The sequence below is a fragment of the Arachis ipaensis genome, chromosome B2 (genome assembly GCF_059453495.1).
Source record: "Arachis ipaensis isolate K30076 ecotype BB chromosome B2, ASM5945349v1, whole genome shotgun sequence".
In the NCBI taxonomy this organism is placed as follows: Eukaryota; Viridiplantae; Streptophyta; class Magnoliopsida; order Fabales; family Fabaceae; genus Arachis; species Arachis ipaensis.
Window position 1 is genome coordinate 19,888,602 of NC_142437.1, and position 72,089 is coordinate 19,960,690.

Sequence of the window (72,089 nt, forward strand, 5' to 3'; positions counted from 1 at the left end):
CCAATTGTGTGATAAAGCAATGCATAGAATAATTCTCACAATTGTTGGTCTAATCACCGGACTAAACACTTGTTCAAAATCAAAGCCTTCAGATTGGTGAAAGCCTTGGGCAATCAATCTGGCTTTGTACTTCTAAACAATACCATCTGGCTGTTTTTTAACCGCAAAAACCCACTTACACCCAATAATTTTGGCATTGGGTGGTGTTGGAACTAAGGTCCAAGTTTTGGTTCTCATTAAGGCATTAAATTCCTCATTCATGGCACTGTGCCAATGCAAAAATTTGAAAGAATCAAATGCAGATTTTAGGAGTTGATCAAAATAGTTATTAGTTAAAGTAATTGTTGTTAAAGCTTTCAGTCTTGATGAGCCAGTTTTGGACCTTGTTAACATAGGGTGATAATTATGCATATTAGAAGAAGTAATGGAGGTATGAGTATGATTTTGTTGAGATTCAGTTTCCAATGATGGAAGCTGGCTCTCTATACATGTGTTGAATTCCATTGAAGATGATGGGACAGTAATATAGGCAGGGTCATCAGTGGTTTCAAGTTGTGTGGGGAATGAATTGAATTCCTGTCCATGATGTTGAGAAAGGTGACTTATTGTAGTAGGAGGTGGTTTTACAGTAGTGGCAATTGATTTTTGAAACAAGGCAGGACCTTCGGTGTGATGATACTGAGCAGAATTAAGAGCGAAACCTATATTATTAACTAGAAACAATTGTGTATATATATGAAAATTCAGATTCATCAAATGTCACATGCCTAGTAATATAAATTTTTTCACTTTGTGACAAGTATTTATAGCCTTCGAAGTTAGGTGCATAGTCTAGAAAAATACATTTAAGAGATCTATGTTCTAATTTATGTTTGTTATAAGGTCGAATGTATGGATAACAGCTACTACAAAATATTCTAAAGAGAGTGTAATCTGGTTTCTTGCTAAATAATTTTTCATATAGAAATAAATTAGATAGAACTTAAGTTGGGATTTGATTAATTAAATATGTTGAAGTGAGGACAACTTCATCCCAATACACTAGAGGTATTGATGCAGTAGAGAGCATAACAAGACTCATTTTTATGAGATGCCTATGCTTTCTTTTTACAGTCCCATTTTGTTCATGAACATAGGGATAAGAAAATTGATCAAGAATACCTTCAGATGCTAAAAGTTGAGAAAAGACATTAAGGTATATTCTCCTCTATTGTCTATCTGTAACTCTTTAATCTTGTAATCAGTCAATTTTTCTATGTATAGTTTATATTGTTGAAAAGCTTTAAAAACTTGAAACTCGTGAACAAGTAAAAAACAAAGGTATATCTCGAATAGATATCAATGAAAGTCACATGATACTTAAATCCAAGATGAGAAACATATGGTGCAGGTCCCCACACATCAGAAAATACAAGATCAACAGGTGCAGAATATAAAGTATTAGATTCTTGAAAAGGTAACTTGTGCATTTTTGCTTGTGCACAATTATCACAAACATGGATACCTGAATTAACATTCTTATTTAGTGTCTAAATATTACATTGAGATAGTACAAGTTTAATAGATTTTAAAGATGAATGTCCTAGGCGTTTATGCCACAAATCTAAAACTGAACATGATATAGTAAAGACAATAGGAGAATTTGTTGAATGAGAAGGGGGAGGCACAACAACATGTGTAAATTGATATATCCCTCCTCCACGTATACCTTGTAAGAGAACTTTCTATGTAAAATGACATTTAACAAGACAGAAATTAGCATGAAATTCAAAATATACATAATTGTCTTGAGCAAATTTCAAAACACTAATTAAATTCTTAGTGATATGAGGTGTGTGTATCAAATGTTGTAACGTAAAGAATCGTTTAGAGTCTAAAGAATATAAGAAAGAGTTGCCAATGTGAGAAATAGAAATACCTATACCATTACCTACTTGAACCTGTTTAGGTCTGGTGTATTCTGAGTAAGTCATCAAGTTTGATTGATTTGGAGTAACATGGTCTGATGCTCTAGTATCTGGATACCAAGTAGGGTCTGAAATAGAAGTTGGTGTTGCAAGAAAGGCAGTAGGATGATGGAAAGATGATGTTGGAGGTGGAGGGATAGTCGAAGCTGATGATGCACCTTATGAGGAGTTGAATAATGTTAAGGTGTTTGGGTTATAGAATGAAATCCTAGGCTGATGTGCTTGATTCTGAGATGGGAAGGTATGTCTTGATTGAATTGATTGAAACAATGCCATGCTATGTGTCCAAAGCGGCCACAAAGTACTGAGGTTTATTATTCACAGAAAATGATATTCTTCCTCTACCGAATTTACCCCCTCTGCCTCTCCTGAAGTCATTACCTCGAGATGAGTTTTGAAAAGTTGGAAAGAAGCTCTGAGTGATGTTTGCTTGAAGCATTCCAAAATCATTTCTCTTGAATCTTTCGATCGTGTCATCATGAGACATGATTAAGTTCTCTACTTCAACCAGACTGTAAATTTCTGGTTTAGCATTGATAGTAATAAGATATTGATAATCTTCATTCAACCCTTCCAATAAAGCTTCCACATGTTTTTGCGTAAAGAAGGGTTTACCTAGAGCTGCAAGACAATCCACAACATTCTTAATCTTGAAGATGTATTCACTGGCTGACATATCTTATTTCTTTATCAATTTCAACTGTAACTTGAGTTGCTTGATCTTGTACCTAGTTGATTATACAAAATAGTCTTCAATTTTCTGCCACATTTCATACTGAGTTTATGACCCACCATTCTGTTCTTGAAAGTATCATCCAAGAAATCAAATGACAATCATCTTAGCATCCATTGATGTAAGCATCCAAGAAATCAAATGACAATCATCCTTTTTCTTGATCAGCAATGGATAAAAATTGTAGAGAAATGTGTTCTTTGATGAGATGATCTTCGTAACCTTGCCCTTGAATCGCATTGAAGGCCTGTTGCTGCCAAGTTTGAAATTAGTTTCACATGGCTTCTTAGAAATGGGATTAAATGATCTTTGTTGATAGATGACTAGTGTAGCATTGTTATTAGTGACTGGATTGGTGACAGAAGAGTGGGTATTGGACGGTATGGGATGAGAATCGTTTGTAAGAACCATGGATCTTTCGAACCTTTAGGCTCTTGATACCATAAAGGATTTTCTGAGAAGAAAGCTTTTCATAGCAAGTAAAACAGAAAAAAAAACAAAAATGTAAATATGTAAATTGATTATTAGATCAGAATACACCATTTACACAAGTGTTCTCAAACTTATATAAGCTAAGAAGAAAAACCAAAGATTCAATAACCAATACCTAAATACCTGCATTATCACTTAGCAGCTAGGTTACACTTTCTTAACTTTTCTTGAGCTCATCTTGAGCCTGTTTTACAATACTAACCTTAACACTTGCAGCTTTTAAAAGTTATGGATATTTTTGAAAGTACTTAAGAGAGAACTTTTTAAAGTTGACTTGTACTTATCAAAATTAAAAAGTCTAATATAACCTTATATATTAATTAATATCTAAATTTTAAAAGTTATTTTAAAAGCACCTAATATCTATTATGATATTTTTAAATTTTAAAAGTTATTTTATCAAACACATTTATTGTTACTTTTACTTATTAAAAGTCATTTTTAATTTAGTTTACTAAATATATATGCTATAATTTTTAAAAAAATAAAAATTTTACTAAACTAAACTTTATTGAAATTCTAAACAAAAAAAAAAGGTGAAATTACAAAGTTTTTTTTATAATAAATTAGCCAACTCAAATAATAAAACAAATAATCGAATAAATATTTAGTCAACAATTAATTTATACAAATAATTATTATTTTTTTATTAAATTACTAATTTAATATTTAATATTATAAATAATTTCAAACACATGAAAAATTAAAATCTTAATAGTAGTATCTCTTTTGCTTCACTCTCTTTTTCTTCTTCTATCTCTCTTCTCTTTTACTCAAATAAAAATCACAAATTTTATTAGAATTTTTTTCACCTCTCTTTTGTTTATATTATTGTGATGATGATGATGTTATGATTCATTTTAGTAGTAATAATTTTTAAAAATGAGATTGTTGATAGTGTTAATATTAGAGATAGAACTGAAGATAGAGATGCAGACAAAAAGATGAAAGTTAAATTAGTAATTTCATAAATAAGTTAAAAATTTTTGTATAAATTAAATATTTAATAAATTTTTAGTTTATTTTGTCAAAATAGAATATATTTTTAGAGCATTATTTTATCAAAAAATCATCTTTTGAAATCTATTTTATCAAAATCGTAATCTTTTAAGTTTTAAAGATCAAAATAATTATTTATCTCAAATAGTATAATACTACTACCTATTATTAGAATAGAAACTTTACATACTTAATACAAAATAATATTTCTATTAGCCACTCTTATATTGAAGATCATGGTAGACATCTCAATTCAAACGTATTTCTATTTGATCACTTTTATCTCTTTTCATCTGTCATTCAACCATCAAACCTCTTGTATCAACTTCTCAATCCTACTTTTTTATTAATTTTTTTTATATCTTGCAACTTCAAACTTTCAACAAATTCCTCCCATTTCACATTAATAAAAATTCAGTCAATTCAACTACAAGATCTTCTATTAAATTAGAAGAATTTTCTTTCGGTTAAAGCTAATTCCACTAGTTCCAAATACTTCATCCACTTCTAAAATTTGTAGTTATTCTGTGATAATGCTCTGCACTATTTTTTATTTGCTACATTTCTAAAATTTTATTAAAATTCTTTTCAAACATTATAAGTACTCCACTACTCCCTTGCATTTAAAGTTTTTAGAAGACTAAAATCTTCCAAAACTCAAGTTTCTCTTATTTATTTTGTAGCATATAAATTATGCAGATCACACATTTAAATTTAAACTCGTTATAATTCCTTTATCAATAACCTAATGAGTAATTATTTCTGCACAACATCTCTACGTTCTTCATAAATTTCTAGTTTCATATGCTTAAAATACTTCCTACACTACTTTCTGCACTGATACTTTTCTAACACGTATTATTTTCATCATATAGTTTATTAGCCATATTTTTTTTCATTACATTCTTTTTTTGTCTCTAGAATTTTAATAAAATTATTTTATTTTTCAAAAATAACTTTTTAATCATCTTAACTTTTTTTACAGCCTAATTCTCTGATATTCTAAAAAAACTATCTTTATTTATAATACATTTTCACTCCTAATCTAAGATAATGAGTTATTTAATGAATTAGACTCTATTTACTTATAAATTAGATCCTGTGAAATAAATAATTTGATTTGTTTAGTTTATTTAAAGTTTTTCTCAAGTTTTCTATTTTTAATTTTTAAATATTTTTTAATAATTCAATTCAAATATTTTAAATTTTAATATAAATATCTCAATTTCAATATAATAATTTACTAAAAATATAAAAAATTTTGACTAAAAGTTAATTTTGAGTCCAAATATTATTTTTTTATTTATTTAATTAAAATTATCTATTTAAATTATCTATTTAACCTAACAAACTTCTCTTAAATATATCAAGTCTCCATTTTAAAAATAGAAAAGTTCTACATCCATGTAATTTTTTCATCCAAGCTATCCAAGTAACTTCAATCAGACGCGCCTCCCCAACCCCCTTACACATTTGTTATACACGCGCCTCATATAACGCAAACCTTGTTCTTTTCTCGCGTTTTCGTTCTTCTTCTTCTTCTTCTCTGTTCGCGTTCTTCTTCTTCTTCAACCTAATAAAATTCGTCGTTCTTCTCTGTTCGCGTTTTTCTTCTCTGCTCGCATTCTTCATTATTGATCTGCATTGAATTCAACGTAATAAGCTCTGTCATTCTTCTTCTTCTTCGTTTTCTTCTTCGATCTACACTTCTAAATGGAAACAGTGAATGATTCAAATTCAAATTAGTTGAATGAGGTTATTATGTTGAGACAGCTAGGAAATAATTGCTGCATGCTATCACAATAATCTTAAACACTGAATAAAGTAAAAGGAGGCTACCGAACTGAACAACATTCATTTGGTGAATCAAAATCACAAAGGCCACCGAATCGAACAATGTTCATGTGGTGAATAAATGGTGATCAACTTTTAATCAACAAGAATAGTATTTCTCCTCCTCCTTCTTCTTTCAAATTCGCGCACGTAGGTTCTTCTTCTGCTTCTTCTTCTTCGCGCACGCAGATTCTCCTTCTTCTTTCATTATAATCATCACCAACAACACCAACATTTTGCTCAGTTAAGTGGAGTTGCTCATTTTGATTCACTTGATTGTTAATATATTCAATTGAGTCCTTGTGCATGCAGAAATATTTTTCTTACTGATTGAATGTTTATCACATTTTATTCAACACATGATTGGTGTTCGGTTCAGTGGTGTTGGTCATTTCGGTTCACCTGATTGTTATGTGTTCAGTTGACTTCTTTTGCATGGAAAAATGCTATTCTTGATGATTGAATGTTGCTCGGTTCAGTGGAGTTGCTCATTTTGATTTACTTAATTGTTAGTATGTTCAATTGAGTTCTTGTGCATGTAGAAATATTTTTCTTTGATGATTAAATGTTTATGACGTTTTATTCAGTACATGAATAATGTTCGGTTCAGTGGAGTTGGCCATTTCGGTTCATTTCTGTTCTGCACAATTTAAAACTCTTCTTCCTCACTTTCTACTGCTTCTTCACTAGGGAGAGAAAGAGGAAAAGACAAAAAAATACAGCAGCAATAACAACAAAAGAATGAAGATTAGGAGAAAACACGTGAAGAAGAAGGAACACGAAAAAGAAGGAGGAGAATGAAGAGGAGGAGGAAGGCGAATCTCTGTTGCTGTTTTCGTTCGTTTCTGGTTGTTCCTTGCCAAATCTTCTCGCGATTCTTCTCCAGTAGTGGTTTTCGCAAAAAACGTGATTGAAGTTTGAGTGATTTTGAGAGAGATTTGAAGAGAAGGAGCGGTTTTGTGTTGAGGAAGAAGTAACGTTTTTTCATAATAAGTGCGAAATAACGAAGGGTTTTCGAATGCGTATTTTCACTCGTCATTCATGTGCGTGACTCTATTTGGACTTGGACCAACTTGGTTACATGGTTATATAGATGTGTAGCACGCCCGTTTTAAAAGTAATGCATCCTTAAATGCTCCTTACTAAGTAAGGAGTGTTACACTTTTTGTTAATTAAATAAATATTCATAATTTATACTTCTAACTTTAAAAGACATTACACTTTTTATAAAATTTATAATATTAAATATTCATAATTTTAAATATTCATAAAATTTAAAATTTAAAACTAAACTTTAATGTATGAAATTTATACTTCTAAATTCAAAAGACATTACACTTTTTATTTTATTTAAAACATATGAGCATTTGTCCTAAAATTCTCATTTTATTATAAATATATCTATTATGAATGCTCTACACGGTAACTGTATTTTAAATTTTAGAGAAAAGGACAAATTAGTCCCTGACTTTTCATCCTGCAGACATTTTAGTCCCTGACCATTAGAAAATACTTTTAAGTCCCTGACATCCTTAAAAGTTGGACGGATCAGTCCCTCCGTCCATAAGCCACCGTCAGACCCAACGAAAAAGGTTGACGTGGCTTCCCCTCTACTTACCTAGCATCATGGCTTTCCACGTGGCATGTTAGTGGGATGGAGCTTTTGAAAAATGGACACATAAGTCCCTGTGACTCAAAACGACGTCGTTTTGAAAAATAGCTTTAGCGTTCACCATAATGACACTGAACTTTGTTCTTCTGATGGCAATGGTGGCCACCAACATCCTCTCACTCTATCACCTCTCTTCAACTCTCCAATCTCCAAAATCCCCCAAACCACCCATTCTCGTCCCCGACCAGCTCCACACAATACATGCCACCATCAACCACCTCACGCGTCTCCAACACTCCACTGACACAACCACCACCTCCTCCACCATCCAACCAGATCTACTCCTATACTCCCCCACCTCAACCCATAGCCTCTTCCTGCCATAACCACCCTGACCTCCTCCACAAGTACATGTCCTACACTCCCTTCTCCCTTTGCCCCTCCGACTCCGACCTCGCTCGCCGAATCTCTTATCCTCCGTGGCTGGCACCCCCTCCCCCGCCGCCGCTACTTCTCCCGAACCGCGCCGCACAAACCCTCATCCCTTCTCCCTCAAGACCCTTTCCCTTCTTCACTCTCCGATTCCTCTGTAATTTGGGACTATTACCCTTGCAAATCCTTCGATTGCTTCCACCGCCAAAACCCTAATCTAGGCTTCAACCCTACCTCCGACTATGAGTGTGGGTGCACCATACAGCGAGGCGGTGGCGCTGAAGGGGCTTGTGCCACTTCACGTGCCGCTGCAGTAGTGGCTGCCGGTGTTCGACGGAGCGGTGGACCTTGTGCGGTGCGGGTGTGCCGTGAACCGGTGGATTCTGGTGACAATGATGGAGTTCTTGCTGTTTGATGTGGATATGGTTTTGAGAGGTGGAGGGTACTTGTGGATTGACAGATTCTTTAGCAAAGGGGTGGACCTATATGCGCCATTAATTGGGAAATTAGGTTATAAGAAGGTGAAGTGGGCCGCTGGAAAAGAATGCTAAGGTTTTTCTCACTGCATTGTTGCAGAAGCCTACTTCAAGATTATCAACTTAAAGCTTGCTTCTTTACTTCTTCACTAACACAACCTGGTAGGATCTAACTACCTATCTTGCTACTTGGAAAGTTAACATCTTAATTAGTTAAAATTAAATTAGTTGCATGTTTCAAACACACTCAAAGTCAAAATGTTCATGTACTCCAATATACTGTTGCATAAGATAATTTCTCTAATGTGAGAGTTGAAATACTGGTTAACCTGATTCATTAAAAAAAAATATCAACATTTGGTACTTCATAACTAGCACAAACCACACCTGTTTAACGGCATAGCCCCATGTAATTAGAATCCAACGTCGTTTTGAGCAACAGGGACTTATGTGTCCATTTTTCAAAAGCTCCATCCCACTAACGTGCCACGTGGGAAGCTGTGATGCCAGGAAAGTAGAGGGAGAGCCACGTCAGTCTTTTCCGTTGGGTCTAACGGTGGCTTATGAACGGAGGAATTGATCCGTCCAACTTTTAAGGACGTCAGGGACTTAAAAGTATTTTCTAATGGTCATGGATTAAAATGTCCGCGGAGTAAAAAGTCAGGGACTAATTTGTCTTTTTTTCTAAATTTTAAATAAATAGAATCAGTCAATCTAGCTGAATAAGCTAGGAGTTAGACTCTTGAATATAAATAGCCCTCTTTAAAATTTTATGTACATATTAATCATTAATAAAGTCATATCTTATTCTCCCTATTCTCTTTCATCTTTCTTTTCCCCTCTCAACCCTAATATTTATTGAGAAAGTCTAGGAGGCTAGCATTTTTGTTGAAATCTGGTCAGCATTTAACCATCAAAAGAAAAATGATTAATCCTACACTATTAAATGTCATCTCACATCATTAAAAATATTGATGATGGCTAATTAATAGCTAAACATTACAAATTCTGCTGGTCCCTAACATTCCACATATTTATTTTCATAACACGATGCCTTCTAAGGCTAAATAATTTTTTTTTCTCTTCTATCCACTTTATTCTTCTAATTTTTTTTATGCCATGGCTTGTGATCATCTATACAATACAGTAATTTTTTTATATCATGGCCTATGATCGTCTTTTATGACATGTGATCGTCTTTTATGGCTATGTAATTTTTTTTATGCCATGGCCTGTGTTACCTATACACATTGATGACTAATTTTTTTTTTTTATGCAATGCAAGCAACCCATTTTTCTTTTTCTTATTTCTTTTGACTACGTAATTCATTCACCAATAATTGTTTTGTTTGTAATTCTTTAAAAATTTGGCAAAGTATTGCAAACACGTTATTTAATAATTTTTTTATTGCTTATAACTTATATTTATCATCGTTCTTGTTTATTTTATAATTAATTTTTTTGGTTCTTACCTTTTTCTTTTATTCATTTTAGATTGTTTATTTTTTATATAATAATTTTTTTAATATTAATATCATTCTTCGAAATGAATGATAACATTTCTCGAAATGAATGATAATTAATCATATTATAAACATAATTATTTTCTGAAGTGAATGATAATTAATTATATAAATAATTATTTTCTAAAGTGAATGATAAATAATTTTTTTAAGGAAATATACATTAAAATATTATTTTTTAAGTGAAAATATAGCACCTGTAGTGTTAGTATCATAATTTTATTTTCATTCTCAACAATGAATATATAATTTAATAATTTATTTAAATTATTTTTATTATCTTAAAAGAAATAATATCTTTTATCAATTTCCTGAAACAAGTTGGTTTATTTTTTTTTTACTTATCTTTCTTTTTATATGAATTATTAATATTATTATTCTTAATTATTTACTAGCTTTTATTTATTTTGTTAATAGATTTATCATGTCAAATTTGTAAAAGTTTGAATTTTTCGCTCTTGATTTAATGGGCAAAAATTATTTAGAATGGACACTTGATGCTGAAATGTATTTGGTATCCAAAAAGCTTGGTGAGAATACTATATAAAAAAGAACTAGAATCCTCAAGCAAAGATAAGGCTAAGGCACTTATTTTTTTTACGTCATCACCTTCATAAAAGGGTTAAAAGTAGAATACTTGACTGTTAAAGATTCACAAGAATTATGGGTGAATTTGAAAGAAAGATATGAACATTAGAAGACTGTTCTTTTGCCTAAAGCTTGTCATAAGAGGATACATCTAAGACTACAAGATTTTAAAATAGTCTGTGAATATAATTCTACACTTTTCAAAATAAATTCTCAACTGAAATTGTGTGGCAAAAAAGTCACAGATGAGGACTTAATGAAATTTTTTTTTCACAATCCACGCTTCTAACGTACTGTTAGAACAACATTATCGTGAAAAGGGTTATAAAAGGTATTCTGATCTAATAGATTGTCTCCTATTGGCAGAACAAAATAACAAATTGTTAATGAAAAATCATGAAGTTCGTTCTACTAGTTCAACTGCTTTCCCTGAAGTGAATGCGGTATATCGTGAACCTAAAAGAAACCATGGCCAGAATAACAGTCGAAACCGTGGTCGTGGCCGTGGACGTGGACGGGGCAAATGGATCAATAGGGTTCCCACTCATAACAGGGAATAAACATGCATGAGAAGCGTGCTCTGAGCCATAATGTGAAAATTTTGTGCTATCGATGTGGATTAAAAGGTCATTAGTCACGTATAATACTTAGAGATTAAAAATATTTTATCTCTCTTGTTACAAAGGAAACAAATGTAAGTACGATTGTTGGTAGCGCAAAAATAATTGAAGGCTCCGGAAGAGCTACTATAGTATTGCATAAAGGAACCAAGTTGTTTATAAATAATGCATTACTATCAAGTAAGTCTCATAGAAACTTACTATGTTTTAAAGATATCCGCCAAAATGGATATCATGTAGAAATTGCAAGAGAAGAAAATAATGAATATCTCTATATTACAACTATAAAATCAGGAAAAAAAAATGTGTCTTAGAAAAACTACCCGCTCTCTCTTTTGGTTTGTACTATACTACTATTAACAATGTGGAATCACATGCCATAATAAATCAGAAGTTTACAAATATAAATATATTTACAATTTCGCATGACTAGTATGTACTGTTTGTTCTCAAAGAAAATTTATTACAAGACCATCACAAAAAAAAAATTGGGATTGAATCACTATCTTTTCTGGATCGTATTTAGGGTGATATATGTGGACTCATTCACCCCATGTAGGCCGTTTAAATATTTCATGGTTTTAATAGATGCATATTCATGATGGCCCCTTGTTTGTTTACTATCAACTCGCAATATGGCATTTGCGAGATTGCTAGTTCAAATAATTAAATTAAAAACTCATTTTCCAAACTATGTTATAAAGACAATACGTCTTGATAATGCTAGTGAATTTAAATCTCAAGCATTTAATGATTATTATGTGTCAACTGAAATTATAATAGAAGAACCTGTTACTCATGTACACACTCAAAATGGTCTAGCAGAATCATTAATTAAGCACATTCAGTTAATAGCTAGACCATTATTTATGAGAATTAAACTGTCTGTTTCAGTGTGGGAGCATGCTATTTTGCATGCTGTAGCAGTTATACGTATTAGACTAACAAGTTATCTTAAATCCTTCCCATTACAATTGGCTTGCGGTTAGGAGCCAAATATTTCTCATCTTAGAATATTTGAATGTGCGGTCTATGTCCCAATTGCTCCACCACAACACACAAAAATTGGACTCAAAGAAGATTGGGAATATATGTTGGGTATGAATCTTTGTCAATTATAAAATATCTTGAACCCACGACTAGTGATTTATTTAAGGCAATATTTTCTGATTGTCACTTTGATGAAATAATTTTTCTAAAATTAGGGGCGAAAAAATAAGCAGTTGAAAAAGGAGATTACTTGTAATACATTGTCATTATCCCACTTAGATTCTCGCACTAGACAATGTGAACTAGAAGTACAAAAGTTAATTCATATGCAAAATATTGTAAATTAATTGCCAGATGCATTTACTGACCTAAAGAGAGTAACCAAATCTCACATTCTAGTTGCAAATACACCAGCAAAAAAAAAGGGTCTCAGAAGGACAAGTTGTTAGTACAAATGAAAGCAATCCACGCTAGAAGACCAATGGATTCTAAGGATAAAAATTACCAAAAACAGAGAGAGATAGTTAATCATGATGGTTATAATATAAAGGCAAGTACTCAAAAGGAGATCCCGAGACATAAATATTGATGAAACTTCTGAAGAGGTTCAGGTACCAAAAAATGAAGAGATCTCAATAAGTTATGTCACTACCGAAAAAATATGGGATCAAAAGAATACTGTTGTTGACAATGTTTTTGTGTATAATATTGTTGTTGAATTAGTAAAGCAAGATGAGGATCATCAGCCAGAATCTGTCAAAGAATATAGACAGAGAGATGATTGGTTAAAATAGAAAGACGTAATTCAAGCTGAATTAATTTCTCTTAGAAAATATGAAGTTTTTGGTCCTATAGTTAAAACACCTAAAAGTATAGAACCAGTGGCATACAAGTGGGTTTTCGTGCGTAAACGCAATAAAAAAATGAAATAGAAAGATATAAAACACGATTAATAGTACAAGAATTCTTACAAAAACCTGGTATTGACTATATGAAAACATGTTCTTTTGTGGTAGATTCAATTGCATTAAGATATCTTATTAGTCTGGCAATGCATACAAAACTTGACATGCGTCTAATGGATGTTGTTACAGCCTATTTATACGACTCAATTGACAAAGAAATTTATATGAAAGTCTCTGAAGGATTCAAAGTGCCTGAAGCATATAATAATTCTCCAGAAATTTGTTCAGTAAGACTTCAAAAATTCTTGTATGGATTAAAATAATTTGGACTTATGTGGTATAAAGGTCTCAGTGAATACTTATTGAAAGATGGATACAAAAATGACCGTGTATACTCATGTATGTTCATAAAGAGATTTGAATACAAATTTGTTATTATTGCAGTATATGTTGATGATTGAAACATCATTGGATCATTCAAAGAGATTCCAAAAACTGTAAATTATTTAAAAAGAGAAATTTGAAATAAAAGATCTTGACAAGACAGTTTTTCCTTGGTTTACAAATTGAACGCTTGAAAGATAGTATATTCATCTATCAGTCAACTTATATTGAGAAACTTTTGAAAAAATTTTATATAGACAAGGCGCACCCATTGAGTACTTCAATGGTAGTGAGATCATTAGATATAGATAAAGATCTATTTCGACCTTGTGAAAGTAATGAAGAGATCATTGGTTCTGAAATACCTTATCTTAGTGCTATTGGTGTACTAATGTATCTCGCTAACAATACAAGACCAGATATAGCATTTTCAGTAAATTTGTTATCGAGATTTAGTTCTTATCCGACTAGAAGACATTGGAATGGTGTCAAACATATATTAAGATACCTTCAAAGATCTATTGATAAGGGCTTATTTTACTCTAATGAAACAACATTTCAATTAGTTGGGATATGCAGATGCATATTTTCTTTCTGATCCACAAAAATGTAGGTCACAAATAGGTTATCTATTCATAAGTAGAGGAACAGCTATATCTTGACGCTCAACAAAGCAAACTATAGCTGTAACCTCCTCAAATCTTGTAGAAATATTGGCAATTCGTGAAGCAACTCGAGAATGTGTTGGGTTTAGGTCAATCATCCAATATGTTCACGATATGTGTGGTTTACCGATGATATACGAAGATAACCCTGCTTGCATACATCAACTAAAGGAAGGATACATAAAAGGAGATAGAACAAAACATATCTCACCAAAACTCTTCTATTCTCATGATCTTCAACAAAGTGGTGATGTAGATATTTAGCAAATTCATTTCAATAATAATTTAGCATATTTGTTCACTAAAGCACTATTTACCTCAATATTTAAGAAGTTAGGATACAAAGTTGGAATGTGCCAACTAAGAGATATCAAGTGATGTAATTATTAGGAGTAATACAGATTGTACTCTTTTTCTTAACTATGATTTTTATCCCACCGAATTTTTTCTGGTAAAATTTTTAATAAGATAGTTACCTAACGTATTATCACTAGAAACATCCAAAAAAGAGTGTTATAAATATATCTGTTATAGATGCTCTAAACTATAACTGCATTTTAAATTTTAAATTTTAAATAAATAGAATCAGTCAACTTAATTAAATCACTTAGGAGTTAGACCCTTAACTATAAATAACCCTCTTTAAAATTCTATATACATATCAATCATTAATAAAAGTATTTTTTATTTTCTCTATTCTCTTTTATCTTTTTTCTCTCCTCAAATTCTCATCTTTATTTTTATAATATATAGTTAATATATAATTAACCTTTGACCGGTAAACTTAAAATGGTCAAGTCCAAATAAATGGAATAAACTCATTTGACAGTTGACACACACATTTAAAAATTTTAGAAATATTTAATTATTTTTATTTTTTTTGTACAAATTATTTTTATTTATTTACTTTTTTATTAAAACTTTTAATTTTTATTTTTTATTTTTTTTGGTTGATAGATTGGACGTCTTCAATTCTAGACATTATCCATTCACACACACGACACTCACACACACAATTCAGATTCTATCATACCCAACTATAGCTGGGAATCGAAAAACCGCTAATGACTCTCGGGCCAGTCCACTTTCTCTAGATATCTGATTGCACACAACAAAAGTAATAATAGCACACACCAACTGGATTAAAATCTCTCTCTTAGCTTGATATTGTTGAAGTTGATATTGGGCTTGATTCATTATATCATTTCTTTATAACACGTTCGTCCAATGCAAAAAAAAAAATATATAAATTTAACGGTTGAAAAGAGAGAGAGAGAGAAAATGAGAAGGTAGATTAATAATTTCATAAGAAAAAATGAGAATACACTAATAATTTTATGAAAAAATTTAATGGTTAACTAAGTAAATTAACCAATGACTAAATTTTTGAGTCATTTTATCAAACAAAGTATATTTTTGGAAGCTCATTTTGACATTATTATATTTTAGAAGTCATTTTGTCAAAATTTAAAATTTTTTGAGTCGCAAAATGATTATTTTAGAATAAAATAATGATTAGCTGTTCAAATTGTTATTATTTCTTTTTTCATTTTAATCCTTACGGGAAAATGCTGGTTAACATATATGGGTTTAAGTAGTTTAAAATATCACAAAATTATTAGTATGACACTTAATTAGTTAAAATAGAGAATAAAAATTTTGTCAAGACGCATTAATTTTTCAATAATTTAAAAAATAAAAAATACGGTTATTATGAGAAATATTATAAAATGTGAAATGCTTTATGAATAAGTGTTTTTTGTAACTAAGTCTTTAAATGATCATTGGGTGTTTTTTAAAAAAAAATAAGAGAAACACAAATTTAATGGAACCAATTATAGAACTTTTTATAACCGATACAAAAATATTTGGGAAAAGAAAAACAAAATGTTTAAAAGACAACACAAAATTTCTTGCATAGAAACATAGAAATTTTGTATAAAAAGAAGAAGAAACATATTGAGAAATAAAAAAATAGAAAAAACAGCAACAAAAGAAGTGAGGAAGAAGAAAAAAGAACCCAAATTAGAGAGAAAAAAGAAGGAAGAGGAGGAGACAAGAAGAAGAATGTAAAGGAAAAAAATGTTTATTTTTTTAATTTTTTTAGAACACTTAATTAAAAGATTAATTAAATAAAAGAACGTGCTCAATTTCACGTTATGAGAAGTGAAACTACATGCAATTTGAGATCGAAACATGATTGGTACCACTAAGGTATGGACATGTATTTTGATAGCAATGCTTCTCCAAATTGTGTCTTGGCAACAACCCCAAGCAAAGCAACCAAGCAACACTTGAGTTTGAGGTCTTTGTTAGTTGGTGAGTGGACTACACACATTTTGGTCCTTTGCACCCTTTATGGGACCATTTCACACCAAATAAAAATTAAGTTCAATTTCAACTAACTTGAATTGGTCGAGTGGTCAGTTCACTTGTTCGCTTAAACAAGTGTCAAGAGTTCGAATCTTGTCTTGTGTATGCAGCAATCCGTTAGCCAATGACAAACTTTTAAATGAAACTCAGATTCACAATGTGAGCGGCAAAAAAAAAAAAAAGTTCAATTTCAAGTTTTCTCTATCATATATAACATGTTAACACCACAAAAATGACCTAATTGGTTGATACCATGGCATCTAGTGTTGATTCACTTGATTGGTCAGCTTTCAACCTATGATTGCCACAGCTTGAATTCAATTTCAGGCTACTTTATTAGAGAGTGTGTGGTTCATGTTTTGGGATACAAACTATGGAATCAGAAGTATATAATAGAGAGGAATTTCTGATGTTTCTTTTTTAAAATATAAAAGCTAATTAGAAATTATTTTTCTTTTTTATTCTAAATATCTTTTTTCTCTTCTTCTTATTTATAAATAATCTCATGAAAAATTCGTTTATATGTAAATGTTATTGACTTATATTTTTAAATAACTTCTCATTTTCGATCAATTTTATCAATCTAATCAGTAAATTATATCTTATTACGGAAATGTTTGGTAACAAAAGAAAATCAACTAAAAACAGTCATAACTTGCCTTATTTAGCATTTATTAATTGTTGCGATAATTAATTAATACTAAATAAGACAAGTTCTAGCTGTTTTTTTTTGTCTACCTAACATTACCCATCTTATTATAATGTTTCGTTCTCGATAAATTTTATCAAGTCAATCGGTAAATTATGTCTTATTATAATGTTAATCAATTTTTTTTGTATAGGAAAAATTAAGATATAAGTAATTATGTGATCAATTATTTGTGAATATTTACCACTATATATCCTCACCCTTCCAACTCCAAGCATGCATCAAAGTTTAATAGAAATTGGGATAGTGTTAGCTTTAAGGCTAAGATTGTCTTCATATGTGTTAAGATCATGGGACTAGGGTTGTGAGAAGCTACATATGGTTTTCAATGTTGGGTGTGAGAATTTTGTGATGGATTGATTTGGTAGTTAGGATATGGGCATAGGCCATAGCTAGCTAGGTAGTTATGGTGTTATATCCATTATTCCATTTTGCATTGAGGAGACAGCATGGTTTGATGTAGACATAGTAAAATCTTCTTGATTCTTGCTTCTTGTTTTGTTTATGTTTTGTTTGCTTTGGAAGAGAACAAGCATTGGGGTGGGGTTTCCAAATCCAATTATGAGGCTCTCACATAGTATCTAAAGTTGGACATTTTGGGTCCAACAAAACTATGCCCTTGGTCCCAAGGCACTTGGAAATGATTTTTATATAATCAGTAGCAAACCTTTAAATAAAATTCTGATTCATAATAAATTAGTTCTTTACTTATTGTTGGGCTTGGAATTACGGTGAAAAACTAAAAAAAATATGTTCATAAATAAATGAAGATATATAAAAAAAAAAAACTTTTTTTTTAACTAATGTGATCATGTATGATTATACATTTACAATTTTTTTTAAAATAGTGATAATAATAATAAATAGAAATGGAATCCTTAGAAGAATTTGCTATAATTATATTATGACAAATTAATAACGTAATTAAGAAAAAATATTACATGTTGAACTTCTAACTTGAATTTTTTTTTCTTGGAAAAGATTGCTATGAGTTTTGGGATTTGGATGGATATATTAAATTCTATTAGGTTAATTTTTAAAGTTCTCCAAACCTAAGATAATAACTGAATCATTGACATTTAGTTCAAGAAAGATGAACTCATTTTACTAAATCACACATTCTACGTATTTGTCAAAATAGAAGGATGAATTAGATCAAGTACAAAAAAGTAGACATAAACAGTGTCAGGAATAATATTAGATAAATAGATAGTACAATATATTAATCACAATTATTATTTTCATTATTTCATATATACATTAATAATTGTCGCATCTTTGTAGTTATGAGTGACCTTTCTTGTCTCTATTAAGCAAATCAATATTGCAAGTGCAATTATCATTTTCCACGTGTTTAATTAAAATAATATCAAAGTATCAAACTACCTTAATCAATCATTCTTACTGAAAACTGACACACATGTAGGCACTAAAATCCTTTATGTAATTCTCGTATAATAATCATATAATTAATATTATATGAAAGCATAAAATAACCAAATAAATACGTATTCCATCAAACGAAAAAAGAAATAAATGCTTATTATTATTTATTTTATCATAATAATGATATAATCAAAACAATAGTACAAGCAAAGAAAACAATTTAAAAAAAATTAACATATGAATATATTTAGATATCTAAAATTTAAAACATATTAATCAAGATTTTAATAACTTAATTAACACGTTAAAAACTATATTTATTCAAAAGTATTTTCTTCTCATTTAAATGTTTAAAAATATTGCATAATATATTTATTATTAATACGACTCCTGTGGGCTAATTTTTTTACATATTATCAAAATATGAGTATAATACAGGGATATTATGCTAATTTAGTATAATGCAACAATATGAAAATTAAAAATATAATAAAAAAATTGTTAGTAATGATTTTAAAATGGACAAAATGTTAAGAAAATGAGACTAATAATTTTAAAATAGGACAAAAAATATAAAAAAATGGGACTTACGATTTTAAGTAGGACAAAAATGTGTTTGAAATCTATACCATCATGAAATCGTTAGTGCCTATTTCCTTTTTTAAAAATTTTGAAATTATTTAATTCATAAACGTGAGTAACGATTTGTTTGTTAACTTTTTTATACATAGAATGCGTAATGTAATTTCTTGCAATTTTCGATCTATTCTCCTCTTTCTAATGCTCTTCTTCTACTTCTTATTCTTCTTATTATTTCTCTTCTTTTTTGTGTGCAAGCTATTTTTTTATTTCATATTTTCGGGTAAATTTTTTTTAAGTTTAATTACTCTGTTGATTCTTATGGTTTCGCGAAATTCTCAATTAGGTCCCTATACTTTTTTTCCTTTTAATTGGGTCACTGCACCAAATTCTTTTTTCAATTGAGTCCATATACTTTTTTTTCCTTTTATTTGAGTCCCTGCATCAATTTTTTTTTAGTTGGGTCCCTATACAATTAAGCCAATTACTACTAAGAGAGACCTAATTGAAAAAAAAATTGGTGCAGAGACCCAATTAAAAGAAAAAAAAAAGTATAGGAACCTAATTGAAAATTTCGCAAAACTATAAAGACCAATAGACTAATTAAACTTTTCTTTAATGCTAATTTTGTTTTCTCATTTATTGCATATACATTATCCATTTTTGCTAAGATATCATCAAATTTTCATCATGGATAAGGGTAATGTTTTTGGGTCAATTAATATGGTCATTGAAAAAAATAAATAAATAATTGTAGAATTGTCAAAGCGCATACAAAAAGAAAAAGGAAACCGTCTATTTCTTGAGATAGAAATTATATTGTTGCCTCTTAAAAGATGTGAGTTCGAGTCAAATGATTTAAAAGTACTTAAATAAATATAGTCTCAAATAAAAAAAATAAGAAGACTTTGTTAAAAATAATTAATTAAAATAATTATACATTCATACAATAGTAGTATAGTATAATTGGCATACTTTATAATAAAAAAAATTTTAGTTAATGCTAAATTAATTTGATTTGTTATTTTAAGGACAAATAATTATAATTATCCATGGTGATTTCAAAGCAAAACATTAATAAAACTTTTTAGTACAACTAATAATATATTTTCCCCTTTTTATATAGATATTTTATTACGTTGTTAATAAAAAAATTAATACAATTAATAATATTTTAAAGAATTTAGTTTTTGTTTATTAATAAATTAAATAATAAGAATAATGATAATTACGCCAAGTATTATAATTACATAAAATATTGTCAATTATAATTATACACTCATATAATAGTAATAACAATAGGACTGTTCTATTTTAAAATAAAAAATATTTTAATTAATGTAATAAGTATTTATTTTAAGAACAAATAATTAAATTATGCACGATTGATATATAATCTAATTAATATATGACAGATTTCTTTTAAATAATAAATTTCTTTCATATTAATGTTTATTAACATTAATTTACTTAATTGATTAAAATAATTCTTTATTCATACAATATAGGATTATTTTGGTGAACTTATAAGAAAATATCTTTTTTTTAAAGATTTTACAAAAAATAAAAGTAATTTTATGTTTGGATATCTCATGTAAAAAAAAATTTATCTATCAATGATGTTTGAGAATAACAATAAAAAAGTATTTTTTTTTATTTATTTATTACGTGAAAAACATCTTTTTTTTTAAAGAAAAAAGATCTTTTAAAAAAAATATAAATTGTAACTTCTCAAAAAAGATTTTTTTTATTTTTCTAGTATTTTTACTTTTACTACTAAAAATTTACTAAATACACTAAAATATAAAAAAGGATATTTTTTCAATAAAAAAAATTATTTTTTATTAACTTAATAACGCTCAAATAAGCACATAATAGTATAACGAAAATGTTTGGTGACCAAATAAAATTAGGCAAAAACAGCCATAACTTATCTTATTTAGCATTTATTAATTATTGCAACAATTAATGAATGCTAAATAAGGCAAGTTCTGATGGTATTTTTTGTCTCCCTAGCATTACCCTATAATAGGATTGTTATACTTTAAAATAGAAAAAGAAAATTTTAATTAATGCTAAATAGATTTGATTATCTATTTTAAGAATAAATAATTATAATTATGCATGATTGATTTATAATATTAATAATATAAAAAAATTTAAATGATAGTTTTTTTTTCATATTAATTTTTTGTCATCAATTTTATGTAATTGATTAAAATAATTATGCATTTATATAATAATATTATAAGAGGATTGATATACTTTAAAATAAAAAAAATAAAATTTTAATTAATACTAAATTAATTTAATGATATATCTTAAAAGCAATTAATTATAATAATGCATAATTGGTATATAATAAATAATAATAATATAATATACGTTAATTTATTTTTAAATAATAATTTTTTCCCTATCAATATTTCTTAACTTGAACTTACATCATTAAAATAAGGGATAAGTATGGTTTTGGTCCCTAAAGTTTAGCGCCAGAATCGAAACCGTCCTTCATCTAATTTTCGATATAAAATCGTCCTTAACGTTTTTTTTCATATTAAAATCGTCTTTTTTATTTTTTTGGACAAAAATACCCTCACCACTACCAACATAATTATTTCCTCCACCACCACCACCACCAACACCAACACCACCGCCACAACCTCCACCAACACCACCACCAGCACCACCAACACCACCACCCTCCTCCTCCCCCTCCCGTCTTCCCTTCCCAGCACCCCCACCCCCACCCCGCGTCACCCCCCTCCCCGTCTTCCCTTTCCAGCAACCCCACCCCCACACCCACCCCCACCGCGTCACCTCCCCCTCCCGGTTTTCCCTTCCCCCCACCCCTACCCGCGTCACCTCCCCCCTCCCCGTCTTCCCTTCCCCGCACCCCCACCCCCACCCCGCGTCCCCACCCCCTCCCCGTCTCCCCTTCCCCCCACCCCTTACCTCCACTTCCACCTCCACCTCAACCTCCACCTCCACCTCCACCAGAGAAGCAGAAACAGAAAGCAGAAAATCAACAAATCCAACACAAGCAAAAACAGAAAGTAACAAACCAACAAATCCAACACAAAGTCAAATCAACAAATTCAAGCACAAAGAAGCAGATGCAGAAGGTGAACGGCGACAGCAGCTGGGTGGTTCCTTTCCCCCACCTCCAATGCAGTGGCAGGAGAATGCATGAACGGCGACGTCTTCGTCTGGTCGTGGTTCCGGCGGCGGCTCGTGGGCGGACCGGTGATGGTGGCCCCAAAACGTGTTTTTTTTTTGTTTTTTTTGTTTTATTTTTTTATTAAAATAGAGGTAGTTTAGGTATTAAATTAAAAATTTTATTAAAAAGAACGATTTTAATACAAAAAAAAATGTTAATGACAATTTTAATTCGAAAATTACAAGAGGGACGATTTCGATTCTGAACCAAAACTTTAGGGACCAAAACCATACTTACCCCTTAAAATAATTATGCATTCATACCATGATAGTATAGTAGGATTGATATACTTTATAATAGAAAAATAAAATTTTAATTAATGCTAAATTAATTTGATTGCTATTTTAAAAACAATAATTAAAATCATGCTTGGTTGGTTTAAAGCAAAACGGTAATAAATTCCTTTAGTACAATTAATAATATATCTTTTCCTTTTTATACAGATATTTTATTATAATATTAATAAAAAAAATTTAGTACAACTAATAATATTTGCACGGATTTAGTTTGTGTGTATTTAATAATTTAGAAGTGTACAAAAACTAAGTTACTATTTATTATTAGTAGCATTTTTTAACTTAATTACTGAATTTTTTAAGTTATATTAGAAACCAATATAAATAAACTTATAAACTGACAAAAAAAAATTCATATTAAAAAAATAAAAAAATGACATATTCAAATTAAATAGACATAAAAAATTAATTTAAACTACCTTTTAAATTTTTCTAAAACTAATATAATCAAATCCTAATATTAGAACTAAACTATTTAAATAATATGTAAGCTATTTAAATTTATACCTTAGATTCATATATATTAGAGTCATTTTCGTAACGACAACAAAATAAAATAATGTCGTCATCTTGAACATTTTGAATTCATGCAAATTCAAACCATTCTCTTGTTAAGTAAGCATCAGCATTCACTATTCATGTAATGCGGCAAGGTATAGAACAATCATACCGAAAAACCGAATTGACTTTTATTTTCTCAATGGTCTTGCATTGACACACCAGTTAGATGATAGCTTTTAAAAAAAATTACAATATGCTAAAAAAATATTTTTATAGAAAATTTAAACATGGTACCAAATTTTCAAATTGCATATCTAAGTTTAACAAACTTCTTCAAAAACTAAACCTAAGATGAGGGAACTCAATCTCATTTTATGCTCCGTTTCAAAGATTTTCTAAAAAATATAGAAAGCACATAGAAGATAGAATTTAAACTTGGTCTGTCAAATTTCTTGAAATAATTGCTCAATAAAAAATCGAACTCCTCCTAAGAAAACTAACTTTATTCACCTTTTATTAGGTTAGTCATAATATACAAGTAGATCCAACCATCCTTTAATAAAATAGAGTTTATTGCCTCTTCATTGAACTCTTACATCCATGTAATTAGAACCCAAATCAGTAACTACAACTCAAGATAGTATTTAATGAATGTGATGCATTATAAACGATTACGACAAAAGACGACAATCGTGCTACAAAATTAGATAAATATTTTTAAATAAAAACAATTATCAAATGATCAAAAGAATAAGAGTATGGCTATATTAATAAAAAATTAAAAAATATTATAATTTATATTTTAAAAAATTAATTTCAATAAAAAAAGAATACGTTCTCACTCTATAAAATAGTCAAAGAATTAAAACTAATTAAAAAATTAAGTAAAATGTTTTGATTCTAATCTTACAGTCTTACACTCATAAACAATAAAAACTACTATATATAACATTTAATCATACGAGAATCAATACTAGAAATTGGACAAAGAATTAGCCACACGGATACTTTCCTAAAGTATTACTCACGTAAATCATATTAGTTATGTAGGTATGTTTATTAACACTGATAAATCTTGGTTCATGAAAAAATTATTTGTCTATTTCAGTATTTCTACTAAAATTGACTTACAGAAAATTTGAGTAATGTTTATGATTTCCATTAATTATTAAATGTATAAAATATGATTCATCCTATAATTAAATGACTATTATTTTTATTAGATAATAAAAAAAATATGATTTAGATTTATTAAAATGATTGATAATTAGTAGAATTTTAGTTATTAAATACTAATTTTCCTTTAATTCTAAAGAATATTTTTTTTTGAAATATTTTGAAAAAAAATATACATATTAAAATTAAAATACTCTAGCTATATCAGCATTTTTTACGTTAAAATATTACCTGTTGTGAGATAATATAATGATGATAATATACTGATATTTTTAATATTAATTTTACATAATTGATTAAAAGAATTATGCATTCATACAATTGTTTAACTTGCTGAAGATAATAATAAAAATTAGGTTAAATTACTATAATAAACTAAATTTCCTCCAAAATTATCTAGATTTTCCAAAACGAAAAAGGTTACCTGAATGTCCCAAGTTGCATTTCTATATAAATCAAATCTATTAGATTCGAATTGCATGCAAATAAAAATCGTGTATGAATCGAAACTAATGACTTCAAATTCAATATAAGCACTAAATCAAAACAATAAGATTCGATTTGTATTTGCATGTAAATTGAACCCATTCAGTTCGATTTAGACACGTGAAACAACTGCCCATGGTAAATCGAAACCTATAGATTCGATTTACAAGCAACATCTCCCTCAAATAGTTCGAATCTAATGGATTCGATTTATTCTTAATGTTGCTATATATACAAATCGAATTTCATTCATTTGAACTACAAAACATACAAATCTCATACCCAACCCCACCACCGAGATCCAAAATTTTCGGAAAGCCGCCCAGGAAAAATCGAAGCTGGACACATGGAGGACGACCCGAATTGTCTATATCGACTAGATGGAGTCGCGCATATTGCTGGCGCCATCCACCTCGAGGTTAGTGAAGAAAATTTTCTTTTTTAAACAAAGATTAGTCATTCTAGTAATGTTAACATAAATCGTGTGGTAGTTGGTTAGAATCTTTAATTAGGGATTAGGAAAAGTTTTTTTTTAATATAAGTGTATATTAGAAGTAGTAAGCTATTAGGTGGTTAGATTTTGATAAGTTGAATGGTACCTAAGAAGATTGTTTTGGAATGTAGGATATGTTAGATTTTGAAATTCTTAGTCTTATGTGCAACGAGACTTAGTTTATGAGTAGCGATAGCTATAAATTTCTTGAGTTCTTTGAAAAGAGTAATATAATTATTTTTTGTAATTGTGATTTTTTGAGTTGGATAGTTATGATTAGAAATGTTAGGATATGTTAGATTTTTTCAGTTTTTAAATCATTTTTGTATTCTCTCTGTAAACATGTGGGACTAAATGCTTTGTTTTTTTTAATGAAATTTGTTCATGAGTTATTCAGAGTTTTGTGTTTGGTTCGATTACTAAAGTTTGGGCGATATTGTAAACAAGTTTTTAAAGTTAGAGCATGCCATGTTTATCGTATGTGGATTTTCATGCATTGAAAATTTGTATTGTGATGGTTGTGATAACAAATTTTCTATCTTTATGCAGCCCCATCGCTGCATCAGTAGCATGAGACAGCAACACGGTATGCTGTTGGACGATAGGATCGTTCCGTACTTGCAGATAGTAGGTTTATACCATCTTGCAAGACTGAATGAGACATGGTTTCGACTGGACGAGCCATTGGTCAGTGTATTCGTGGAGAGATGGCAGTCTGAGACGCACACTTTTCACATGCCATTCGGGGAGTGCACGATCATGCTCCAGGATGTGACATACCAGTTAGGGCTCCCTATCGACGGTCAGTATGTCAATGGATACCTTACGGACTTTGTGCAACATATTGAGGGGGGCCGGCCAGCGTGGGTATGGTTTGAGGAGCTGTTGAGTGTTTTGCCTCCTGCGAATTGCATCGACAAGTTCACGGTGAAGTGTACATGGTTTCAGGAGACATTTAGTGAGCTGCCGCATGGGGCAGACGATGAAACGGTTAGGAGGTATGCCCGTGCGTATATCATGATGCTCCTATCCACACAGCTGTTCGAGGATAAGTCAGGTACCTGCCTCCACATTCGTTGGCTACTCTATGTTGCCAGACTAGAGGACATGGGTCAGTATAGCTGGGGGTCTGCTGCACTGTCATGGCTATTCAGGTGCATGTGCCGTGTGGCGAACAGAAATGTCGTCAAGTTGGCCGGTCCATTGTAGCTCCTCTAGTTGGGGATCTTCTAGAGATTTCCTGGTTTCTGGCCAGACAGATTTGATGTTTTCTATTGGCTGTTGGCATCCAGGTACTCTCCCTTTAACTATGCATCATCTTTCTAAAAATATGAGTGTTTACTTTATTGTTAATTAAATATTATGTATTTTAGATGGTCAGGTTATCAGGCCACGTTGAGCGACAAGGGGCCTCGTGTAGCGCATTGGAGGCTTATGATAGATTTACTCTAACCCGAGGATGTGACTATCTTTTGGTTTCAATCTGAACATAAGTAAATTTGTATTTGCATCTATTACTATTTATGGTGACTAACGATAACTACTTACATGCACAGTTCTTGTGGATGCCGTATAGCTTGCCGGATGTTGTTCAGGTGGTGCACCTCGAGATATTGGAGTCACGACATATGTCGTTGTGGAGGGCTACGACATCATTGATCGATTTCACTGTCATTGAGTGGCATCCGGTAGATCGGGTGTTGCCGTAGTTTGGTGGGGTTCAGGGTAGACCTCGTGCTGCCTTGAACATAGATTTTCTGATGTCGAAGGGCAGGAGAGGCGGAGATCAGTGGTTTCCTGATACGCTACAGAGTTGGCACATTCATTGGGCCAACAGGGTGCAGCATGTGTTGTAGTTTGACGTGGTTGCGGAGGATCAGATCAGGCGTGCATATGCACAGCAAGCCAAGGCAGGACAACATGGATAGTGAAGTGTTTGGAAATAGCCGCAATCACATGTGTGATCGGTGAGGGATACTCTGTATGTGCCAGTGAAAAACTCTCTGTCGGAGTGGTCTCTGCCACAGTAAATTCTGAGTTGTCTCTGTCATACAAAGTCACTGTGAAACACCTTGAGGCCTTCAGATTTGCCTTAATTGCCTTAATCGGATGCTGACTAAACTGCTGCCCAGTTCCTAACTGTGCCTCGGCCTCTTTGTCTTTCCGGACGAATAGCTCGGCCAATCTCCCGTAAGTGGCCTTCACCAACACACAGACTGGAAGGTTCCTCAAACGCTTTAGTATCGAGTTCACACACTCAAATATATTCGTAGTCATGTGTCCAAATCTCCTACCTTCGTCCCAATGCTGAGTCCAATGTGCATAGTCAATCTGATTAGCGCAGTCGCACATAGCAGGATCTTCGGCACGAAGAATGTCAAACCAGTAGTGAAAATTGACCTCGGTCTTGACATAAGCAGCATTCACTAACCACCTCCGTGCATCCTTACCCTTGAAACTCAGTGCGAAATATGCAGCCACGTGTTGGATGCAAAAAGCCCTATATGCAGTAGGCGGAAGCCAGCCACCGTTTGGAGCTTCCAATGTAGCCTTTATCCCATTGTGCCTATCTGATATGACAAGTATACCTGGCTGAAGGGTTACATGCTGTCGCATGTGAGATAGAAATAATGACCACGACTCTGCATTCTCCTCTTCCACAAGTGCAAATGCAATAGGAATGATGCTGGAGTTGTCGTCCTGTACAATCGCGACCAACAGTGTACTGCCGTATTTCTCATACAGGTGGGTACCATACACACTGACCAATGGCTTGCAATATCTAAACGCCTCAATACACGGTGGGAATGTCCAGAAAAGCTGATGAAAATAAGCTGCAGAGTCATCCACCTACCCACCAACCCGCACAAGACTTATCTTTAACACCGCAACACTACCTAGCATCATGATCTGAACACCCAATACCCATTGTGGCAAGTAATTATATGACTCCTCCCAATCTCCATAAATCTGGGCCATGGATTTCTGTTTAGCCATCCAAATCTTCCTGTAAGTCAGTCTGAACCTAAAGTGTGCCTCCGTGGCATTCTGCAGTACCTTTATCGAGACGACAACATCAACTCTAATCATGGGTAGTATGAAGGCCGATATGACATGATAATCAAGCTTTCTGTGATCACTAAATATCGATGTGTCTAGACAAGTGTGAGGACCATTGTATCATTTTACCTCCCAAATACCTCTGCACTGGCGGAGGCTAACCCGAATGAGCCATGTGCACCCGCTGCCAAACTCCTTGCACTTGCCATAGTACTTGCGATTATCGAATTCCCATACCTTGTACTCAACCCCATGGCGAATGCTATAAGTCTTCACGCTTAACACGACTTCTTCTTTATCCTGAAACTGCTAACCAACTTGAAATTCAGATACAACTCTTGTATTCTGTGTCTCTCTATCCCCGAACCCAACAGGTACTCCTGGATCCCCGTGAGGTGCCATGGCATCCAAGTCCAAAGCTGAGAAGTGTGAGGGGAACTGATTATTACCCAAACTAGATGCTCCCCCACCCACAGCTGGAGTCGGCCGTGGTGTCTCATCGTCACTATCATCCGCTATTGTGGCGAACTCCACATCATCATCATCATCATCATCATCATGCAGTGCATCCTCAACCCCATCAGGTACTCCAACCTCTCCAAAGACCAAGACTGTTGCAGGAGAATCGGGCGTCGCAAATGCTACCTCCCCCAACGGTCCAGTCTCACCAACTCCGGCATCACCACTGCAGTTTAGATTGAATGCAAAAGAAAGAGAAGCAACTAAAACTGCCTCGGATGCAATGACCGGCGCAACCGATGAGGCACCAACAGGCATGGAACTAGAGAAGCCTGGATGTCCTGAGGATTGAGGATTCTGATTCGAACCTGCATAACTAGATACCACATCTACAAGCTTAGCCAACAGTTCCAAAGTTCTCACCTCGGGAAACTAACAGCGACAATGGGGCAGAACTTGCAAGTCTTTGTCACTGCCAATAACAAATGAATCATACTTCACATCATCACGTAACACGGATATAGGGATTCTACAGAACAACTTCTCCAACTGTTTGACGCCAAGCATACCTAGTTTCTGGAGTATAGTATCCTTAAACTCAGCAAAACTCGTCGAAGGTTTGAGAAAATACTCAGCAGGTCCTTATCAGTAAACTTAATATCTGATCACATTTTTTTCTTAATGGACCCTCTATAATGCACAAGAGCTACAAAACTCTCATCACTAGCCATTGTGAATCTCACTATGGTAAAAATTTCACGTTGAACTCGTATTTATAGACGTCAGTAATATATAAATCGAATTAATTGCATTCGCTTTACTCACATAATGTAATACATACCAAATCGAACCTATTAGATTCGATTTACCTAAATGGCCACGTATCATTATAAATCGGGTAAATACCCTTTCCGACCCCTGAGCATTTTAAATTGGGACATGTCACACCTTTATCATCCAGAAACCTCAACTAGGTCCTCAACCATCAACATTAGTGAACGTATCGACCCCTGTGACCGGTTGCCAACAGGTTGCCTGGATGACGTGTCAGGTGGAGGCTGAGTTGTCAAATGCAGGTGCCACGTGTCACTAGAAGTTGTTGCAGGGACTAAAAACCCCTCCCTGCAACTGAAACGGCGTCGTATGTGCTGGGATAAGGTGTTCATATGTGCTGTTGAGGAGGGTTTGGGACGAGAGAACGTTCTAGAAGGTGGATGGTTGCGGCGCAGTCGGATTCGGAGCCGATTGTGAGTTGAAGCTCGGAGAGGTGAAAGAGTTCTTCGAGATTGTTGGGAAGTAGAAGCGGTGGTGGAGTTGGTGGTGGTTGTTGTGGCGGAGGAGTAGTGGTGGTGGTGGTGGAAGGTGTTGTCGGGAGAGAGAACCTCCACTGGGTGAAGTTTTGGGAGGTTGTGGAGGAAGAAGAAGAGGTGGAGGACTCACATGAGTTGCGAAGGTTGTGAGGCGGTGGTAGTGAGTTGAAGCTCGGAGAGGTGAAAGAGTTCTTCGAGATTGTTGGGAAGTAGAAGCGGTGGTGGAGTTGTTGGTGGTTGTTGTGGCGGAGGAGTAGTGGTGGTAGTGGTGGAAGGTGTTGTCGGGAGAGAGAACCTCCATTGGGTGAAGCTTTGGGAGGTTGTGGAGGAAGAAGAAGAGGTGGATGACTCGCATGAGTTGAGAAGGTTGTGAGGCGGTTGTAGTGGTAGCGGCAGTGGCGGTGGTGGAGGAGTGCTGGGGAGGGGTGGTGAGTGGAGGGTGTTGCCGGTGGGGCTGAGAACAGTTTGGGCAGGGAGGGGGGTTTTTAGTCCCTACAACAATTTCTAGTGACACGTGGCACTTGCATTTGACAACTTAGCCTCCACCTGACACGTCATCCAGGCAACTTGTTGGTAACCAGTCACAGGGGTCGATACGTTCACTAATGTTGATGGTTGAGAACCTGGTTGAGGTTTTTGGATAATAAAGGTGCGACATGTCCCAATTTAAAATGCTCAGGGGCCGAAAAGGGTATTTACCCTTATAAATCAAACTGAATGGGTTCGGTTTACATACAAATACAAATCGAATCTTATTGTTTCGATTTAGTGCTCGAAACTATGAGTTTCGATTTATACAAAATTTTCATTTGTATGCAATTCGAATTTAATGGCTTCGATTTAGTATCAGTTTGTATAAATCGAATTTAATCAATTCGATTTATATAAAAATACAACTTAGGTCATTCAAGTAGCCTATTCCATTTTAGAGAATTTGAATAATTTTGGATTGAACTTGGTTTATTAAAGTAATTTACCCTAAAAATTACGCATAAAATTAGGTATTGAGATACTTTCCTAAAACATTATTCATGTAACATGCCTATTATTTTTATTAAATGTCCAAAATCTGATTCACAAAAATATTAATTATCTATTTATGCTAAAACATGATTTACGAAAATTTAATGAATGTTTATTATTTCTATTAATTAGTAAATGTTTTATTGATGATTCACACTATAATTAAATTGTTTAAAACAATTTGTTTATATTTAGTATGTACTCAATTACTTAGTATGTAACTATAAACATATTTTTATAATTATAAATTAATCATAAATGTTTTTATTTTTTTAAAATATAGTTTCCAAAAATGTCTAAAGTTTGATAAAAATTTAACTAAAGTCAATAAATTTTAGCTGTCCCGTATTAATGACAAAAATCAACGTAATTATGATTCATATATTTGATGTATATATTATTATTTGTATATTTTATTTTTTTAATGAATATTTAACTAATTAATTCAAATAATATATATATATATATATATATATATATATATATATATATATTGTAAATCATATTAGTTAACGTTGATAAACAATAAAAAAATATAAACTAGATTTTAGTTATTAAATAATAATTTTTGTATATTAAAAAATTTTTTTTTTCTAAAATATTCTCAAAAAAAATATATACTAATACCAAAACACGTCTAACCAGCATTTTTAGCCCCAAAATATTCTCTCTTATATAATTATAAAATAATATAATAATTAAATATTAATTTTTAACATTTTTTAATAAACTAGGCAACGCCATTTAAACACCATAACAAAATGGTTATGCAATGTAAATAAATATGTATTGTAAGAAAGGAACACAAAGACAACACAACTGACAACAGAAAATCTCACGCGGAGAACACTATACTGTACACACAAGTCCTCTTTTTTTCTTCCCTCTCTTCTCTTTTTTCTTCTTCTTCTTCTTCTCCTTCTTCTCACTTCCCTCACATACCCAAATTTCGCTTCTTCTCTCTCTAGGGTTTCGGAGGATCATAAGTACCTTCGAATTCTCACCTTCTTCCAATAAAACGTGATTCTCTTCGGTTCAAGCTCAATTTTTAGTTCTCTTAATCCCTATAAGTATCTCGATAATTTAATTCCGCGGCTTCGCGCCACTGCTTCCCACGGTTTTTGCCTCCGGACAAGAAAGCTTTCAAGCTGAGGACTCGAAGGTACTGCATGAGAATCTTTCGGTTCATTATTATTATTATTTTTTTATATTCTGTGAGTATCTGAATTCAAGTAATAAAAAATTCAATCATATGAAAAATTGGAAATCGCATGAAAAACGAAAGAGAGGGGGGGGGGGTCTTTTCTTTTTTTAAAAAGGAAATGATTTTCCCTTTGTGTGTGTATGGTGAGTAAAAATCATAGCTCAATAGCTCATGCACATGCACATCTATGTAACAATTTGTTCTAATACTATTTATGTATATGTAGTTACATTGGTAATGTGCACAAAGGATGGTAGTTAGTGTGTGAAGTGCCCAACACTGACGTTGAGGAAATGGATTCGGCGAGGAGTTGGTTTCAGAAGTTTCAGCCTCGTGATAAAACAAAAGGGTTTGGAAAGAAGAAGGAGGATGATAACAACGGAGGAGGAGCAGACGATTCGAGTGTAGTGGTTGATGAAGCTTCTCTTTCCAATGACACAAAGCAGAAGGTTGCAGCAGCAAAGCAGTATATTGAAAACCATTACAAGGAGCAAATGAAGAATCTTCAGGAGAGGAAGGAGCGGTACGATTTCCTACTTTACTGGTTTTAGTCTGTTCAGGTGATAATTGATTTTCATACATGAAAGTGCTCAGGTGAATCTAACTCACTTGCCTATACCCATAGCTGGCATGACAGTGTTGGTTGATGCCAAATCTTAGATTCACTAGTCATCACTAGTCAATTTGGGTGTGGCAATATCCACTACCATTTCTCAAATAAAACTGTCACTAAACCATCATAACTGTTTTTTTCTCACATGTTTATGTAAATATGTGAAGAGTGCTTGCTGACATCGTTATCTTTTGTTTTTTTGAGGGAATGCCATGATTCACATTAATACAATTCAATTTGCAAAAAGAGCTGTTGAATTTCACAATATTGTTTTAGCTTGTATTTCCCATGAACATTAAGTCAGTTCTAACATACTCGTGTGGATATTCAAATGAAGTGCGACTTTGGAGATTGAAAGTGGCTTATGTATCATTTGGAGTTCAGTCTAATAAGTTCATTTGCTATAATTTCACCTGTTTGGGATCCATGTGTTTTGAAGGACTATTTGTAGAAACAATGAGTTGCCCTAAAGTCCTAAACACTAAAATAAGCTGTTAAATATATCTCTCTTCTCTGTTCTTGAGGAAGGAACTCTCATGATCCGAGGTCCTTGGCTCATTTCACAAAGTTCTAGTATTATGGGTGTTATGAGGTTGTAATAAGTTAATGGGTTCAAAATCTATTTCTATGGGAGCTGGATAGATGAACAGTTATGACTGTAGCGGTAGTTATTCTCCCCATATCCTTAGTGAAGCATTTCAAGATTGACTGGACTGGAATAACTATCTTTGCTTGAGTGGTAGTCTGTATTATATTAGTTGCTTGCAAATCTTATGGTAAAATTTTATAATGTGTAACTTGTTTATCACAGTCGTACCTTTTTGGAAAAGAAGTTGGCTGATGCTGATGTCTCTGAGGAAGATCAAAACAACCTACTTAAATTTTTGGAAAAAAAGGAAACTGAATATATGCGCCTTCAAAGGCATAAGATGGGAGTTGATGATTTTGAATTGCTGACTATGATTGGCAAAGGTGCATTTGGTGAGGTATGTATCTACTTACGTGGTATTTTTGTCACCTGATGATTGCTTATGCTTTCTTCTTCCGTGTTATGATTATTTTGTATTGGTGGACTGGCTAGTTGCTTCCATTCATAAAAATTAAAAATGAAGTTAATTTTCTGCAGGCTACCTCGATATATATTTAAAATATTCCTTTTTTATATACTCTTGATTTATTATGTGCATATTAAAACTGAAGTAATTCTTAAGAGAGATACACGAACAATAAGATATTTTAATGGTAATATGGGCTAGAAAAGAGCTTATGAGGCATTCATTCTTCTAATGTCCTCTTGGGGTATCATCATATATATTTATTTGTTTGGAAAAAAGAGAGAGATCCAGGGATATCATGGTTTCATGTGAATAATTGGGACAATATGCATTAGTATATGGCCAAGAATCCAAGACTACAACATCCTGTTGTTAGTCATAATTTTTGCATACAATTAATTAAGTAGGAGTACCAACTCTCAGAATATATAACCTTGCTGCTTTGCTGGATAAATAACAAATCTAAAAGAAAAATTCTGTTTCTGCTATATTTTTTTCCTTCAAAAAGAAACTTGAAAAGACATTTTTCATTATGCTGAAGAGACTTGTGCCTACATATAAAAGAGCTGATTTCTACTGAAAGGGAAAAAAAAGGTGTTTTCTGAAACACACTCTTTTAACTACAAGTTCATTCATGGAACTTGTGCAAAAGCTGGAAATATTACCCTGTTGAGTCTTATCTCCCCCCTCCCCCGCTTCTCTTCTTTTCTCTCCTGTCCCCCTCTTGATTTGTGTGTTTCTGTCTGCCAGTAATTTAACTTCTCCTAAAACTTAAATTGTTGCAGGTCAGAGTCTGTAGGGAAAAGACTACGGGTCAGGTTTATGCAATGAAAAAGCTAAAGAAATCAGAGATGCTTCGCAGAGGCCAGGTTTGTTGTCATTTGTCTTGCTAGATTATTCTCTCCTATTGAATATGATTTTTTACACTTATGTCAGTGTATCATTCATTATTTTGTAAATTGTCAGGTTGAACATGTCAGAGCTGAAAGGAATCTACTTGCTGAGGTTGACAGCAATTGCATAGTCAAACTGTATTGTTCTTTTCAGGATGATGAGCATCTATATCTTATTATGGAGTACCTTCCAGGTGGGGATATGATGACACTGCTTATGAGAAAGGATACCTTGACAGAAGATGAAGCCAGATTTTATGTAGCAGAAACAATTCTGGCTATTGAATCTATACATAAACACAATTATATACATAGGTATGTAGATCTCATTCATTATTTGCTTTCAAAAGGTTCTTGTTTCCTCAATTATACTATGTTTAACTTTCTTATGTATGATTAGCTTCTAATGAAACATTGGAGCTTGATATAACTCCCAAGTTACCTTGATAGATAATGTTAGAATTATAAGGCTTATCATGATTGCTACCCATCCACATCATGTGAAAAGGATTTAATGCTGAAATACTTAGATCAATGAAGTCCCGTTTATGTTTATGCATATTTCATAATTTTTAAAATTAGAGCAACTCTAGTCTGTTGTAAAGTATAAATATGAATATATCTTTTTCAATATTGCTTTGCAGGGATATCAAGCCTGACAACTTAATACTGGATAGATATGGACACTTGAGACTGTCTGATTTTGGACTTTGTAAACCATTAGATTGTAGTACAATTGCAGAAGGGGATTTTTCTGTGGTTCCGAATGTGAATGGATCTAATGAACGTGTTATTTCAAAACGCACACAGCGAGAACAATTACAACACTGGCAACAGAACAGGAGGACACTTGTAAGTTCACTGCTTTATTTTATCGCAATCTATTATTTGTTAGTCTGTGACAGTGTGTAATTGGAAAGGTATGGTTGTTTTACTTATGATCTGGTCAAAGGTTGAAGTTTTGCATTGATCATTTGCACTTATCAAACAGCAGATTATAGTTTTATTCCCGTTTACGTACTTTCTGTGTAATAAGGAATGCATAACATTGCAGGCTTATTCCACTGTTGGTACACCAGATTATATTGCTCCAGAAGTTCTATTGAAGAAAGGTTATGGAATGGAATGTGATTGGTGAGTTTTTTTCATGTTGATATTTTCTAATGTTCATTTCTGCCTGATATGTATGGTGTATCATAGCATCATTATTCATTTGATTCATTACTGGGAAGTCTTTAAGAAAAATTTCACCCTAGTTTGGGATTCAAATTTCTTAACTTCTTTACACATGACACCGTTTGTAACATTGCCCTTTGCTTTTTCCCCCTCTTTCAAGTCTTCTCAAAGCATGTTGGATTTTCTTCATTTATGTTTTTGGAATAAGTGATATAAGGTTAAGGGTTATATGTTTTATTTTGACAATGATGGCTATAATATTCACAGGTGGTCACTTGGAGCTATTATGTATGAGATGCTGGTAGGATATCCACCATTTTATTCTGATGATCCGATGACAACATGTAGGAAGGTATTCTTTGCGATAGAAAACTACTCTTTTTTTTCTTTCACTACTGTTATAAACCATTGTAGTATACTTCTAAGTTAAATTGATAATTCTCTTTCGACTTCTAATCAAATGCAATTTATACTGCTTATACTGCTGTGTTAGGAAATGTTATCACATCAAATAGGCTAGCAGTGACAGTGCTGAAAGCATTTTATCTTTTTCTTATTCCTTTGGCTGTTTGGCAGATTTTTTTTTCTTGCCATGAGGCATGTTTTGCTATGTCATCTGATTCCCTTCTATGTTGCTTGTCGGTTGAGAGTTAAAAATCTGTACTTTTAGATATGAAAAGTGAAAACCATTCATTGACAATATTTATGGCATAGTGCAATTTTTGCCACTATTTGAACTATTTGGTTGGAGCGTAGTGCACATGCTTTCAATGACAGGTTTTCTTATAAGCATGTTTTATGGGATAGGATTAGCTGCCTAGCATCTATTGGTATAAACTTCATGATCTTTAAAGGGGACTTTCCTTCTCAGATATGTTGAGAGATTGGAAAGCTATAATTTATAAATAAATCTTTTGTTTTTATTCTTTTGTACAGCGGAACCCTGATCCCTAATTTATATTATCATTCTTCTCATTATAACCGACCTCACCTAGTGGGATAAGGCTTTGTTGTTGTTGTTTCTTCTCATATTGATGAGATTCTTTTTTCTTATCTACAAAAGAAGATATAAAAACCATTCATGTTTCTTGACCTATCATTTGAGCTTTTGTAATATTGTGTCAAAACCTCTACTTCTCTATCCAAGAGGTCTAGATTCAACTTTTGCCAACCCATTTTTCTAATAAAAAAGTTGAATTTTAGCATATGCATGTTAATTACTCATGCTTCAAATCCGGAGTAGGCTCTTGCACGAGGGTGTATTAGATATAGGAACCATTCATCAGTTTCTGGATTTATGCAGATAGTAAACTGGAGATCTCACTTGAAATTTCCCGAAGAAGCAAGGCTGTCCCGAGAGGCTAAAGATCTAATTTGTAAACTTCTGTGCAATGTAAACCACAGGTTGGGGTCCAAAGGTGCAGATGAAATAAAGGTGTTGTACGGTGTGTCCTTTTCTAGATTCTTAGATTTGTTATATTATGTATCTGGATATATAGGTTATCTTTTGTGTTGTCTCCAGGCTCACCCATTCTTCAATGGTGTTGAATGGGATAAGCTGTATCAAATAGAAGCTGCATTTATTCCAGAAGTAAATAATGAGCTAGATACTCAGAACTTTGAGAAGTTTGAAGAGGTATTTGACTATTTATGTGATTTCACAAACTCCCTTATTTTGTGTTGCCACTTACCTAAGCCCATTCACATTATTTGATTTTTTCTCTTTTTACCTTTTGCATCTGCAGTCAGACATCCAAACTCAATCATCATCAAGACATGGTCCGTGGAGGAAGGTAAACTTAGTTATTACCTTCTCTCTTGGAAATTATCAAGTTATCCGTAGGATCAGCTTAGCATCTGCTCAACATTCTGTTGGTTGATGATGTCTTATGTTGTTTTAATAATGCTTTGGTACCTGGCAGTATACGGAAGAACAAAGTATATTAGTTATTGATTTCTCATTACAGATATTTTCCCACTCCCCGTTTCCTTTTTCTTATTCTTTTGTCTTGCTTGTCTGTTCATTACAGATGCTTTCATCTAAGGACTTGAATTTTGTTGGATACACATACAAGAACTTTGAAATTGTCAACGACTATCAAGTTCCTGGGATGGGTAAACTGCTATTTCTTTTCTTTTCACTTATTCATATTAATTTATTATGTTGATGAAGTCTGCTTTAATTAGAATGCTTATTTGAGATTTTTTTCCCAAAAAAAAGGGATATTAATGTTTGCATTTGAATTATGAATAAGGAACTCTTGGTTAGGATGTTTCTTTAGATACACTCAGTGAATGGTTCAATATATTAAAAATCATTAACATGATTAGCCGTTTCTGTCTAATTATCTTACCATTAGTTTCTAAATGACTACATCAGTGATTCCTCCTTCATTTCCATAAGAGGAAAAAGATCACTTCAAAATAGCATATTCTCTATTAAGCTTAACTGTTGAAGTCATATCAACTAGCTAGTTCAACTGCATACAATTTCCTTTATTTCTATGCTCGTCTGTTGTTTGAAGCATAGAGTTTAAATTTTCTCCTTGATAAATATACAAGTGTGTGGAACTGGAAGATCACTATTCCTTCTAATAGGTAACTAAATAAAAATCTTGTCATCAGAGAAGAAACTATTAAAAGCATTAGTTGTCCAACCAAAATTACTAGTAAATAGGTCTAGGTTAACCTTTTTGGAATAACCAACCAATGTGGAAGATTTGGTCCAGAACTTCATGTTAAGAAGCTTGTATGATATTGTATTATTCTTCCCACCTTGAAACAAAATATAATATTGCAATTCAAATCAATTGGGTGGCATGCTTCAGGCAGAATGCAAAGCCCAAGTTGGTAGGCCTATATGGAAAAGATAAAGATATTTTGGGTTTCGGTGTATATGCTTGCTGATTCATATGTTATCATCCTAAAGGAAAGATCTTTTAGTTTTTATTATTTTAATTTTTATGTCATTATGATATTGCAAAATGAATTTTTATATTTAGGGTTTCATCATGGATTTATTTATATTATAATTTATTATTACCTAAGCTCCAATAACTTAGATAAACTCCTGAATTTGATTTCCTTGGAGACAAGCCTTCGTTCTTGACCTTGCTATCCACTTATTTTGCAGCTGAACTAAAGAGGAAACAGAACAAAACAAATAGGCCATCCATTAAGTCACTCTTTGGTAGGCTCTTTCTTCTGTGACCATTTTAATTATTTCAAAATTCAAACACTGTTTTCATTTATTCCATTTTTTTCTCTTGTTTTTTGTATCATACCCTTCTGTTTCTTGCAATGTAACCATAAATTTTGTCATGCTGATTGTGACAGAGTCTGATTCAGAGATATCAGAATTATCTGAAGTTCCTGAAACATCTTCAACCAGACAATCTTCTCAAGGAAGCTTTATGAAGCTCTTGCCACCCCAATTAGAGGTATCTAACAGTGAGAAGAGGATTTCTCCTAAGTCATAACAAACAAGTCAATAGTAATGTTGGAGCCATACATAACTCATGCCCTAGCATTTTGACCAGTTACATGTTTTAAAATCACTTTTGATGCTATATTACATAACTAATGGTTTAAGAGGAAAATTTGAAGATCAAAGTGCTCTATCTCAAGGTGGCTTGAGATGAGTGCTGTTTTTCAGTGGCTACTACAAATTGAATTGTAAATCTTACAGTATGCATTGTCAAAATATGTTAGAGAGTAAAACTGATACCTGTCGATGTCAGTGTCTCAGTGAATACCGGATACCAATGTATATTCATGTTTTTCTTTTTACATTGATGATAGCAAAAGCCTTTGTCCCACTATAACATTGGAGTGCAATGACTGGCATGTTAATTGTGCTGAACTTGACATTTGTGAATTATTTTTTTTTTAAATTCTAAAATCTGTAACTTGTTAACTATTATTATTATTATTATTATTATTATTATTATTATTATTGTTGGTGCACCATTTTAATTCATCTTTTGCACTAAGTTCTTATAATCATCAGTCAAATTGGTAAGAAATTGTATTTTCAAGAGAAAACCTAAACGTCACCTGCCCTTGTTACATTTGAGGCTTATTGTATGAGAAACTTTATTTATTTATCATTTTAATTCAAATTCAGAAATTGTTATGTTATTTCTCCAATTCAACTTAGTGTGTGTGTGTGTTTGGGTTAGCTATTTTAGAGGATAATGTCTTTTTTCAAGAAGATTTCGTTCAATGTAAATTCTTTTTTGAGATTAATTAACAGGAATATAAAAGTTTCCAGTGCGAAAGGAGTGGATTTTAAGTTCAACTTCCTTAAAACTCCATCATCAAACTTAACCGTCAAGATGGTTCTAAAGATTTTGATGTTTGATGTTCAATAAAAGTTATTTAGAAAAACAATATGCATATAAAAAATCAGTTAATAAATTAATTATTATGTATTTATGTAATTTATTTTAAATGTATATTTTATATTTTAATATATATTTTACATCAATAACTGATTTGATGGTTAATTTTTTTTTGTATATGTAGTATGATTATTAAAAAAATGGTTAACTATCAAATCGGCACTCGAAAAATTTACTTGAAAAATTTACTTGCGGACAAAAAGGTTCCTGAAAGATATTATTGATAAAATAATCCTTGAATTTGATTTGAAAATATAACAAAAAAATTAATAAATATTATAATTTTTGTAAGTAAAAAAAACAAGTTTTATATTTAACAAATGACTATTAATTTTAAATTTTTGTGTCAACATTTGAATAAATATTTAAAAGAATAAATATTTAAAAAAAGTGTAAAAATTTCGGAGCAAAATTTAATCTGTAAATTTTTTTTATTTTTCAAAAAATATTATCATTCACAATAATTATTTTAAAAGAAATTCACTTGACAAAAAAAATTATCAAGTTTTAAAGATAAAAATATCTTATTTTTTAATAGTAATTATAAAAATTTTAATTAAAATTTAATTTTTAAAATTATTTTTTAAAATATATATATATTTAATATTTAATTCTTTTTATTGTATTTTTAAATTTTTTAAAAAGTTATTTATCGTTAATATTTCTTAAAATTTGTTTTATAAACGATATAAATTTTTAGATACTATTTTAATAATTTACTCTTAAAAAAATTACTAACACATCTTCAAAAGTATATAATATGAGCAATGCTAGGGAACCAAAAGGGTATTAGCAAAAAATTAGTCAAATACCTCTCGGTGAATCCAAAATCTCTACGAGTTAATATACATGGATGTTTCTTTTGTTAAGTATCAGAATGTTTCTTTTTCATACTAAATGAATGTTCTTTTATATATTTTTCGAATTTTTTTTGTATTACAAATGTGAATGTCTCTATTTCTTTAAGAATTTCATAATTTTTTTTTAAATTTTATAGATATTTAATTATTTTTGCTAAAATATAACTGACTATTTTTTTTGTTAAGTATTAGGATATTTTTTTCATATTAAATGAATATTTTTTTATATTTTTGTAATTGTTCAAGGACTCCTTTTGACTAAGATCAAGTGTGTAGTTTGCAGTCTCTTTAATCATCAAAACGGCATCTAATATCCCAAAACGCAGATGTCGGTGATAGAAGACATGGGCATGTGTGCGAAAGGTTGTTGAGCCAAACTTTGTTGAACTGGTTGCAGGGTAGGACGGTGGTTAATTGGGCCAGGTTGTTGATTGGGATTATAAACCGGCTGCTGTTGGATAGGAGGAGTACCTTGGCCTTGAACAGGTGAAGCCATATGCAGTTTCTGTAATTACTTCCGGTCGAAGGAGCTAGTGGAGGTGACGAAGATGTGTAGGGAGATGAAGAGGATGGTGCCGGAGATATTGGAGGTGGAGGTTGATCCGAAGGGAGGGCCGGGGATAGTGGAGGCCGCGACGAGGGTTTATGCTGAAAAGGAGAGTGTGGTGGAAGTGTTGCAAGCGATGCAGGGAATAGAGGCGGCGATGAAGAGATCCTTCTTCGATTATAAGCAGGTTGTGGCAGCGGTGATGGGAGTGCTGAGGCTGGCGAGAACTGAGCTGGTTCTGACGACTTGCTGATAGAAGAGGAGTGGGTCGCGGTGGGGAGGCGAAGAAGATCTGACGGTGAGAGAAAAAAGTCTGTGTGTGTAATTGTTAGAGGTGGGTAGGTTAATGTGAGAGAGAAGATGAACGTTTTTATAAGTTTTAATTAGATTTACTTAATCTTTTAAATTTTTTAAATTTTAAATTTAAAAAATTTAAAATTAATTAATTATTAATATAAATTAATGTGATTTTATTTAGTTTTTAGTTGGTAACGTTTTGTTCATATACTTTTTCATAGAATATTTGTTCAAATAGATCGGCCACCAGTAAATTATTATTTATTGAGAAGCGGTTGTGAATATTTATGATTGGATTGGCAAACGTTTCAGGGATTTTCTTGTCTTTTCATCCTTTCAATCCTTTTTTTGTCATGTTATAGATTTTGAGATCTGTTTCGCTAGTTAATTTATTACCGATGCTGTGTGTATAAGCATTTTTAAAATTATATCTAAAAAATGCACGCAAATGTTACTTTTCTTTTTTCGTAATTTTTATAATGCACGAATTTTTATTAGAGAATACAAAAAATGTATTAATATAACACATAAATTTTTAAAATATAACGCAATATTTTATATATAATATAAATTTATTGATATATAAATTATTACATATAGTATATAATTTTTTTTTATATAGCACACAAATTTTTTCACATAACATACAAATTTTTAGTACAAATATATCTTGTTAGTTGGATGAGTCAATGTTTTAGATGTGTAGTCTTTTAAAAATTTCTATATTACACAACAAAATTTTAGGCACCAAGATTTTTGTTCAGTATACTAAAATTTATGTGTTGTATATATTTCATTAGTATAATATACAAATTTTTGTTAAAAAATTATTTAATTATTTAATTTGTTTGTGGACAATATATATATTAATTATAATCACAAATTATACTATTTCAAATTAAATGACTTATATAACGGTGATCTCATTTATTGTTATAAATGTTAAATTGAATAAGTCACAATTACTTTTAATTTGAAATTAGATGAGAATAACATCAGATACTATCTTTTGGGTTGTAGATACTATTTTTATTTGAGTTTTAGGGTTAGTGAGTGCCATGCTCAAATATAAATAATGACTTCAGATTTCGGTCCCCAACATACCAAAGCTACCTCAACAACTCTTTTCCCATTAGAAGAGTTGCAATTCAGCCGCCCTATTTTGGTTAAGGAAGATTGAGACAACTATTTTATTAATTTTTAATTTCTAATTTCTATGAGTAAAAATATGATTCCGTACTGTGATATATAATTTTAGTGGTTCAATACGAATGATTTGGATTAATAAAATAATTTATTCTAACTAGTGGTATCTTTGTCATTCTCAATTTAATCATAAAAAATATTCAATTTAATTTTTTTTTGAATAAATATGCATATATGTGTTATTTACATTATATATAAAATTGTTGCACATAGTATGAAATTATTTGCGTTATGTGTGTGCGTCAATATGTGTATATAACTATATATATTATAGGAAGGTGTTCACGTATGGCACTGTGTTTATGCGGTACGTGATGTTCCGTATTTTTGAATCGTTTAGATATAATATAAAATAGTGAAATGGTGAAGATTGGGTGCACGTAGTATTTGGTAGACGAGAGTCTACAGTACTCATGGTGGGGTCTCAACGGGCTGGAAAGTTATCCATTCAGTAAGCAAGGAGTTGGCGTGTATGCCCAAAGGTGAGTTGACGCTTAGAAGTTGTAGTGGCATGCTATGCTGAAGCTGAGCGGAGTAGAGTTGGCTTGGGGCCATAAAATTTTTTTTTGGGTTCCTTTTCCGCGTTTGGGCCATGTTCCATGGTTTGGGTCAGTTGAATTTTATAAAAGAGAAATATTGTGTTGCACGGTTCTAAATTGGTGCTTTCCAAAAATATAATGTGAACATGTTTTTGTTGTTGGTGCTATTTAGGAAAAGAGTATAGAAAAATGGTTTAGCTAGTAAGTGTTTTTGTGCTGTTATTGTTTACTGTTTTGTAATTAGTGCTTAAATAATTAGGAATATTTAGAGTAGATAGTGATTAGTACACAGTGATAAGTTATTTCATGGGATAAGTACGATTTTAGTCCCTAACGTAGAGGTCGAAAATTTATTTCGTTCTCAACCTTTTTTTCGCTACAAAATGGTCCTAAAGGTTTTAATTTGTTTTAAAATCGTTCTTCGGACGAAAATACTCCTCCCCTTCTTTCCCAAATCAACCAAAAGCGAAGCTGAACCCAGAAGCTGAAGCAGAACAGAAACAAAAGCAAAACAGAAGCAGAAACAACACCAATGAACTCAGAACTCAGAAAAATCATCATCATCAAAACTCAAAAAATCATCATCTGAACTCAAACAAACAACAATAAAAACAGCAAGAAATAGAAGAACAACAATAATATAAGAACAACAACCCAGAACTCAAAATCATCGTCATCGTCAAAATTCAGAACCCAAAATCAGAAAAACGAAAACCCATAACTTAGAACTCAATCGATAATGGAATCAAAAGAACAACAACAACACAGAAACCAGATTGATAATCGTAAGCATGCAGAAACAGCAGAACCAGAAGAAACCACAAGAAACCAGAAATCAGAAACCGGCGAGGAGCAGCGACCCCAGCGGCCGAGCGAGGAGGAGGAACAGAAACGGCGACCGGCGCACGACGTCCACCCTCGCAGATCTGCTGGCGCCGACGTCGATTCAGGAAGAGGAGCAGCGGCGACATCTGGCGGTGAGATCCAACGGAGACGACGAGGAGCAGCGGTGGCAGCGACAGCGAAGAGCGGCGGCGTCCGTGAAGACCGGTGGCGGCGGCGAGGACCCTTCCCCTTCCCTCTCTTCTTCCCGAAACCCCCCTCCCCCCTCTTCTCCCTTCGCGTTCCTTTCCCCCTTTCCCCGTGGAGCAAAGCAGCGGCGGCAGCGAAGAGCGACGGTGGTAATGAAGACTGGTGGCGGCGGCGATGACCCTTCCCCTTCCCCCTCTTCCTCCCAAACCCCCCTCCCCTCTTCTCCCTTCACGTTCCCTTCCCCCTTTCCCCTTTACGCTTTTCTTTCTTTTTTTATTTATATTTTATTTTTTTTAGTTAGGGTTTTTTTTATTTTTTTAGTTAGGGGGTAAAATGGTAATAAAAATTAAAAATTTGATAAAAAGGACAATTTTAAAATAAATTGAAACCTTTAGGACCATTTTATAGCGAAAAAAAGGTCGGGGACGAAATAAATTTTCGGCCTCTACGTTAGGGACCAAAATCGTACTTATCCATTATTTCATTGAGTTATTATCAAATTTTGAAAGAAAAGGGTGGTAAGTATGAGGTATATTGAATAGCGTGAGTCCATGATAAAATTAGTTAGTAAATTTATGTTAAAGCAAACTTTTTGTAATGTAATTATATTATGATAAAATTTGTGAGTGACTTATGTATCTAATATGCTTATATGCATATTAAAAATTTGATTAAAAATATGAAATATTAATTTTTCTGACAAAAATAATTTTTTAAGTATTGTATGGAAAAAAAATTCAAAACCCAAGTTCTGATTGCAAATTATGTTGATATTAAGTTGTATGGTTTTTCATGAATTTACCTCTTTGTATCCCCATAAAAGAAAACACCAATGTTACTACTTACTACATTTAATTTACACATTGGGACATGTTAGACGTGTTGGATCTGCAGACAGATAAGAAAAATTTTAACGTCTGTGGGCTGTAATTTTTAAGCCAAGCCTAGTCTTAAAATATCAATAAACTATATACTGAGTCATTGAAACTACATCAGACTTTGTAGACATTTTACTGTACAAAGAGACATGAGGGAACTAGTGAAGGTGATGATAGGAAAAAAGGCAATCAACAAATAAGAACCACATGTGAGAAACAGTAAGTAGGCAAGGCTGAGTAACAAGAGAGAGGCTTCAAGGTTTGGGATGTTATTTTAAGCGTGGAGCGGAGATGCAGTTGCAGTAGGCAGTGTTAAAAAAGATCAGTCCATTTTGGGTGTGACGGTCGAGGTGGATGCACCCAGGCTACGATAGGTGATTGCGTCGAGACCAAAAACCTATTCTTGTGCCTCGTCGATGGAGTCTGAGACCGTTAAATTCATCTTTTCCTTTAGCAGGATGTTGCGGTAGTCATTGGTGAGGTTGGCATACTTGTTTGTCAAAGTTTGGACAATATCGTAGTTGTAGTCATAGACGACGACATCTAGGGTGACACAGAGTGCGCGTAGGGTCATTCTCGTTGCATCTTCAACGCTTATTTCCTCATCGAAGGCAATTCGGTCGAACCCGACCAAAGCATCTTGAGACGTTGGAAGGACAAGGGAGGCGAGGTGGCGGTAACATGTCCGACCGTCGCGGGAGGTCTTTGTGATGGCTCGGTACAGCGGCTCTGGAATGTCAAGCTTGTCACAAACATCAGTGAGTAATTTTCACATGCTGAAGCTGAGGAGGTGAGCATTGGTGGGTTTTTGGAGGCAAGGTCTTCACCTAGGAAAACAATGTAGCAGTCATTAAGACCTGGAAGGAATAAGATGTGTTTAGAGTATGCATGTAAAGCGAGTTACGTGCAAGAGGAACTTACAACGCAGGTAGCATAGAAGGGGGAGCTGGTCCTCGTGGTGGAATCTTTCATGCAGGGCTTGCAAAGCAAGACACTGTCTGTCACGGTGATGATCATGAAAAACTGGTTCCAGTGCGTAGCCGTTGTTTATGAGGTTGATACCACGATCGTAGTCCCCTTCGCCGAAGAAGAGGACCCAGGCTTTGTCGGCGTTTTTGAGAGTTGCAAACTTGGCCCAAGATGGATCATGGAAGTCACGTATTTGCTCTTGAACCTCCTCGAAGGAGTTATAGATCTCGGGACCCATCTGGCGAAGACACAATAATAGTCTGGCGTTGCCTGTGTAGTCTCCATTGGAATAATATTTTCTTTTTGTTTTGTGTTTAGCCGCTATGGCAATGGGTGCATTTATATACGTAGGAGTTACATGAATGTGAAGGGGGATGGTCAGTATTGGGTGGAGCAGGAAAAAGTTAAGATTTTGAAAACGATTTTGATGTACATGGCATTGACAAAGAATCAGAATCTAATCTTCATTTGTTATAAAAGCAAGCATAGTTTGACTGATAGGGTAAGGTTTCAGAAAAAAGGAGAAAATGTATATATTTTGGAATTTGCAGACGGGACTAGGATAAGGGTTTGGTTAGGGTTAATTGTGTTTTTTTTTTAAATATCATAGGATTGAGGTTTTTCATAGATTAAAGGCAATGTATTTACTATTTTATAATTTATTGTGTATGTTATGAAAGACGGATAATAATTGGATGGTTTAAAGTTTTTTGTTTACCATTTTACTATATATTTTTTTGTGTTAATGAAAGAATGAAAATAATTAGTCACATATATTTAATGCCTTCGAAAATATTATTGTAAAAAGAAATTAGAGTAATCCAATCTAAAAATAAATATAGATAAAGATTATATACGTCCACATCCTATTTTAAAAATAAATTGATAAAATATAAATTAATATGCTTTTTCTTTATCTAATTTGGTCTTTCTAATGGAATTAATAATTAGGATTATATAGAAATAATTGAGAATTATATAAAGCCGAATTAAAAAAATAACCAAAAAATTTCTATAAAATACATGCATAAATATAAAATGATTAAGAAAACTATACGAGGGAGGAACACTAAAAATTGCAAAAAAAAAAACTTAAATTTATGTTATTCAAAAAGACATAAATTTATATTACGCAAAATTTTAATTTTTTTAAGACCATTTAGACTATTTAAAAAAAAATTGTGTATTTAAATTTAGCACTCTTTCGATTATAGTTTGTTAGTACTATTTTTATTTAATTTGGTGTTCCTAATGGAATCAAAAATTGAAATTATAAAAAGGTATATTTGTGTTTTTTAACTTGAAAATTAAATAGATATAATTTAAATTAAAATTTAATTAAGTTTGATAATAATAAGCGTACTCGTAATATAGTACTCATATGATTGATTATGTTTATTCAATTTCAAAAAAGTTAAATGTTTAAAAATATTATTTTTAAATTAAACAATTAATGTTCTCCTAATAAAATTAAATTTAAAAAAATTATAAAAGTGAAGCTATAATTAGAATTCCATTTGTATTTGTTAAATGCCTTTATTTTTTTGTCTTCATGCTTTCTTTAAGTTTATAATTGAATATAGAAAATAATTTTTTAGATCCACAATCAAGTACAAAGGTTGGGACAATAAAATTCAATCGCGTTTTTTAAAGTGTGACAAATCGAAAAATAAAATTTGTTTTGTATATTAAAAAATGGGTAACGAAAACAGAGAATATTTTGGCGAATAACTCACTCCTTAGTTTGTTTCAGGTGACTAATGCACAGTTTTATCTTCATTAAAATATTTCAGTTGAAACCAAAATGTGTTTATCTTAAATAAATACCTATAGTTATGACCTAATCATAATGGAGATGTCGTGCTTACCTTTGCATTATACCTGTAGTTTAAAGTAGGGGATTAGTTGCACTGACCCATGTTAATAACCCATGGAACTAATTTTAGTAGGCTTCCTATGGATGTGGTTTCTAAAAATTAAAATGACTTTCGGAAAGGGACCCACAAACTATTGATGCAGAGGTAGCATGTGGTTCCCGAACAGATACAATGAAAATGATAGTCTAATTCCTATGACAGATGATAATCATGTGCCTATGGTAGGCGATGCAGAAGACCATTGGAAGACGTTTCGATGCTCATTCCCTCGAAGGAAGAACAATGCAAAGGTTGTTGGAACCAAACAACAAGATGATCATTGTGAAAATTGAACCTGAACCCACTCGGCATTCAACTGCTTCCCTTCCCTTCACTGCAAATGGGCCTGAAGTTATAGGCCACTTTGCCCATGGTGGACCCTTGAGTATGATTTTTATTGTTATGACTGTTTAATTCTATGAAAGGGAATCTATGTAATTTGTCTTTGCTCTCATTTTATTCTCTACATACCTGAAGCCCATGAGAGATGTGAAAATTGGACGCGAAACATGTATCGAGAAGGCTGGTAGAACAATAGCCATGTTTCATCCTTTTATTCTATGATCATGGAATCACATTTCATGATGTGGATAGATAGACCCACTGGATGCCGTAGGATCAACTTTCGTGATGATGATTGTGTGCACGGGTAAAATGAATAGTAGCAGAAAGTATTAATGTCCATGGGTGTTCCGACGGATGAAAACGCACCACAGGAAGCAAAAGGTGGAGTGGTTACCTTTCTTTTTACCCATTTCATGACATTGATTGGTGTAAATCACATCATTTCCTTTTTACACTCAAATCCCAGTGAGCTTCATACAAACAACACTCTGTTCATCTTAGCTTACCCAAGGCGGAACCCCCATTCAGCACCGCCAAAACAGCAGCGGGGCAATGGAAAACTTGGATTCCTTCCTTATCGATTCTCAGGATCCCTCTAATGATCACGGGTAAGCAATATAAATGGACGTTAGGGTCTTTCTGTGTTGTTGTTGTTACCCCATTCATAGAATATGAATTTCATGTTGTGTCTTGTCTTTTTTTTTTTTGGATGGGCTGTAGGCTTGAAAGGGGACTCAACGCTCTTACCAATCCTCCGCTTGACACCATTTTGGAGAACAGCATGAACCTGGAGCTCAATATTGAAATGGTAGGTGTTAAACCTGTGATATTTTTCATTCTATTTCTATTTTTGCTGGCTTGAATGTAGTTGATGATTAGAATGTTGTAGTAGTAGCCATCATATTTTTTTGTGAGTTAAGATCGCTTCGAAGGTTTTACGTCCTAATGAAAATGATGTTCCATGGACAGCCTCTACCAGAGCACTTGTCCCAGATTACTCATGGCGGTGGGGACGTTGTGGAAAATGACGAGAAAGCCCTTGTTACCCGACTACTGAATTTGGCTGAGGTATGCATCAAGACCCTTCTTTGTAGGTTGTGTGGATTTATGTATTAAGTGTATCGATGTTGAATGAACACCAAGTACCAGCTGTCATGCTAAGCCCATGAAGTATTCCATTACATTAACTTTACTTTTGTTTGTTGGTGGACCCCTATTTAAAACCATGTTTGGCCACCTTTTTTCTTAAAAAAACCTTAGCTACAAATCTCACACTGGTTTTCTCAGACACCACTTGGTATTACACCGTATGATGAAATCAGTCAGTTTGACATCGGCGTACCTTGTAATAGTCAAAAGTTGGTATTCCCTTTTCGATTGAATGATACGACGTAAATGGCTACTATATGACGTCGTCCACAGTTAATGGTTATGTGACTTATTCGTTTTCCCAATTCCCCCTAAAGATGATGTCGTTGTCATCGAAAATTTACATTCTAACCAGGGGAAGACCAGTGGAATCTCCATTTATTGTATCTGCAGAGAAGTCATCCTCCCCGCATTGGTCTGTTGGCACTCCGAAGACATCCTCCGACAACACTATAGTCAAAAGACTAGTACCTGGTAGTCTGCAAGAAAAGATAAAAGTTTTTAGCATGTTCCTAAAATCGTAAGTCCTGCTACTCTGCCTAATATTGGCCAAGGAACTTTTTGCAGGAGGAGTTAAGTCTTCCTTTATGGAGCCAGTTTGAAACGACACAGGTAGCTGGTCTATATAGGTCCACACCATCAACTCCAAAGGCGCAGAAGCTCCCGAGGCTTGAGCATGTGGAAATCACGCCAATGCATGTGGAAATCACGCCAATATTGGGATAGTTCTATTGCCCATGTCATCATACGACCCACCAGATCGGGTTTTTGTAAGATTTGTCTGATGGCTTGGTCGGTTCTCAAAGTGATCGGGTGCCCTTGGAAATATTGCCTTAATCTCCGAGAGGAGAATAGCAAAGCATAAGCTAACTTTTCCAATTTGGTGTACCTTATTAGCTCTGCTCCTTGGAGCACTTTACTAATGAAGTACACTGGCTACTGGATTTTGTCTTCTTCCCGAATCAGAACGGCCGCCATGGCTTTCTCTGTCACGGCCAGATAGAGGTACAGGGTCTCCCCTTCTTTCGGTTTCCCGAGCACTGATGGTTCCGATAAGATTCACTTGAAGTGGTTGAAGGCTTCCTCACAAGCTGGAGTCCATTCAAAGGCTATTCCTTTCTTCATTAGATTGAAGAAGGGAAGAGCCTTTGTTGCCAATGCCCCGATGAAATGAGACAAAGCCGTGAGCCTACCTGCTAGTCTTTTGATGTCCTTGACACTTCCTGGGCTTGACATCTGGAGAATTGCTTCTCATTTGTCTGGGTAGGCTTTAACTCCTCTTTGCGTGATCATAAAGCCCAAGAACTTCCCCGCTTCCATAGCAAATGCACACTTCAAAGGGTTTAGCCTCAAGTTGTGCTTCCGAAGCGACCTAAAGACAGCTTCCAACACGGTAACCAAACTATTTGGTTTGGCCGTCTTTGATGTACACTTCAACCGACCTGCCGATATGCTCCTTAAAGACTTTGCTCATTAATCTTTGGTAGGTGGCCCCCGCATTTTTCAGCCCAAATGGCATGACCCTGTAGCAATAGATCCCAGTTGGCGTTATGAACACCGTTTTTTCCTCGTCAAGGCAGTGCATCGGGATCTGGTTGTAACCTGAGTACGTGTCCATAGAGCTCAAAAATCGGTATCCCGCTGCCGTGTCTACTAGGGCATCAATGTTGGGAAGGGGGAATGAATCTTTTGGACATGCTTTATCAAGGTCCGAATAATTGACTCACATTTTCTACTTTCCATTGGCTTTCTTAACGAGGACCACATTAGAGAGCCACATTGAGTAGTCTGATTCCCTTATAAAACTGATTTCTAACAAACTAGCCGTCTTCTTGGCCACCTCGTTAGCCCTTTTTGGTGACATTTTCCTTCGCCAATGTGCAACTAGTCTGGCATCTGGCTTCACAGCTAGACCCTGCGACATAAAATTGGGATCTACTCCCGGCATGTCAATTGGAGTCCAGGCGAATAAATCTCTGTTTGCTCTGATGGCCTCGATGAGAGGTCCCTTTAACTCGTGGGGGAGGTTTCGGTTTACGAAGGTAAACTTGTCCTCTGTGTCTCCTACCTGAAACTTCTCCAGGTCTCCTTAAGGCACTGGCCTCAGCTTGTCATCAACTCTTGCATCCAAGTCTGCTAGGAACACCCCAGTTGCCTCCTTTGACTTCTTCCTTAATGATAGACTGGCCTTATCGTAAGCGACCTCAGTTTCCAGGTCTCCTCGGATAGATCCTACAACTTTCCTATCCGTCACGAACTTCAACGTGAGGAGCTTCGTGCAAATGACCGTCGATAGCTCATGGATAGTTTTTCTTTCTAAGATCACATTGTATGCTGTGGAGTCCCTCAGGACCACGAACTCAGCCATCATTGACTTCCTGTTTTCCCTGGATCTAACACCGACCGGAAGCATGACCACCCCGTCGGGTCTTAAATAATTATCTTCTAAGCCTACAACTCTATGCTGATGACTTTTGAGGTCATTTTCTTTGAGCCCCAGGACGTCGAATACATTTCGGAACATGATGTTCAAGTCCGCTCCCGTGTCCACTAGGATTCGCTTGACGAGGCCCGTCTCGATTCTTGCCTTGATCACCATTGGCGAATCCTCGGGAAGGTCGTGGCACCGACGATCCTCCAAGCTGAAAGATATTTTCGGGAGCTCACTAGATTGAGCATTGTGGCTTCCCGATGTCACGACTAGGACCTTTACATTCTTTTTTGCTGCTGATTTTGACTTGGGTGGTGCGTCTCTCCTGACCACGACATTGATGATTACAGTTGGAGCATTGTCTGTATTCTCAGAAGTCCCCTGCCTTGGCTTCACAGCTCGGCTCCGATCTTCTTTGGATCGTTTCCGCTCTCTTCTTCTCGGTTCCCTTATGAACTGTGAGAACTCTGTCAGCTTTCCTTCTCAATACAAACTTTTGTTTTCACCTGTTCTATCCTTAAGCTACCTAGGTTTGGACAGTATGCCTTTGTCTATAATTTTTTGATATACTTCCACAAGAAGTGCCGTTAGAGGGGTATAGTTAGTAAACTTGCCTACCTGGAAAAATGGTTTGTATGGTTTTCCGAACGTTCCCTCCTTTGGCACCTTTTTTGGCTTTTCCGAGTCCCCGGCCTGATGTGCTGGCGAGTTGGGTAGCTACCACTTATTGGTGGCCACCACTTGGCTAACTTCTTTATCGTTAATATATTCTCTCGCCACATTTTGGATCTCTTGCATGGTCCAGACAGGCTTGGTAGTGAGATGCGTCCTGAAGTCCTCAATCAATAGGCCATTTGTCAAGCATAGACTCACCATCGAGTCCGTTAGGCCATCAATCTTTAGACATTCATCATTGAACCGGTCGAGAAATTTCCTCGTCAGCTCGCCAGCACGTTAGGTCACACTTAGAAAGTTGATCGGGTGCTTGGCCTTAGCTATCCGTGGGGTGAATTGTGCTAAGAACCTCTGTGTGATATCCGCAAAGGCCATAATGGACTCTTGCGGGAGCGCGTTAAGCCAATGTATCATAGAACCTGCCAAGGTTACAAGGAAAGCACGACACCTTATGGCATCACCAACACCCTCAAGGTTCATTCTAGCCTTCAAAGGGGTTGTACCCATAATGACGGGATCCCGCTGTTTCTTTCCTTTGTCTCTTTTTCGTTCATCCCGGCCTTCCGACCTACTTTTGGTGTGGGACCGAGTGTCAGTTCGTTCACACCCGTTGTCCTTCTTGGGGTCTTCCGGTCCCTTAGTCGGAGACCAGGTATGAGATAAACTCAGATCGGAGTCCCTGCTGTGCTCGAGACGGTAACGGTCTCTCGCTGCCAGCTCCCTCACCAAGTTCTGCACTCGATGCCTGGGCTCTTGCATAATCTTTGAGTTGTCATCGCCTGTGCCATCAAACAGACATCTCTCGAGAGATCAGGAGTAGGGGTCACCTCGTCGGAACGGAGGTCTAGGCGTTCCTGAGAAGAGGCTGCTGAGCTCACCCTGCTTCTCAAGCGGGCTCCCCCTTTTTCTCGTATCTCCTCCACATGAGGGAAAGGATACATATTTATGTCAGGTCCCCACAGACGGCGCCAATGTTCGGTTGCTCGGGTGAGTGGTGGAGTTGGGTCTAAGCAACTGGTTGTGAAGGGGAATCTGGACCTGAGTGCGAGCTCCCCGAGGAGAAGGGTTGCCGAAGTCGTCGGTGGGTCAGTTAGTGGAGCCACATACAAGGACACTCCGATGCTAAAGTTATTGTCCGTATAATGCGACGGTAAATTAGGGTAAAGGTGACGTACCTCTGGGAGGGGTAGGTCCCTCCCCATTTATATTCTGAACTCGGGTGGGCCCCTTCTCTTGGGGGCCATCTACCTGGAAGCTTTTACTAGCTGTCCAGGTCTTCTCAGCAAGGCATTAGGTGGCATGCGGGTCACCTCTGGATTCGGGTCAAATACCCAGTGGTTCGGTGGTCCATAATTGGACCCATGACCCTTGTTGGGCCAGGCCGGAGCAAGGTATAAAGGTAAAGGGAGCATAAAGGATTATATTATGAAAATGTCTCATCTTGCTTCTAGATTAAAAGCACTAAAGTTAGAGTTGTCTGAAGATTTACTCGTGCAATTCATTTTGATCTCTCTTCATGCGCACTTTGGCAATTCAAAGTGAGTTATAACACTATGAAGGAAACTTGGTCCCTAAATGAGCTCATATCTCACTGTGTGCAAGAAGAAGAGAGGCTATAGCAAGATAAGACTAAAAGTGTTCACATAGTTTCATCTTTTCGGTATAACAGAAAGCATGATACTACTGTAGATGTGCCTTCTCAGCAGAAAATGGTTAAGAAACAGGATCAAGCTTTAACCTATTTCTTCTGTAAGAATAAAATATGGGACACATAAAGAAGAATTGTACCAAATATGCCATTTGGCATGTAAAGAAGGATATGATTCTTACTTTCATTTGTTCTGATGCCAGTTTAAATTATGTACCTGTTGATACTTGGTGGGTAGTTCTGCTGCTACTACTCATATAAGTGTTACTATGCAGGATTCCTTTGTGGAGCCGATTGCCAAGTGATGCTGAAAGATACATCTATGTAGCAGACTATAATATAGTTGCAGTCGAAGCTATATGAACCTTTAGATTATGTTCCACGAGTGGATTTTACTTGAATTTATTTGAGACATTTTATGTACTATCGTTTAGGCGGAATTTAGTTTATGTTTCTCGTTTGGACAAATCGGGTTACTTTTGTTTGTTCAAAAATAATAAAGTAAGTCTCTTTTATAATTCGAATAATATTTGCTCTGGCCATTTGATGGATAATCTATATAGGCTTGATTTGAATTTCTATAATAATGAAATACTGCAAACAAGTACAAAATGAAAACTAAATGAAAATTCGGCATCATTATGGCATAAACGCCTAGGTCATATCTCTAAATAGAGAATTCAGAGGCTTGTGTTGGATGGAATTATTGGACCTCTAATTTGGCAGACTTTGAAGTTTGCATTGAGGTTATAAAGGGAAAAAGGACAAACGAAAGAAAATTAGGTGCTGAGAGAGCTAAAGATGTCTTAGAATTGATACATACCGATATATGTGGCTCATTCTCTATTGTCTCTTGGAATGGACAACGGTATTTCATTACGTTCATAAATGATTACTCTCGTTATGGGTATCTAAGTATAATACATGAAAAGTCCCGAGCCTTAGATTAACAAAAGCCTCAACAAGGCTTTAATAATAGTGGAAGAAACAGGTTTAACAATAATAAACCTTTTCCATCATCCACTCAGCAACAGACAGAGAACTCTGAACAAAATACCTCTAATTTAGCAAACTTAGTCTCTGATCTATCCAAGACCACTGTAAGTTTCATGAATGAAACAAGGTCTTCCATTAGAAATTTGGAAGCACAAGTGGGCCAGCTGAGTAAAAGGATCACTGAAATCCCTCCTAGTACTCTCCCAAGCAATACAGAAGAGAATCCAAAAGGAGAGTGTAAGGCCATTGAATTAATCATCATTGCCGAACCTGTAACGGAAGGAGAGGACGTGAATCCCAAGGAGGAAGACCTCCTGGGACGTCTAGTGATCAATAAGGAGCTTCCCTCTGAGAAACCAAAGGAATCAGAGACTCATCTAGAGACCATAGAGATTCCATTGAACCTCCTTATGCCATTCATGAGCTCTGATGAGTATTCCTCTTCTGAAGAGAATGAGGATGTTACTGAAGAGCAAGCTGCCAAGTTCCTTGGTGCAATCATGAAGCTGAGTGCCAAATTATTTGGCATTGAAACTTGGGAAGATGAACCTCCCTTGTTCACCAATGAACTAAGTGATCTGGATCAACTGACATTGCCTTAGAAGAAACAGGATCCTGGAAAGTTCTTAATACCTTGTACCATAGGCACCATGATCTTTAAGGCTCTGTGTGACCTTGGTTCAGGGATAAACCTCATGCACCTCTTTGTAATAGAGAAACTGAGAATCTTTGGGGTGCAAGCTGCTAAAATCTCATTAGAGATGGCAGACAATTCAAGAAAACAGACTTATGGACAAGTAGAGGACGTGTTAGTAAAGGTTGAAGGCCTTTACATCCCTGCTGATTTCATAGTCCTAAATACTGGGAAGGATGAGGATGAATCCATCATCCTAGGAAGACCTTTCCTAGCCACAACAAGAGCTGTGATTGATGTGGACAGAGGAGAATTGATCCTTCAAATAAATGAGGACAACCTTGTGTTTACAACTCAAGGATCTCTCTCTGCATCCATGGAGAGGAAGCATAAAAAGCTTCTCTCAAAGCAGAGTCAAACAAATCCCCCACAGTCAAACTCCAAGTTTGGTGTTGGGAGGCCACAACCAAACTCTAAGTTTGGTGTCAAACCCCCATATCCAAACTCTAAGTTTGGTGTTGGGAGGTCTCAACAAAGCTCTGCACATCTGTGAGGCTCCATGAGAGCCCACTGTCAAGCTATTGACATTAAAGAAGCGCTTGTTGGGAGGCAACCCAATGTTTATTTATCTAATTTTCATTATTTTTCATGTCTTATTAGGTTCATGATCATGTGGAGTCACAAAATAAATATAAAAATTGAAAACGGAATCAAAAACAGCAGAAGAAAAATCACACCCTGGAGGAAGACCTTACTAGCGTTTAAACGCCAGTAAGAAGCATGTTTTGGGCGTTCAACGCCAGAACAGAGCATGGTTCTGGCGCTGAAAGCCAGAAATGGGCAGCATCTGGGCGTTTGAACGCCAGAAATGCACCCTGGAGAAGAGCTGGCGCTGAATGCCCAGAACAAGCATGGTTCTGGCGTTCAACGCCAGAAATGGGCCACAAATGGGCGTTCAACGCCCAGAACAAGCACCAATCTGGCGCTGAACGCCCAGAGTTGTGTGCAAGAGCATTTTGAATGCCTAATTTGGTGCAAGGTTGTAAATCCTTGAACACCTCAGGATCTGTGGACCCCACAGGATCCCCACCTACCTCCACTCACTTCTTCTCACCCCTCTTTCACACAATCCCATAAACACTCTTCCCCAAAACCCTTCACCAATCACCTCAATCTCTCTTCCCCATCACCTCTTCACCACTCACATCCATCCACTCTTCCCCATAAACCTACCTCATAAAATCCACCTACCTTCAAAGTGCTTATCTATGTTTGTGTCTTCATTACATGATCATTAGTAGTTAGTAACTTTGTCTTAAAGTTATGAATGTCCTATGAATCCATCACCTCTCTTAAATGAAAAATGTTTTAATTCAAAAGAACAAGAAGTACATGAGTTTCGAATTTATCCTTGAACTTAGTTTAATTATATTGATGTGGTGACAATGCTTCTTGTTTTCTGAATGAATGCTTGAACAGTGCATATATGTTTTGAAGTTGTTGTTCATGAATGTTAAACATGTTGGATCTTGAAAGAATGATGACAAGGAGACATGTTATTTGATAATCTGAAAAATCATAAAAATGATTCTTGAAGCAAGAAAAAGCAGCAAAGAACAAAGCTTGCAGAAAAAAATAGGCGAAAAAAAAAATAGAAAAAGAAAAAAAGCAAGCAGAAAAAGCCAAAAGCTCTTAAAACCAAGAGGCAAGAGCAAAAAGCCAATAACCCTTAAAACCAAAAGGCAAGGGTAAATAAAAAGGATCCCAAGGCTTTGAGCATCAGTGGATAGGAGGGCCTAAAGGAATAAAATCCTGGTCTAAGCGGCTAAACCAAGCTGTCCCTAACCATGTGCTTGTGGCGTGTAGGTGTCAAGTGAAAACTTGAGACTGAGCGGTTAAAGTCAAGGTCCAAAGCAAAAAAAGAGTGTGCTTAAGAACCCTGGACACCTATAATTGGGGACTTTAGCAAAGCTGAGTCACAATCTGAAAAGGTTCACCCAATTATGTGTCTGTGGCATTTATATATCCGGTGGTAATACTGGAAAACAAAGTGCTTAGGGCCACGGCCAAGACTCATAAAATAGCTGTGTTCAAGAATCATCATACTGAACTAGGAGAATCAATAACACTATCTGAACTCTGAGTTCCTATAGATGCCAATCATTCTGAACCTCAATGGATAAAGTGAGATGGCAAAACTATTCAAGAGGCAAAAAGCTACAAGTCCCACTCATCTGATTGGAGCTATGTTTCATTGATAGTTTGGAATTTATAGTATATTCTCTTCTTTTTATCCTATTTGATTTTCAGTTGCTTGGGGACAAGCAACAATTTAAGTTTGGTGTTGTGATGAGCGGATAATTTATACGCTTTTTGGCATTGTTTTTAGTATGTTTTTAGTAGAATCTAGTTACTTTTAAGGATGTTTTCATTAGTTTTTATATTAAATTCACATTTCTGGACTTTACTATGAGTTTGTGTATTTTTCTGTGATTTCAGGTATTTTCTGGCTGAAATTGAGGGACTTGAGCAAAAATCAGATTCAGAGGTTGAAGAAGGACTGCTGATGCTGTTGGATTCTGACCTCCCTGCACTCAAAATGGATTTTCTGGAGCTACAGAACTTAAAATGGCGCGCTTCCAATTGCGTTGGAAAGTAGACATCCAGGGCTTTCTAGCAATATATAATAGTCCATACTTTGCTCAAGTTTAAATGACGCAAACTGGCGTTCAACGCCAGCTCTCTGCCCAATTCTGGCGTCCAGCGCCAGAAACAAGTTGCAAAGTGGAGTTCAACGCCCAAAATGGCACAAAAGCTGGCGTTCAACTCCAAGAATGACCTCTCCACGTGTAGACTTCAAGCTCAGCCCAAGCACACACCAAGTGGGCCCCGGAAGTGGATTTATGCATCAATTACTTACTTCTGTAAACCCTAGTAGCTAGTTTATTATAAATAGGACTTTTTACTATTGTATTGGATATCTTTGAACATCTTTTGATCATTATTAGATCTCTAGACCTCCATGGGAGGCTGGCCACTCGGCCATGCTTACCCTCTATTTACTTATGTATTTTTCAACGGTAGAGTTTCTGCACTCCATAGATTAAGGTGTGGAGCTCTGCTGTTCCTCAAAGATTAATGCAAAGTACTACTATTTTTCTATTCAACTCAACTTATTCCGCTTCTAAGATATTCATTCGCACTTCAACATGAATGTGATGAACGTGACAATCATCATCATTCCCTATGAACGCGTGCCTAACAACCACTTCCGTTCTACCTTAGATTGAATGAGTATCTCTTGAATCTCTTAATCAGAATCTTCGTGGTATAAGCTAGATTGATGGCGGCATTCATGAGAGTCCGGAAAGTCTAAACCTTGTCTGTGGTATTCCGAGTAGGACTCTGGGATTGAATGACTGTGACGAACTTCAAACTCGCGATTGCTGGGCGTAGTAACAGACGCAAAAGGAGGGTGAATCCTATTCCAGCATGATCGAGAACCTCAGATGATTAGCCGTGCTGTGACAGAGCATTTGGACCATTTTCACAAGAGGATGGGACGCAGCTATTGACAAGGGTGATGCCTCCAGACGATTAGCCATGCAGTGACAGCGCATCGGACCATTTTCCAGAGAGGATAAAAAGTAGCCATTGACAACGGTGATGTCCTTACATAAAGCCAGCCATGGAAAGGAGTAGGATTGATTGGATGAAGACAGCAGGAAAGCAGAGGTTCAGAGGAACGAAAGCATCTCTATGTGCTTATCTGAAATTCTCACCAATGATTTACATAAGTATTTCTATCTTTATTTTCTGTTTATTTATTATTAGTATTCGAAAACTCCATAACTATTTTATATCCGCCTGACTGAGATCTACAAGGTGACCATAGCTTGCTTCATACCAACAATCTCTGTGGGATCGACCCTTACTCACGTAAGGTTTATTACTTGGACGACCCAGTGCACTTGCTGGTTAGTTGTATCGAAGTTGTGAATGAAAAACAATTTATTAAGACGTGCGTACATAGTTTTTGGCGCCGTTGCTTGAGATCACAATTTCGTGCACCATCTTTGTATCTATTATTGTTCAAGATGCAATTATAGTATAAGAGCACAATGAGAATCCTACTGTAGATCCAGGTACAGTACAAGAGAACAATGAGAATATTGTTGTTGCTCGAGATACTGCTATAGTACAAGAGAATAATGAGAATCCTCCTCAATTCCAACCCATACATCAAGCTCAACAACTTCAAGACGTGCCATTAAGGAGATCCAGCAGAGAAGGAGAAGTGCAATTTTGGATGAATATGTAGTTTATCTCCAAGAACATAAGGATGGCATCGGTTTGAAAGAAAATGACCAAATTAATTTTCTTCAAGCCATGCAAAGTTCTAACTCTGAAAAGTGGAATGATGCCATGAAAGAAGAGATGAATTCTATGAAAGACAATGATGTTTAAGACCTCGTAGAATTACCTGAAGGTGTGAAACCAATTGGTAGTAAATGGATATTTAAAACCAAAGGGGATTCTAAGGGTAATGTCGAGAGATATAAAGCTTTTCTAGTCGCTAAAGGCTTTACTCAAAAGGAAGGCATATACTATAAAGAGACTTTCTCTCCGGTATCATCGAAAGACTTTTTTAGAACCATAATGGCACTAGTAGCTCATTTTGACTTGGAGATACATCAGATGGATGTAAAGATAGCGTTTCTCAATGGTGACATTGATAAAACGATGTATATGGTACAACTAAAAAATTTTGTATCAGGTGATTCAAAATATATGGTTTGTAAGTTAAAGAAATTCATTTATGGTCTCAAACAAGCTTGTCGTCAATGATATCACAAGTTTCATCAAGTCATTACCTCATATGATTTTGAGGTAAATATCATAGATGAATATGTATACCACAAGTTCAGTGGGAGTAAATACATATTTTTGGTCTTATATGTTGATGACATTTTACTTGCCAGTAACGATATAGGCTTGTTGCATGAAACTAAAAAATTTTTATCGAACAAATTCGAAATGAAAGATCTTAGTGATGTCTCTTTTGTATTAGGAATTGAGATACTAAGAGATCACTTTCAAGGTATTCTTGAATTATCACAAAAGAACTATATCAAAAAGATTTTATGTAGATATGATATGGAAAGTTGTAAACCAATGGACACTCCCGTTGCTAAAGGAGACAAGTTTAGTCTCAAGCAATGCCCAAAAAATAATCTTGAGAGGATAGCAATGCATGATAAACCTTATGCATCAGCACTAGGGAGTTTAATATATGCTCAAGTTTGCACAAGTCTCGATATATCATTCATAGTGGGAGTAGAGGTATTCAAAATCGATCCGGACCGAATTAAACCGACCAACCGAACAAAAAAAATCGAAAACCGAATAAACCAAAAACTAAAAAAATCGAAAAAAAAATGTATTTTGCAATTTTTTTGCAATTCGGTTCGGTTTTTGGTTCTAACCAGGAAAACCCGAACCGAACCGGTTCAGTAAAAACCCCTAAAAACCAACCCCACTCCCCCCACCCCACCCCAAACCCCAATTCCCTTGAGCGTGCCGCGAGTCCTGAGGCAGTGAGCCCTAACCCCACGCCTCCCACCCCCAATCCAAAGCTCTCAGCCTGACAGCCTCTCACAGTCGTGCTCTCCTCTCACGGTCGCGCTCTCCTCTCTGCAGTGGCGCTCTCCTCTCACGGCGGTGAACCCACGTTCCTCCCAGTCTCCCACCACATTCTTTGCGGACAGCAGAACCACGAAGCCCCAGTCAGCAGTAGCAGTCTAGCAGAGCACGACCCTCGTCCCTCGCACCCAGCAGAGCACGACCCTTGCAGTCTCGCACCCAGGAGTAGTAGAGCCCCACCCTCGCCAGTCGCCACCCACAACACATCACCCACCAGTCACCGATTCAAGTCTCCTACCCTGATTCAACACAGCACCCAGTCAGGTATGTAATTTAACTAATTTTTGTTCAATAATCATTGATTCATTGTTGCAGTTTGTTGGCATTGTTTACTTTATTGTTGGTATTGTTGTTGTTGATTCATTATTGCTGACTTGCTATTTGTTGATTCATTATTTACCAATTGCTGTTTATTGATTCATTATTGTCATACAGTTTTGATTTGACACTATTACATTAGGAGGAGAAAGGTTCCAAGCTAATCGAAATGGCTAAAATAGGAGAAACGTTAGAATTAACTAATTGATTTTGTATGATGACATGGGTTAGATTTGAGAAGCTAAGAAAAGACTCAGTATCTGTCTGAAATTTTAATTTAATTTCAAACTGTATGTTTGTTTGTTTTGCAGATCTCAATTAACTTAGAATAATTTGATTGTTTGCCTCTTTCACCTGTGCTTAGTGGTTCCACCCCGGTGAGTTTTAAAAATTTGGTGCCAATTATATTGTTGTTTTAATTTCAATGTTATTTCTGGTTTATTTTATGCTGTTGAATTACTGAAACTGCCTCTGTTGTGTTTTGTTTTGCTGTTCTGTTGAGTGTTGAATTAACGAATTACTTTTGAAGTGATTTAGTATCATTTAGTATGTTTTGGAGCTTCTGGATCTTTATAGGGTTAGATTGAAATCAATATGGTAAGCTAAATTTGAATAATGACAACAGGATCTTAATTTTGTATGGTATGAATTACTTTTGTTGGTATTGTTGCTGGTTGTTTAATGAATTTGTAAATTGCTTGATTTTGTAAATAGGATATTGATTTGGTAAATTGTTTGATTTTGTAAACAGAATCTTGATTTTGTAAATTGGTGCTAAATTTAATTTTTTTGTTGCATGTATTTATTTATGCCTTTATGCAGTTTTTGTAAACAGAATAGTTTTTTACTTCACCAAGATGTGGTTCGGTTTCAAATAGTTGAGGTCTTTGCACATGTGCCAAAGGATGAAGTTGAGAATAGGATAGAAAACATGAAAGAGGTGACAAGCCAGAAACTTACAAAGCTTGACGAGGAGAAACAATCTGTGGTTGCTCAGATGGCTAAACTGAAGAAGATTTTGTATGGAAAGTTCAAGGACTCGATCAATCTCGAGGAGGATAGTAGCCTTCTTCTTATTCCTAGGTCTTTTTGGGTTGATTTAAACTCTATTGGACTTTAGGAATTTTTCAATAAGATTGCCCCATGTTTTATTTCATTTCATGTTTAGAGTATTTTCTTGCTGGAACTCTATTGTTCTCTTTATTATTAGAATATATAACTAGATTAGAATGTTTTTCTACTAGCCTTATATTATTATTGTTGTTGTTGTTCTTATTATGCAACATATTTTTTATTTCAGGTTGGTTTGCGTTAAGAAGTTTAGCTTTTGTTGGAGAAGACACTATAATTTGGCTATCTTTTAATGGAAATTTATTTTTATTTTTAGTTGTGTTGACTATTGAATTTTTAAACTTCTTTAATTGTCATATTTGAATTCCTTTTATCCTTAAATTTCATTAGACCAAAACTTTGTTAGCTATTGTGTATTTGTGCTTGTCAATTTCAATGTTATGACTTTGTGAAATACTATAGTAGTATTTTTTTTTGAATTGATTAAAAAACCGAACAAACCGAATCAAACCAAACCGATTTTAATTGGTTTGGTTTGGTTCGGATGGCTTTGATAAAAAAATCGAACCAAACTGAACCGCAGTTTAATTGGATGATCGGATCGGATGACTTTTCTCTTAAAAACCGAACCAAACCGCACCGCAAACACCCCAAGCGGCCACGCGTCGCTCTTTTTATACTCTACAATTCTATCTAAATTTTGTAGTGAGTAATCCACTTTCCTCTACCCAGTTTTCATTTTCCCTCTTAAATTTGATTTTGGTTATGGGTGTTGAGTAATTTTATGATTTTGGTTGTTTAGGAGTGCTCTAGTATGAGCCATGGGTGATATTCAACACAAGCTTCAGTGGGTTAAGGTAAGAAACCCTCCAACCCTTGTGATTTATCATTTTCATGAACCCTAGGTTGATGTATATATGTGAAATTGATTATGTTTTAGTGTATTTGGTAATTTTGGTGCACAATGGAAAGATTCAACTTGCTTGTGGAACTTTGGTGTGGAGGTTTAAACTTGTGGGCCTTGGAGAAGAGAATTCAAGTTTGGGTGTGAATCGCTGTCATTGAGGTACGGTTTAAGTTTCATTTAAGTTCCATGTGGTGTGATGAGAATTCCTAGGTTAGATGCCTTTAGGATTAAGTTTGGATTGTGTGAATGGTTGGTGCTAATATGCATAGTTGATATGTAATGTAAATTAATGATTGGGTTGATAATTGTGTGAATTTGTATGTTTGGTGTGTTGAGGATTTGATGAATTGGATAATGAATATTGGTTTGTGGAATATGCATTTAAATTGTGAATTTTGGGCCGGAGGTCGTGAATCTTGGACCGGAGGCCGGAAAGAGGTAAAGAAGATAAGTTGATGTGTGTATTGTGTGATGACATAAGAGATTGGATGCATTTTCGATATTGAATGTGTGAATAATTGGTTTGATTATTGAATAATAAGGTTTGAGGAATTGAGGTGTGGAATTTGATAGTTTTGAGTGAAATTGTATAGATGAAATAGGTTTGGTTTTTGTTGAGTGTAATTATGTGAATGTGGTTGGGTTGTGGTCATTTGGATAAGTGAAAAAGAGCTTGGCTTCTGAACATTGGAAAAATTGATGATTTCTATTTTTGGATAAAAATTGATTTTTTTACCAACTTCGGCAGTCTGTAACTCGGCCCTCGGAGTTTGGAATTCTTCAAAATCGGATTTTTATGAAAGTTATTCAACGATCTTTCCAACGGTTCAGAAATGGTTGAAAAAGGAATTTTGTAGAAGAAATTATGTGCGTCGGAAGTTTGGGGTTTGAAAATGTAACTTTGCAACTTTTTAACTTAGTAAAATTTTTGGTAAAACATACTCCAACGCGCACGCATGGCCGACGCGCACACGTCACTCACAATTTTCACTCCCTCACGTGTGCGCTTGGCTGACGCGTACGCGTCGATGTATTGATGCAAGAGCCCAGTAGTAATTTGGTGCGCAGAAATCGTGACGGTTCCATTCCTTGGTAACGGCGCTGAAAACTTTATACGCACGTTCATAATCTTAATTCTTTGTCACAACTTCGCACAGCTGACTAGCAAGTGCACTGGGTCGTCCAAGTAATAAACCTTACGTGAGTAAGGTTCGATCCCACGGAGATTGTCGGCTTGAAGCAAGCTATGGTCACCTTGTAAATCTCAGTCACGCGGATTCAAATGTATTAAAAGATTATAGTGTACTAAAAGATAATTAAAATAGGATAGAGATACTTATGTAATTCATTGGTGAGAGTTTCAGATAAGCGTATAGAGATGCTTTCGTTCCTCTGAACCTCTGCTTTCCTGCTGTCTTCATCAAACCATTCCTACTCCTTTCCATGGTAAGCTTTATGTAGGGCATCACCGTTGTCAATGGCTACTTCCCATCCTCTCTGTGAAAATGGTCCAATGTGCTGTCATTGCATGGCTAATCATCTGTCGGTTTTCGATCATACTGGAATAGGATTTAATATCCTTTTGCGTCTGTCACTACGCCCAGTACTCGCGAGTTTGAAGCTCGTCACAGCCATCCCTTCCTAGATCCTACTCGGAATACCATAGACAAGGTTTAGACTTTCCGGATCTCAAGAATGGCCATCCATGGGTTCTAACTTATACCACGAAGATTCTAATATCTCGAACTCGGTCCTCTGTATTAGATATCTAAGAGATATTCACTCTAGCTTGTTTGCATGTAGAACGGAAGTGTTTGTCAGGCACGCGTTTATAAGTGAGAATGATGATGAGCGTCACATAATCATCACATTCATCATGTTCTTGGGTGCGAATGGATATCTTAGAATAGGAATAAGCTTGAATTGAATAGAAAAATAGTAGTACTTTGTATTAATTCATGAGGAACAGCAGAGCTCCACACCTTAATCTATGGAGTGTAGAAACTCTACCGTGAAAAATACATAAATGATAATGGTCCAGGCATGGCCGAATGGCCATCCCCCATGAAAGTCTAAGATATCATAAAACTGATCAAAAGATCTCTAATACAATAGTAAAAAGTCCTATTTATACTAAACTAGTTACTAGGGTTTACAGAAATGAGTAAATGATGCAGAAATCCACTTCCGGGGCCCACTTGGTGTGTGCTTGGGCTGAGCATTGAGCTTTATACATGTAGAGGTCTTTCTTGAAGTTGAACACCAGTTTGTAACCTGTTTCTGGCGTTTAACTCCACTTTGCAACCTGTTTCTGGCGTTTGACTCCAGAATGCAACATGGAACTGGCGTTCAACACCAGTTTACGTCATCTATCCTTAATCAAAGTATGGACTATTATATATTACTGGAAAGCCCTGGATGTCTACTTTCCAACGCAATTGGGAGCGCGCCATTTGGAGTTTTGTAGCTCCAGAAAATCTACTTTAAGTGCAGGAAGGTCAGAATCCAACAGCATCTGCAGTCCTTCTTCAACCTCTGAATCTGATTTTTGCTCAAGTCCCTCAATTTCAGCCAGAAAATATCTGAAATCACAGAAAAACACACAAACTCATAGTAAAGTCCAGAAATGTGATTTTTAATTAAAAAATAATAAAAATATACTAAAAACTAACTAAATCATACTGGAAACTATGTAAAAACAATGCCAAAAAGCGTATAAATTATCCGCTCATCACAACACCAAACTTAAATTATTGCTTGTCCCCAAGCAACTGAAATCAAATAGGATAAAAAGAAGAGAATATAATATAAATTCCAAAATATCAATGAAAGTTAGCTCCAATTAGATGAGCGGGACTTGTAGCTTTTTGCCTCTTGAATAGTTTTGGCACCTCACTTTATCCATTGAGGTTAAGAATGATTGGCATCTATAGGAACTCAGAGTTCAGATAGTGTTATTGATTCTCCTAGTTTAGTATGTTGATTCTTGAACACAGCTACTTTATGAGTCTTGGCCGTGGCCCTAAGCACTTTGTTTTCCAGTATTACCACCGGATACATAAATGCCACAGACACATAACTGGGTGAACCTTTTTAGATTGTGACTCAACTTTGCTAAAGTCCCCAATTAGAGGTGTCCAGGGTTCTTAAGCACACTCTGTTTTTGCTTTGGACCTTGACTTTAATCGCTCAGTCTCAAATTTTCACTTGACACCTTCACGCCACAAGCACATGGTTAGGGACAGCTTGGTTTAGCCGCTTAGGCCAGGATTTTATTCCTTTAGGCCCTCCTATCCACTGATGCCTCTAAGCCTTGGATCCTTTTTATTACCCTTGCCTTTTGGTTTTAAGGGCTATTGACTTTTTTTTTTTTGGCTCTTGCCTTTTGGTTTTAAGAGCTTTTGGATTTTTCTGCTTGCTTTTTCTCTTTCTTTTTTTTTTCGCTATTTTTCTTTTCTTTTTTTTTTTTTGCAAACTTTTGTATTCACTGCTTTTTCTTGATTCAAGAATCATTTTTATGATTTTTCAGATTATCAAATAACATTTCTCCTTTTTCCTTATTCTTTCAAGAGCCAACATATTTAACATTCATAAACATCAACTTCAAAAGACATATGCACTTTTCAAGCATACATTCAGAAAACAAAAAGTATTGCCACCACATCAAAATAATTAAACTAGTTTTAAGGATGAATTTGAAACCATGTACTTCTTGTTCTTTTGTAATTAAAACATTTTTCATTCAAGAGAGGTGATGGATTCATAACTTTAAGGCATAAACACGTAGACATTAATGATCATGTAATAAGACACAAATATAAATAAACATAAAGCTCAAAAATCGAAAAACAGGAAAATAAATAAACAAGGAGATTAAGGAATGAGTCTACCTTAGTGAGGGTGGTGTCTTCCTCTTCTTGAAGAACCAATGGTGCTCTTGAGCTCCTCTATGTCTCTTCTTTGTCTTTCTTGCTCCTCCCTTATAGCTCTTTGATCTTCTCTAATTTCATGGAGGATGATGGAGTGCTCTTGATGCTCCACCCTCAGTTGTTCCATGTTAGAACTTAATTCTCCTAGGGAAGTGTTGATTTGTTCCCAATAATTTTGTGGAAGAAAGTGCATCCCCTGAGGTATCTCAGGGATTTCATGGTGAGGAATCTCCTCATGCTCATGTTGAGGTCCATGATCTCTTGTTTGCTCCATCCTTTTCTTAGTGATGGGTTTATCCTCTTCAATGAGGATATCTCCCTCTATGTCAATTCCAGCTGAATTGCAGATGTAGCATATGAGGTGAGGAAAGGCTAACATTGCCCAAGTGGAGGACTTGTCAGCCACCTTGTAAAGTTCTTGAGGTATAATCTCATGAACTTCCACCTCTTCTCTAATCATGATACTATGGATCATGATGGCCCGGTCTAATAATGACTTCAGACCGGTTACTAGTAGGAATGATTGAGCGTTGAATGAACTCTAGCCATCCCCTAGCCACTGGTTTGAGGTCCTGCCTTCTTAATTGAACTGGCTTGCCTCTTGAGTCAATTTTCTATTGAGCTTCTTCCTCACATATGTCTATGAGGACTTGGTCCAACCTTTGATCAAAGTTGACCCTTCTTGTGTAAGGGCGTGTGTTCTCTTCCATCATTGGCAAGTTGAACGCCAGCCTTACATTTTTCGGACTGAAATCTAAGTATTTCCCCCGAACCATGGTAAGCCAATGCTTTGGATTCGGGTTCACACTTTGATCATGGTTCCTTGTGATCCATGCGTTTGCATAGAACTCTTGAACCATTAGGATCCCGACTTGTTGAATGGGGTTGGTGAGAACTTCCCAACCTCTTCTTTGGATTTCAAGTCGGATCTCCGGATACTCATTCTTCTTGAGCTTGAAAGGAACCTCAGGGATCACTTTCTTCTTGGCCACAACTTCATAGAAGTGGTCTTGATGGACCTTTGAGATGAATCTCTCCATCTCCCATGACTCAGAGGTGGAAGCAATTGCCTTCTCTTTCCTCTTTCTAGTGGTTTCTCTGGCCTTAGGTGCCATAAATGGTTATGAAAAAATAAAAAGCTATGATTTTACCACACCAAACTTAATTGTTTGCTCTCCCTGAGTAAAAGAAGAAGGAAAGAAGTAGAAGAAGAAGAAAAATGGAGGAGATGGAGAGAGAGATGGTTTCGGCCAAGGGGAAGAAGAGAGGGTTTTGTCGTGTGAAAATGAAGAGGGAATGAGGGGTTTATATAGGAGTAGGGAGGGGTTTAGGGTTCGGCCATTTAGAGTTGGGTTTGGGAGGGAAATTATTTTGAATTTAAAGATAGGTGGGGTTTTTGGGGAGAGAGGATGGATGTGATTGGTAAAGAGGTGATGGAGAAGAGTGATTGAGTTGATTGGTGAGGGTAGTTGGGGAAGAGAGTTATGGAAATGTGTGAAGAGGAGAGAAAAAGTAGGTGGGGATCCTGTGGGATTCACAGATCCTGAGGAAATCCTGTGGGGTCCACAGATCAAGTGGGGCCAAGGACTTAACATCCTTGCTCTAATTAGGCGTGTAAAACGCCCTTATTGTGCAATTCTGGAGTTTAACGCCATCTTTCCTCTGGGTGCAATCCTGGCGTTTAAACGCCAGACTGCTGCTTGTTTCTAGCGTTTAACGCCAGTTTCATGCTTTGTTCTGGCGTTAAACGCCAGCCAGATGCTCCTTACTGGCGTTTAGACACCAGTAAGCTCCTCCTCTAGGGTGTGCTGTTTTCAATGCTGTTTTTCATTCTGTTTTTGATTTTTTAGTAGTTTTTGTGACTCCACATGATCATCAACCTAATAAAACATGAAATAATAAAAAGAAAATAAAATAAAATTGATTAAATAACGTTGGGTTGCCTCCCAACAAGCACTTCTTTAATGTCAATAGCTTGATAGTGAGCTCTCATGGAGCCTCACAGATGTTCAGAGCATTGTTGAGACTTTCCAACACCAAACTGAGAGTTTGGATATGGGAGTTCAATACCAAACTTAGAGTTTGGTTGTGGCCTCCCAACACCAAACTTAGAGTTTGACTGTGGGGGCTTTGGTTGACTCTGCAGTGAGAGAAGCTTTTCATGCTTCCTCTCTATGGTCACAGAAGGAGATCCTTGAGTTTTAAACACAAGGTTGTCCTTATTCAGTTGAAGGATCAATTCTCCTCTGTCCACATCAATCACAGCTTTTGCTGTAGCTAGGAAGGGTCTTCCAAGGATGATGGATTCATCCTCATCCTTCCCAGTGTCTAGGATTATGAAGTCAGCAGGGATGTAAAGGCCTTCAACCTTTACTAGCACGTCCTCTACTAGTCTATAAGCCTGTTTCATGGATTTGTCTGCCATCTCTAATGAGAATTTGGCAGCCTGTACCTCAAAGATTCCCAGTTTCTCCATTACAGAGAGTGGCATGAGGTTTATCCCTGACCTAAGGTCACATAGAGCCTTCTCAAAGGTCATGGTGCCTATGGTACAAGGTATTAAGAACTTTCCAGGATCCTGTTTCTTCTGAGGCAATCTCAGTTGATCCAGATCACTCAGTTTATTGATGAGCAAGGGAGGTTCATCCTCCCAAGTATCATTACCAAATAATTTGGCATTCAACTTCATGATTGCACCAAGGTACTTGGCAACTTGCTCTTCAGTGACATCTTCATTCTCTTCAGAAAAAGAATACTCATCAGAGCTCATGAATGGCATAAGGAGGTTCAATGGAATCTCTATGGTCTCTAGATGAGTCTCAGATTCCTTTGGTTCCTCAGAGGGAAACTACTTGTTGATCACTGGACGTCTCAGGAGGTCTTCCTCACTGGGATTCACGTCCCCTTCCTCCCTTGTAAGTTCGGCCATGATGGTTAAATCAATGGCCTTGCACTCTCTTTTTGGATTCTCTTCTGTATTACTTGGGAGAGTACTAGGAGGGGTTTCAGTGACCCTTTTACTCAGCTGGCCCACTTGTGCCTCCAGATTTCTAATGGATGACCTTGTTTTATTCATGAAACTTAGAGTGGCCTTAGATAGATCAGAGACTATGTTTGCTAAGCTAGATGGATCCTGCTCAGAGCTCTCTGTCTTTTACTGAGTGGATAATGGAAAAGGCTTGCTATTGCTAAACCTATTTCTTCCACCATTGTTAAAGCCTTGTTGAGGCTTTTGTTGATCCTTCCATGAGAAATTTGGATGATTCCTCCATGAGGGATTATAGGTGTTTCCATAGGGTTCACCCATGTAATTCACCTCTGTTATTGCAGGGTTCTCAGGATCATAAGCTTCTTCATCAGAAGATGCCTCTTTAGTACTGTTGGATGATTCCTTCAATCCATTCA

The 72,089-nt window shown here is 35.0% G+C and overlaps 1 protein-coding gene and 2 pseudogenes across 1 annotated transcript; all 3 read left to right on the forward strand.

The window, feature by feature from the left end:
* The first annotated feature begins 7,746 nt into the window (after nt 1-7,746).
* On the forward strand, nt 7,747-8,671 carry LOC148573205 (putative methyltransferase At1g29790 pseudogene; annotated as a pseudogene).
* A 23,401-nt stretch (nt 8,672-32,072) lies between these two features.
* LOC107625020 (uncharacterized) lies at nt 32,073-40,153 on the forward strand. The gene is made up of 14 exons (XM_088504972.1): nt 32,073-32,452; nt 32,721-33,017; nt 33,919-34,093; nt 34,948-35,031; nt 35,129-35,370; nt 35,700-35,907; nt 36,110-36,189; nt 36,499-36,583; nt 37,535-37,666; nt 37,754-37,867; nt 37,977-38,024; nt 38,262-38,346; nt 39,365-39,421; nt 39,568-40,153. The coding sequence occupies exons 2-14, from the start codon at nt 32,788-32,790 to the stop codon at nt 39,708-39,710; spliced, it is 1,683 nt and encodes a 560-aa protein (XP_088361098.1). The 5' UTR covers nt 32,073-32,452; nt 32,721-32,787; the 3' UTR covers nt 39,711-40,153.
* Nucleotides 40,154-61,415: 21,262 nt separating this feature from the next.
* LOC148573206 (putative prefoldin subunit 4 pseudogene) lies at nt 61,416-63,897 on the forward strand (annotated as a pseudogene).
* Nucleotides 63,898-72,089: the final 8,192 nt, after the last annotated feature.

Coding starts and splice junctions, on each gene's coding strand:
- LOC107625020 (XM_088504972.1), top strand. CDS start 32,788: ATGGATTCGGCGAGGAGTTGGTTTCAGAAGTTTCAGCCTCGTGATAAA. Junction 34,094..34,947: donor GCAAAGGTGCATTTGGTGAG/GTATGTATCTAC, acceptor AAATTGTTGCAG/GTCAGAGTCTGTAGGGAAAA. Junction 38,025..38,261: donor GACATGGTCCGTGGAGGAAG/GTAAACTTAGTT, acceptor TGTTCATTACAG/ATGCTTTCATCTAAGGACTT.